The sequence below is a fragment of the Pleurodeles waltl genome, chromosome 6, assembly GCF_031143425.1.
Source record: "Pleurodeles waltl isolate 20211129_DDA chromosome 6, aPleWal1.hap1.20221129, whole genome shotgun sequence".
Taxonomy (NCBI): domain Eukaryota; kingdom Metazoa; phylum Chordata; class Amphibia; order Caudata; family Salamandridae; genus Pleurodeles; species Pleurodeles waltl.
Window position 1 is genome coordinate 170,250,854 of NC_090445.1, and position 72,089 is coordinate 170,322,942.

Consider the following 72,089-nt stretch of genomic DNA (forward strand, 5'->3'; position numbering starts at 1 on the left):
GCCATGTTCGAAGGTGTCAAGCTGAGGTGTAAAAATCTGGAGCGTGCATTCCATGTCAGTTACGGTCAGGGGAGAAAGAGAGATCTCAACGAAGCACTTAAGCGTTACAAAAAACGTTTCAGTGATGAAGGCTGTCTATTACGCCAATAAAATCAGAGCATGTAATGCTTCCAAATACGTTTTAGCATAGTTTATTCCTTGATATCCCCCATCTGTCTCTCCCAGTCCGTCGATCATAACTACTTTCAAGAAAAAGTCTCAAACATCGATGATATCTTTGAAAAAATAAACACCCATTTGAATGTACAAGGCCTGATAAGGCCTGGCATAAGCTATAAGCCTGTTCGATATTGTGATTTTGCTTTGTTCTACCCAAGAAAGGTTGGGTAAATTGCTAACACCTGTGAAATCAGATTCCAAGCATGATCCTATCCCTCTGAGAATCATGAAGATAGCCGCTCCTACCCTTTCTTATTTACTATTTCACATTTGTAATACATCAATACTTCTTGCATATCTTCCTTTGGTTTGGAAGAAGGCTCTGGTTACTCCACTTTCGATGAAGCCCACAGCCAACCTTATCTCCCTGAGCAATTACTGGATAGATTCTTTGCTGCCCTTTCCAGTGAAAATTATGTAAACGTTTATTAACAAACAACCATCGTCTTACTTGGAAGAACGCAAGATCTTGGGTCTATCTCTGTCTTTTTTCAGGTCATCCTTTAGCACAGAACCAGTGATGACGCAGAAAAAGAGGGTCCAACATATATTCATACATATCATGTAATCAAAAGCATATAATGTGGTGTGATTTTAGTATAGAAAATAATGTACGAGGGAAATTGTGCCCTCGGGGTAGTTCGCCATCATTGTAAACGAGCTTTATTAATCATGAAGAATTGAAAATGTAGTAATCCGTCATAATTGCAAATGTAGGCCATGATTTCTTATATGAAACTGTTTGCTTAGCTTAAATTCAGTAGAGGCTTTGGCCTAGTTGCCTGGTCTCAAATTCTAACTGCGTGGCATTTCCTTGAACTAATGAAACATATATTTTTGCTTGAAGTTGTATTTTTTCCAGCAGAGATGACTAATACACTTATCTCCAAGGTTTCGTACTAGGCCGGTTTCATCCCCTTTGATACAAGGCCAGTCTGCAGGTGCGGACAATGAAGGTACAGATAGTAAAATAATTGGCAAACCATGTTACAACTTGTGTTCCAATGCTCCAAGGACAGTGTATGCATAAATGAGTGCTAGTAAAAAGACAATTTTCATTGGACAATTTGAAGCCAACCTATGAACCCTCCAATGGAAGACCCTGCAGAATTTGGAATATTCCTTATTTAAACCCACTGGATAAAGAGAAGTCAGCCATTTTCCTTGATGCCAATTTGAAGCCAGATGCCAGACTCCATTTTGGACGACACCCTAATGCCCTTTTCTCTATCTGAGAGAAAGAGACTTTAAGAATTCTCACCCTAGAGACTTTAACTTTGATTTGCCCCGTCTTGCCCTTGAAGTAACTTTGCCCCATTCTTCTTGCCACTGCAAGGAAGCTTGCCCTTAACTTTGCCCCTTTGAAATCTGCCCCATGCTGATCGAACCGGTACCTGAGGGACGAAGTCTTTTCTTGAATGCTGTTTGTATTTGGTAAATATGAAAGGATAAATGTATTATGCATTGTGTTTTTCCTTTTAGGTACCAACTGCTATTTTGATAGGGCCCAAGTTAGAAGTTTCCAAATTTGTGTTGACTAAATTTGTTTTGCATGAAATCCCACATGCCAATGCTAATTAGAGGTTAGTTGAGGTATTCATTCGATGCACCATGTTAATTTGAAATCTTGTTATGCTGACCAATGTATGAAATTAGTCAAATACAGTTAGTCATATTAGTGATTTGCATTGCCATAACTGAGTGTATCATTATTCAGATTTTGCGTAGATTGCGTTTCTTCCGCCGCTATGCGCAGCTAGTAATGTTCATCTACATATATCATTTGGTTTTGAGACTTATATACATCGTGTTAGCCTTGTTAATATAGGGAAATAAATTCACTAACTTTTAATAAACTGGTGTGATTATTCATGACTGAAAGGTCATGGTGCGCCGAAATACCAACTGTTATTGATTTCTGATGTGTTATTTTGATCTATTAATTGGGTATTGATTGCCGATTATAATAGTTATTGATTATTGATCTGAGTGAATCGACTATTCTAGGATGAGGAGAGCCTGACCCGGCTAAAAGATTCACCGACCTCCAACGTGTCCAGGTACAGGTAATTTATAAGGGCTGGACGAGTTATCAGTAGATGGTAGCAGAGATTGATGGTTTAACCCTTTGGGACCCCATCCGAGCAATAGACGGAGTTAAGTTAGAATTTTCTTTTATAAAATAAGTTGGAGGGATGATGATGCCCTAAGTCCCCAATGACTTTCCCGGAATCTCGGAGCTTGCGAATGGAGGACATGGAGGTGTGAGAATGGTTTCGGCGGTTCTAGTGACGGTGTGAGTGAAGTTAGGGTTTCGCGCTTGCACAGCTTATTGCCGCAGATTAATTGAGCAGTTTGTGAGGATTTTAGGGGGTTAAAAGATATTAGAGGAGTGTTACTCCAAAAGTGTGAGAGTAGGGAAGTTGTCGAACTTCACGTGTGTGTAGCGCTTTGTGCAGAAAAATTGTCCACGTGGTTGTTGATGTTGAGACGGGCCCTGCGAGGTCAAGAGACTCCGGAGTATGTTGAAAAGTGTATGAGACACATGTTTGATGTTGTAATCTGGTCGGTTTAATAGGTTGATCGGGCGTGGTCAACAAGTCGGTATGAATTCTGAGGAATGAAAGAAAATTTCGACTTTGAGATTTGACGAATTCTAAAGTGCACTAGAATAGTTCATTGATCAGTTGAGAGTAAAGTTTGCGGGTCAAATTTTGCTTGCGAAAGCGGGAAACCGAGAAAGATGGAATAACTGCCGAGGCTAGTGAAAAATCCCTAAGGTTTCTGAAGCGATTGTATTACCTTTACTGTAGTAAACCGACAGATCTGTTTTATTCTTTTGGTTAGTGCTCGCGTTATATTGCAGAAATTAGTTTGTGAGTGAAGACGAACGAAAGCGGACAAGCCGCGGGACTTTGTCAGCTGCAGTGTGTGAGTGTGACGTCACTAGGAGCCGCGCTGGGATAGGTCGGTTGGAGAGAAGGGTCGCGCACGGATTGGACACAGTCCGTGAAGCGCAACTGGTAGGGGAAAGGCAAGCGAAGAGTATTCCGGGAATTAAAGTCACTTATTGATTACACATTTAAAGAAAATAAAAGAGAGAAAGATGAAATTTTTCAAAGCATTTAAGAGTGCCATGAGGGGAGATGTTTATATTAAAGCAAATGAAGGAGAAGAAACACCGCCTGAGGGTACACCAGCTTACATTGTCATTGAAGAAAAGGGTGTAGCACCATGCCTTTGGTTAAAACAATGGTGCAAATTAACAGAGAAGCATGGAAGTGTAGCGTTCCCTATCCATGGGTCGTTCAATCTAAGGGTTTTAGAAAATCAGAGATTTGTGCTATACGACATGAAAGTACCTCCAAGACCAGCACAGTTTGAGGCACTAGCAATTTGGGAGCTAATAGCTAGAAACCAACAACAAAAGAAATTCGAGACCAGAATAAGAAAAGTAGAAAAGACACTAGCGGATGCTAGATGGGACAGCACACAAAAGGTTTGGAGATCAGACGTATTGCAGGGGATTAAATTGTTTCCAGCAATTACCGATGAAGCGGAGACGGAAGGAAGGAAAGCCACCTATAAGACAACCAGGAGTCAGTCCAGAGATAGAGAGAACAATAGAAACTCGAAAAGGGGAGACGAGTCAGACGATGAGGAGTTCATTATACAATTGCTGAATGATCGCCCGCCACCATATGTGGAAAGCGAAAAAAGCTCAAGCATTAGTACTGCCCCTCCAGAACCAGTACAGGGTAATGTAACACCAAATTTGAGAATATCTCAGAGGCCGAACAGTTCCGATATGCCTTTCTCACCACAAATACCACAGATTCAGAGAATATACCCAGACGTGCCAAAATTGAAACCTGCTGATAATTATCAGCCGCAGGTTCAAAGGCACTGCTGTGATGAGCATAACATGGGAATGACTTCTGATTCAACGGCGCAGGGAGGACAAAACTATCAGAAACCGACATTGATTCAAGCCGAATCAACACAGTTTTTGATGCCTCAAAAGCAGGCACAAGAAGGGCTGAAGTATACTCGAGTAACGGAGAGCCAGTTAGGTATGCCAGCAATGATGAACCATAATGTGGGGATTAACATGCCACAGAATTCGGGGAACAGAGAGAATCCAGACTCGATATCTCTGCCTATTACTGTAGGTCCACCAGTACCACTGTACATACAAGGAGACCCAAACGTATGCGAACAAGGGGTAGTAATGACACAGAGTGGGACAGGGAGAAGATGCATAGAAACCACTCCAGAAACAACTCCAATAGTTGCACTGCCAAATGGATCTGGGTCCTTGTCGGAATTCAGTCCAATTCCAATTTGTGCTTCGTCGACCGTGGTAAAGTCACATCCACCACTATTAGTACCGTTAACCTCAGAGACTGAAACATTACAGAAACCATCAGTAGCAGTTGATGTAACTGCTACACTGATGGGACTGAACACGCAACAGTTAACACAATGGTTCAACAGCCTGAACTCCCCACAGAGTACATCCAGCGGGAAGGGAGAAGATTACCTGAATAAAATAAGGTTGGGTATGGAGGCAGATGAACTGGTAGAGGGAACAATGGGTTTGAACAGATTAGAATCATACGCAGAGGAAGAACTAAGATACATGTGCCCTAGGATTACAAGAGAAGTAAGCAGCATACATAAGAAGTTGCAAGAAATTGCAGACAGAAACGAGATCGATATAAGTAAGACTAAACACCTGAGCAGAAGTTACAGGTTAGACTTTGAGACAAAAGACTTTGAACACCTGAGATCCGCAGGGATGAAACCACACCTTAAAGAGATACTGCAGAGTGCACAGGTCTGGAGATGTTTAGACAAGTGGGAAAGTAGGTGGGTTAAGAAAAAGGACAAAAAGAAAGAAAATACTCCAGAGCGGAATGAGAAAGCACAACAGAATGACGATCTGATAACTATGTTACCAATGAGAGAGACAGCAGGGGGAAAACTTGTACATGTACCATGGCACAGGTGCGATATTCAATCCTTTACGGATGACTTTCCCAAATTGAGAGAGAAGCCGATCGAGTGGTATCAACAGACAGATAGATTTGTGAAACTTGCGAAATGTCTCTGGGAAGACCTGAATACTTTATTTGAAATTGTGGTTCCGGCAGATTTGTGGGAAGATTGTAAAAGGGCTGTAGGTTATCCGACGAGTGAACCAGAGAAAGATAGGGACACAGGTGCGCCATCACCTACGGTAATGAGTTTGTACCACAAGGTGATCGAGCACTTAAAAACCAAGGTTGCGTCGAAAAATGTGGATTGGCAGAGGATTGACAGAACAGCCCAAGAGGTTAAAGAATCTATACATGCGTACTATGAGAGATTGTTGAAAGCGTTTAAGAATTATAGTGGCACGGAGACGATTGAGGCAAAGGACATGCTCCATTTTGTGTTCAGGTTTGTGGAAGGGTTGAGACCCGAAATCAGCCAGATGATTAAAACACATTTGATTTGTTGGCAGTCAAAGTCGATCGATGAAGTGTTAAATTATGCAAAATACTGCAGTGATGAGATTGAGACAAAGCAGAAAAGACTGAAAGAAAAGGTGATGGTAATGCAGCTTAGGGCAGCTCAGACAGGTTTGCAAGCTTTGCAAGGTTTGCAAGGTTTCCAACAACAGATGCCGCAGCAGCAGCAGCAGGGAAATGCTATGTTCCAGCCGCAGATGAGAGGCAGAGGCCGAGGAGGTTTTGTGAATAATGGTCCTGATTTGAATACCGTTATGATTCCAAATGGTATACAGGCAATGAAGAAGGTGATGCCATGTCACACGTGCGGAATTGTCGGGCATTGGAAACGGGAGTGCCCGATGATGGTGCAGGAAGGTGTAGGTCAGCAAAACAATGATGTCAATGCATTTCAGACTATGAGAGGACAAAAATTGAGAGGTCCAAATCCAAATTTTCAAAACAATATAAACCAGATGCAGGGTTTACAACCCATGCAACCGCAACAGGTGCAAATGCCCCGTGTGCAAATGGCACAATTGCAGCCAATGCAACAGCAGTTTCCTATGGTACCTAATCAGCAAATGCAAATACCCTTAGCACCAATGAATCAGCAGCAAGCAATGCTTCCTCAACAGGTCACGGGTCAAAGAATGAATCAAAGTGACACAGTGCACCAATTCCCCTTACATAGTGAGAATGGAATAAACGATGCATGGGAGAGTGAAAGTTCAGATGAGGAAGGAAATTGTATGCTTACAGCATCTTTGGAAGTTGATCAAAAGGGTCCGTATGTGGAGGGAAGAGTTATGGGTCACCGCGTTTCATTCTTGGTTGACACAGGAGCTACACGTTCCACTGTTAGGAGCATTGAAGTACCAAATTTGCCACTTTCAGGGAGAACAGTTCAAGTAGTGGGAGTAGCAAATAGGTACCTGACGAACCCAATCACAGACCCAGTGCAAGTCAGAATTGGTAACTATCAAGGGTCACATAAATTTGTGGTATGTGATTCAAGCCCGATATCACTATTAGGGAGAGACCTATTGTGCAAATTGGGATGTTCGATTATGTGTTCAAATGATGGAATTAAAATTCAGACAAACAGTGATGCGGAAGAAGAGGACAGTGTAGGAGGGGACGAAGTGGAAACTGTTGATGAGGAGTATCCTCTGATTACTCTTTATCCAATGCTCACTGAAGCAGATATTCCTGCTGAGTTACAGGAAACAGTCGGAAAGGAAGTGTGGGATATGACAGGGAAAGAAGTAGGATTGGTCAAAGGAGTGGAACCAGTGAAAGTGAAGGTAAAACCCAATGTAACCTTTCCCCAGACCCCACAGAACCATATGGCACAAGACACCCTCATGAAAGTCGCCCAAATCATTGATGAGTTTGTAAAGCAGGGAGTACTGAAAGAAGTGTTAAGCAGTCCATGTAATTCACCAATCATGGGACTAATAAAACCAAGTGGAAAGGTCCGAATTGTTCAGGATTTGAGGAAAATAAATGACATAATAATCAAATGTTGTCCCGTAGTGCCGAATCCAGCTGTGATAATGTTTCAAGTTCCCTGTGATGCTGAATGGTTCTCAGTCATCGACTTGTCACAAGCATTCTTTTCTGTGCCCCTTCATGAGGACAGCCAATTTCTATTTTGTTTCAAATTCCTAGACATAGTCTATAGTTGGTGTCAAATTCCTCAAGGGTTTTCGGAGTCACCATCAATTTTCAATCAGATTCTAAAGAAAGATTTGGAATCATTAGAGTTACCATTCGAGTCAACCCTAGTACAGTACATTGACGATTTGCTGATCGCATCCAAGACAGAAAGCGACTGTACAGCTGACACTATTGCCCTATTGAACCATTTGGGAAGGAATGGACACAAGGTGTCTCCTTCAAAATTACAGTTCTGCCAGAGGAAAGTGAAATATTTGGGCCACCAAATAGAGAAAGGGTCACGAAGAATTATGAAGGAAAGAATAACAAGTGTACTTCAAATGAGTCCCCCAAAGACGAGGAGGGAGGTGAGGAAGTTTTTGGGAATGGTGAGCTACTGTCGCCAATGGATTCCCAACTTCTCAACTCTAGCAAAACCTTTACTGAAACTGACCCAGAAGGATGCGCTGGATGAAATAGAGCTGAAAGGTGGATGCTTTTATTGAATTGAAAGAATGCATGTGCAGGGCTCCAGCTTTAGGTATGCCTGATTATACGAAGCCTTTCACATTGTTTTGTCATGAACGTGATGCATGTTCCTTGTCTGTCTTGACCCAAGCCCATGGTGGCGTAAACAGACCAGTAGCGTATTTTTCAGCTACTTTGGATCCAGTCGTAGCAGCACTGCCAGGGTGCTTGCGTGCCGTAGCCGCAGTTGGTATCAGCCTCACTCAGAGTGAAGGAATAGTGATGGGGCACCCTTTAACAGTCATGGTCCCTCACTCAGTCGAGATACTTTTGACACGTTCCCGAACACAGCACATGACTGGTGCTAGACTCACAAGGTATGAAACAATAATTCTGGGATCACCTAACGTGCAGCTGAAACGGTGCACTACGTTGAATCCAGCAACCTTGTTTCCCAGGGAAAATGCCGGTAATTTATAAGGGCAGGACGCGTTATCACCAGCACTGATTTCTACTTTTGATGATGTTGTTTGTCACTGGTCCTGGTTCTACCAGTCCTATGAGCCACATTGGATAAAGCTACACATGACACGTGAATTCTCAGGCTGCCTGAAGTGAGTGTTGGAAGTCCGGGACTGTATTATTTCATACTTGCAACAGGGGCCTCAGGGAGTATATTTGGCACTCTTCTTTTATTGATTCAAATCATTGCATTGGGATATTTCCCAGAGTTTATCTAGCCAGACACTTTTTGACTTGTATGCTTACCTGCTGGTTTTTCGGATCTGTTCTTTCAGGTTCAGCTTTATGACTTATGCAGACCATACACAAATGGTAATATAATTGGAGCATCATGTACCTCAACATTGACTAAATTTCATGAATGAATGACGGCAGTTGCCACTTAGTTTAGGTGAAACTTTTTTTAATTTATCTCGGTAAAGGCTGAGGTGCCTTGAGTGCGTGGCCATTGTATGTCACTGGCAATGCTGCTGGATCAAAAGGCGAACAGAGGGCTTGTGTAACTCTACCGCAGGGACTCTAGTGTGTAACATCAAGTACTGAGAAGGATTTTATTGGTGACATGCAATAGGAATTAATACTCAAATTGAATCCCTGATGAAGTCCCATGCGGAGATGAAACACGTTGGCAGGGCTGACACTATCTTTTCTAAAGAAGAATGAAGAATACATCTTGACTATACTTTCTTATAAACAAAGACACTTGGGTCTTATTATTGGGCTAGATATTAATGGTAACAACATCTCAGCATTATAAGCATTATAGATATTTGCAATTGTGTTCACTTGAATGTGTGATAAGGGAATTAAGGACTAAACTTGATTTTGAGAGCTTCCCTTTTTGAGATTATTCTATGTGTGATGAAGGGGGTTATATGGCAGTTCAACTAGTTGCAATTAAATGACTGAATTGGACACAATACCATACTATATACTTGTGAGGTGGGGTGTAACCATTTCTGACAAAGGTGTTGATTTCTAAGTGTATTGTGTTTACTCACGGTCATGTGTTTCCTGCCTTCACCAAGACAGCATTATATATTAGCAACAGAACTCCACCACATATGTTCCCACATGTAGGCTTACACGATATTTTGCCAAGTTTCTCGTAGTGCACATATTATTTGCTCTAGAATCTGTGGTAGCTGGCTCCCAGCCCTTTACTGACTTCCAGATTCTGCCATGTTTGGCCCTGAATCACTTTTTCTGGCATAATCCCCCTATGCAGACACAGGTCTCCAGTTTTCCCAGGAAAGGTTTTTGTTTTGCGTCATGATGGGCTGTACTATTGTGTGTGTGACACGTTTCCATCTGGCAGCTTGTTATGTACTTTGCATGTCCAGAAATGGACTTGATAAACTTCAAGGACTTTGTAGGTTTGGTGCATACGTTGTTAAACACTACATTCAATGTGCTGATGTTAATCAATAGAGGAGCACAAAATAACCACAAAATGAAAAACAATGACTGGCCCATTCTTACCTTTCTTTCAGTGGAGTGATATGTGGGGCTGATGACGCAGAAAAAGAGGGTTCGACATATATTCATGTATACTGTGTAACCGACATATATATTTAAGTGTGATTTTAAGTAAAAGAAATAATGTACGAGGGAAATTGTGCCCTCGGGGCAGTTCGCCATCATTATAAACGAGCTTTATTAATCATGAAGTATTAAAAATGTATTAATCCGTCATAATCGCAAATGTATGCTATGATTTCTTGTTTGAAAACTGTTTTGCTTAGCTTAAATTTAGTACAGGCTTTGGCCTAGTTGCTTGGTTTCAAATTCTAACTGCGTGATTCTTTTTCCTTGAATTAATGAAATATATTCTTGCTTGAAGTTGTATTTTTCCAGTAGAAACTGGCTGGTACACTTATCTCCAAGGTTTCGTGCTAGGCCGGTTACATCCCCTTTGATACAAGGTCAGTCTCTGCAGGTGCGGACAATGAAGGTACAGATAGTAAAATAATTGGCAAACCATGATACAATTTGTGTTCCAAGGCGCCAAGGACAGTGTATGCATAAATGGGCGCTAGTAAAAGACAATTTTTGATTGGACAATTTGAAGCCAACCTATGAACCCTCCAATGGAAGACCCTACAGAATTTGGAATGTTTCTTACTTAAACCCACCGGACAAAGAGAAGTCAGCCATTTTCCTCGATGCCAGTTTGAAGCCTGATGCCAGACTCCATTTTGGACGACACCCTGATGCCCTTTTCTCTATCTGAGAGAAGGAGACTTTAAGAATTCTCACCCTAGAGACTTTAACTTTGATTTGCCCTGTCTTGCCCATGCAGTAACTTTGCCCTATTCTCCTTGCCGTTGCAAGGAAGCTTGCCCTTAACTTTGCCCCTTTGAAATTTACCCCATGCTGATCAACCGGTACCTGAAGGACGAAGACTTTTCTTGAATGCTGATTGTATTTGGTAAATATGAAAGGATAAATGTATTATGCATTGTGTTTTTTTTTCCTTTTAGGTACCAACTGCTATTTTGATAGGATCCTAGCTAGAACTTTTCCAAATTTGTGTTGACTAAATTCGTTTTGCATGAAGTCCCACATGCCAATGCTAATTAGAGGTTAGTCGAGGTATTCATTCAATGTATCATGAAGAATTGAAATCTTGTTATGCTGACAGAATGTATGCAATTAGTCAAATACAGTTAGTCACATTGGTGATTTGCATTGCTATAACAGAGTGTATCATTATTCAGATTTTGCGTAGATTGCGTTTCTTCCGCCGTTATGGACAGCTAGTAATGTTCATATACATATATCAATTGGTTTTGAGACACATATATATCGTGCTAGCTTTGTTAATATAGGGAAATAAATTCACTAACTTTTAATAAACTGGTGTGGTTATTCATGACTGAAAGGTCATGGTGCGCCGAAATACGAACTGTTATTGATTTCTGATGTGTTATATTGATCTATTAAGTGAGTGCTGATAACCGATTACAACAGTTATTGATTATTGATCTGAGTGACTCGACTATTGAGGATGAGGAGAGCCCGACTCGGTTAAAAGATTCACCGACCTCCAACGTGTCCAGGTACAGGTAATTTATAAGGGCTGGACGCGTTAACAGGGCCATAGAACACCAATCATTTGAATGGACCAACAAGGCTTTCGTAGAATCAAGCCAGGTAGAAAAGCATAGAGCTTCCTAAAGGAATGGTGATACAGTGAGAGAAGAGGCCATTGAAGGTGCTTACCATAGGGGTTCGAATGGAGCAAGTGGAAGAAAAGAATTACGTGAAACCAAAGTTCATTGATAGCCTCCTGGGAATCTCCGTCCTGCTAGCAGGTAAGGTGAGGGGAGTGCTACCCTTTATTTCACATTTTAGTAGCTGTACTATTAGGGCCCCTCATATTGGCCACCAGAAAAATGTAGTAGCTATGTGATTCCATGGAGCTGAAGTGCGACGCAGTAGAAAGGAGGTGATTCTTTAAACTTAGTTTTTTAAAACTTTGCAGGTAATGGCTGAGGGTAGCATCTGTCAGGTTACACTTTGAATCTGTCATAGTGCCAAATCATAACAAATCAAGGTCTAAATCATTAGGGGGCAATTAAAAAAATTAAGGACTACCTCAAAATCTCAAAGTCGCAGACGTATATGTATGATCAGAGTAATGCTAACCCTTGGGTATTTAAAGATCACCAGTCTTACGTCTGGAGTAACAAAAGTATTTGTCTGACGACCCTAGCCATGCATATTGTCTGCAGTGATGAAAACCCAAAGTATGGATAGAAAAACTGTATAAATGCACATTTTAGTTTTTGTTGCATTTTTTGGGTTCTTTTCATGAACAGTGTTCTACATAACTAAGGGCCAGATACGAAATACGTATTTTGCATTTCCTAAATAGCAACTCCTTAGAAATCGCTATTTAGGGAATATAATATGGTATGTACAAAAATAGAGATTCTCTAATAGCGATTCCTACCTTGGAGGAATCACTATTAGGAAATCACTATTTAGCTAATATCAAACTGTTCGTTCCTATGGGCCTAAAGGCCCATCAGTCATATGAAGGATAACATTCTGGAGAATCAGTATTTGTCAAGGAAATTGCTGTAGTAGGCTGTAGTAGGCTTTTTCTAGTCCACATCCAAGGAGAATCCCTAATACGGGCTATCCAATTTCACGACACAGAGACCAAGTTTATTATCATGTTATTATTGAAATCCATAATGAGGTTAAAAACTGAATGAGACTCTAATGCTACATTGCTGTACTAGTGTGCAGTATTGCGAATGATTGGGTGGAACCAAAAACTGACACATCAAACCACACTCTGTGAGGGAAAAGCTTGACACACATCACCCATCTCCAGGATTTTAACAAATGGGACATGATAGGAATTACACATTTGGGGGATGTAAGGCAAGGGTCACACTTCAAATAATATTCAAAACTGCAAATACACCTTGATCTAGACAAAACTAAATTCTATAACTACTTGCAGCTTTGTCACTCCATCTCCAGCCACCAAAGATTATTATGGGAACTCCTCGGGTACAACTCCCTAGTAGCAAAAATCTTGTTGGGTCCACTGGGTAAGGGTGGGACATTCACATTACAGATTTATCGCTCCTTGGTGATTAATGCCCCAGACCAATTCTCTTCATTACAGGAGAAGCGGATTGGCACTCTTGATGACACCGACTGGAGAGGAGCTTTGATGGCCCCGCAGCCCATAGCTATCTTAACTAATTTTAGGCTGAAATCCTTACACACTGCCCTACTTGCTCCACAACAGCTGTGGCATGCTAATAGACTGCTGGCCCGCTCTTGTTCCTGTATGATAGTTATGATGGTGACTCCCAGATGGTTTGGACGTGACTCAGAAATACACATTACTAATTAGCGATTGGGAGAGTACTGACCTCGGTGCTAGGGAAACCAACAAAACTGACACCAAGACGTGGTCTTATGGGTATTCTGGGCGACTTTGGTGATACCATAGAAAAACGGTCACTGAGAGGTATGGCCAATAAGCACAAAAAGAGATATTGTGCGTGGATGGATGTTCCCGAATCCTCAACTACACCGCAGTAGTGTAGGGTGATGGATTGGTGCACTAAACAGAAGGAACCCATTTACACAGGTAGAGGTTGTCCGCATGATACCAGAAAATATGGGACAGATTTTGAGACTATTATCGACTGGTGGGTGAATAATGTAGAAACTGATGTTGACAAGTTCTGGATGTCCCACATGGTGGCAAACATACTATGTGAATTAGATGATTATTATTTCCTGTACTTGGTTTCAATAAAATCATTGAAGATGATTTATAAAACAAAATACAGTATGAGACTCAGAGGACGTTGTTATCTAGTAGTGGACCACTAAAGAAAGTTCAACATGTTTCTCGCCTTTGTTGGCCCGTAAGGTCCGTGGCATTGATCAGGACCAGATATTTCTCTTAATCTAACCAGGAACAGACCTGTAATATACCAGTGTGCCAATTCCTTTTGTGCTAGAGTGTTCATGCACATTAGATATCACTTGATCTATACGCTCAAATGAGAACTTACATGTAACCTTGTAAAAAAATGTATGTACCCTTAGAAATGACAAATACATACAAATGGGACTCACAATAGCACACCAGCTCAATACTTTAGTCTGCTATATGTGTGAACAGACAGCTTTGTGATCGTGAGTATAGTAGTACACTCAGGATTTAGTTGTGTCACTACTCTGCACACCATGCATTACACACTCACACTGCACGCTTATTGTTCTTGTCTTCATGGCACTATAAAAAATAGTTAGAAAGCTGGTCTCAGCTGCAGTTGGTCATAGCCCCATGGCGTAGGTGGACCTGGTCATGCCTTTGAGGAATAATCTACAAAATATTAAAATATTGATAACATCGAAAAACCTCCAGCCTGCCGCAGCAGCAGTCGATTAACTCACAGGTCCTCACCTATCCCAGCTCCGCAAAAGTACAATTTCCAGAACTCCCTTATCGAAACAGGCCATGTATGGGTCAAAAATGGTGCTACGAACAGTGGAATGAGTGTAGATGGGAAAAGTGGACAGGACTGTAAAGCAGTCTGAGAGTGAATCATATTAGGAAGATACCTCAAAACACTGATAATTCATTTATGCATGAAAGGCAAAAAGAAGGCTAAGACAGAGGTCGAGGGTCGTGTTGTCAGTACAAGGGTCTACGGTGTGATGAAACATATATGCAGCCATACATTCCTCTTAACCAATCACAAGGAGGGTATCATAAAGAGTTAGATTCACACCAGGTATCCAATTATTCAGCAACTGGCCCGAGTCACAACTAAGAGACAGTATGATCTTTTTCGAATGAAAGAAGAACGTCGTACATCCCACCAGCTGATCATTTTCAAAAGAGAGACAATCGTTTTTTGTTTATTATAAAGAATAGTATGCACTGAAAAAATAAAGCTGTACATACAGTACCCTCTGTGTGCCAAAAATAAAAACGAAATATTTTCTGAGAAACACTGCTTTCATAGAACAGAAACTTGGTCAGCCAGAATAAATGTTTGCAGAATACAGACAAAAATCACATTCTAAATGTCTTCTTCAACCTAGAAAGTTCCTGCTCTAGTCACCAGAAACCTGGTGCATTCTCCATGTTCAACCAGTGAAAGTGTTCCGGAAGCCACCAACCACAGAAGCACCCAGCTCAGTCTGATGGAACTCACCTAAGAAGTGACACTTGACCCACTGCAATGGCTTGCCCGGTAGCCAGGCGTAGCTCACAGTTCTCATCCTGTAACTAGATTTGTTCTAAGGATTATTGCATATTCATATAACTCCAAATACATCATCCTGTTCTGGTTTTCCTTGTGTTCAGGTTGCCTTCTGGGATTCTGCTTTGTGCTCAATAGGCGCAAAAAGATTCCATGAGCAATAAGGGCTGTGATACTTCAGTATATACTCCGCCCTACTCAGGCCAGTGGCATGATGTTTTGTTCCTCTCTACACAGGATCAAAAGGGGTTTCTGGGCCGTACATGTACAGAAGTAGGAAAGGTGAGTACTTTATAGTGAACGTGAATTTAATCGCAGGTTTTGTTCGATGTGCCGCAACCACTTTTTTCAGTTTTGCTCCTCCCTGAGTCTGACCCTGCCACACCTTCACATTTAAGCAGCGTTTAAAATTGCAGCCTGCTTGAAGCCAAGACTAGAGCATCTCCAATCTCAGTTCTATCTGTAATGTATGAGAAAGGACACCAGACATTGACCTGCAGCACATGCTGCATTGAGGCACATATGAGAGGTTGTATTCCCTGAACTAGTGTGGGCCAGATGCTGCACTTCAGGTGCAGTGGTACATGTCTTTATAAAGTAGACATTTCAGATGTCCCCTATAAAGCTTTCTTTTCTTGGTGTGTCAGAGCTTGTGACCCATAGTAAGAGGTCCCAATGACAACAAGTGGTACAGCTGCACTCTTACAGAATTACAATACAAAGACAGCTGCTCCAGCAGCTTTGTTGGTGGCTTGGAGGAGTCGAAGAGATGAAGGATGATGAGGCAGGAGATGATGCAGTACAGACGGAAAGTGACCTGTGCCCCTTGTTTCTCTCTGCAGCTCTCCTGGTACATGGGAGAGTTGAGAGCCAGCCCCAGGCCGCAGAAGATCCCCAGGTTCCTGAGCAGGCAGGTGAAGGGGGTGGTGTTGATGTGGATCCACTCGGGCCTCGAGCACCAGCGCTTGGCTTTCTCCAGTGTCCGGAGAAGGTCCACACCCAGGGCTTTCAGTATGAGGTAGAAACCCAGAGTGAAGACGAAGAGGGTGGTGTAAAGGTATCTTTTCAAGTTTGCCTTGTAGATGGATGGGATATGGTGGAAAGCTTCAACAGCAGCCATCCCCTGTAAACATAAAAATGTACTTTTATAAACTTTGAGAACTTCAAAGGAAGCCACCTACCCATCCAGTATATGGAAGCGCCTACAGAGACCAGAATGAGAACCAATGAAACTTTCGCACCTATTAGCTACATAAAAATCAGACCTCGTTCAAAGGCTATTGCATAAAAACAATACAGTCCATCAGAGCATTGACACCACAATATCTCATCTTTTTTTCATTGGTTTCTGGTTACTAGGCTATGATACTACAGATGTCAGCTTTATGATAAATATGCCCGGATATTATTTCAAGGCAAGTGATGCTGTTCCCTACCACCTGAGAGTGTTGAAGTAACTTGCTCTATCTTTCGACATTTATTGGATGTCTAGCATAAAAAGAAAGGGAAGAAGGACCACTGAAAACACTGACCTGAAATGACCCCAGAGACGACTTGGTGCGGAAAGTGAACCGCAACGAATATTCCGGACACACAAACACAGATCTGGGCCAGCCAAAATCCAGTCCAGACAGCACCGCGGAGACACCTGGAACACAAGCAGAAGTGGTAAGACATGAACTAAAAGTAATGTCAGAACTTTCAGGAGCACATCACACCCATGTTTTAAAGCAAAGTGTTGACACATTTCTGCGGGGAAGATACACGGAGCGCTGAAGAAGAAATACATGATTTGCTTCGTCTTTAAAAACTGGTTACGTAGTACTCATGGTACAACCGGGTGCTTGTATTGTCAAAAAGAAGAACTACTTCTATTAGAAACCAGAAGAGCTATCTCTCGCTAGGAACAAGCAACATTAAGTGTGAATATTTCAGGAGGAGCTATTCTGATTGTTAAGAGAAGAAGAATAAGTTTGAAATGGGTCAAAAGGAGCAATCACGGGACTTTGGCAATGATAATGAAGTTGCTCAATTGGCCAAAAGAGCATGTTCACTATAGTTGTCATCTAGTAATGAATGGGATGGATAAGTCTGCGGGTTGACATAAAGCAGCTCTGACACAATACACAGTGCCCAGGAAGATGGAAACACCTGAATAACGAAGGTGAATAAAACACAATTATTTAACTATGCTATTTATGGAACATTCATGGCGCTAGAAAAAATGGTCTTCAAGGAGCATGATTTGCATGTGTCAGAAGATCTATTGAAAAGTTCTAACTTATAACTTTCTTTCAAAATGAGACATCTATGCTGTGATTGAACCACCAGCAGGACTTGGCAAGAGTCATTGTAAATGTCCTTTCAGTGCTAATTGCCACCAACGTCATTTTTTCACTCTGCATCAGACTTTTCCTCCTTTAAATTTTACACATGCAGCCTGGCCAAAACTTCATCACTCACTTGTTCTCTAACATGGATACGTTTTTCTTGATCACAATGGAGAGACGAGGAGTCACCATCACATAGTAACCCTCAGTGGCTCCCATAGCGTGGCAGAGGGACTTCCTGTTGCATTGAAAAAAAGACAACTCATTGCAAACAGGTCCACCCACTGGACACCATTAGGTTAATTACCAACCATTCCGAGACGAGAACTTTCAAAGATTCGAACTTTAATTCTACAGGATTTTCTCACACCCAACCTTGCTGCTCAGGGGAGATGGAGAAGGGGGTTTGGGCCACTAAATTTCCCATAGTGCTACAGGGGTCAGGTTGGGGCCAGACTGCACTTGTGCTCCCAGTGCCAACCTGCCAACTGAAGTGGCGGCACCAAGTGTGCATCTGCATGGGTGAAATGTGGCCCAGAGTTTCCAGCCTGGGATTCCCCCATCTGGAGCTCATTTGCCCACAATTACTGGGTGCGGATTTTTGCAGACTGGTGAGTGGAGGAGTTACCTTTAACAGTTGCAATAGCTATAGATGTCAGAATGAAAGTGTGCCTCAAAAAGTCATTGACACCCAGAAGGGTGTTCTTAAAGGGACATTTTATTCATTTACTAGGGTTTACAAAACTAGAATCAAGCATTTGCAATGCAATGGGTCTCGCATTTGCTCGACTTAGAGCTATTATCGTTATAAAGTCCTAACCGGACTTTTACTGCCACATAAATTGGAAATGAAAAGTAATACAGTTTTACTTAAGAGTACCAATTTAAAGCAGCATGTCATGAGCGTGAAGAAGCACAGAAAAGGAAACAGAAGTTTGCTTGCAGTCAAACGCATCGATAAATATGCAATTATCCATGTAACGGGGTCGATATCATGCAAAGCACACAACTACTGCCCAGCGAGATCGCGCTGCCTAGGGAATAAAAAGAAAAAGTAATCCAGAAGACATACGGAAAACATGGAGCCGGTGCGCTCAAGAAGGGCTAAACACCAAAAAAGACATGACGTATGCATGCCCTTCACCAATGAATTCAAGCAATTTTTAAAAGGAAACCCCACAAACCAACAAAACGTATGGGCATGCGGTGGGCGTGGTTAAAAGCCCACAGAGAGATTACAGCAGGCCAGAGCGATTGCACGCTCAACCCTAAAAAGGCCTACGAAGCATCATATTACTTGGAGTTGGTCAGTGTTGAACTTCACTTTAAAGGAATCATTCAGTGTAAGGAAAAAAGATAGTTGTGTATTCTCAGTTCTGCTTTTCTAAGAATCACCAACAATAAAGCACTCATATTGTCACATAAGTCATTGAATGCCCCTTTAATAATGTTAATTTTAACTGATAAAAAAAGAGAAGTGCTTTCAAAGTTGTGTCGTTGATATAATACAAGCTTCCAGTTTTTAGGTGGAGCCACTAGACAGCACACGTGCTGCCTGTTGCGAGTCATATTGTGGTTTACCATGAATGCAGAATGGCTGGCAGACCATCCATGCTTACCATTGGTTGACTTTACTTTGCCTGCTTACTATTCGTGCCCCAGCTTATCAATCTCATTTTTGCCCCTCTTATGGAGCATTGACTCTTTACAATCTAATTGACTGGTTGATATTGCTGCTTCCACTACTTGCTTTTCAAGCACTTATTTTGTATAAAACACTCCTTAGAATGCTTGTGTTTTCAAGCTGTTGTGTATGCGTCCCTCCCATGCACTCTATGTTGCTCTCTGTTACCTGTCTACTTCTCCTGCTCTCCTGCATGTTTATCCCCATTGCTTCCCCCACCTGCTGTGGTTTTTTTTACCCAGCCTGTATTCCTTTTGCAAATGCCCTCCCCCATTGCTTTTGCGTCCCTTCCAATCCTCTCCCCCTGTTGCTTTCATGTCCCCACCTGTATTGCTTCCGAGTCCCACTCCTACCCTCTCCCATCTTGCTTTGCCACCTACCCCAACCGTGTGGATTCTCCTTCATGCTTTTGTGTGTTTTCTTTTCTTTTTAGTTACCGATCCAACTCAGATCAGTAACTAAAAAGAACAAGCATTGGCAAAGCCAATAGATCTCAGCAATGTGAGCGCTATTGGCTTCGACAATTCCAATTTCTTTTAGCCATGTAGTATAGCAGCATGGCTGAAAGTAATGGAAAAAGTAACTTGATGCAAACAGCACTGGCATCGTCATTACGTTTTTTTTGTCTAGCAACACAACACAGCTGGGGGTGGAGGGAGGGTGGGAGGGTGGGGAGAGGGTAAAAAGTGCTAAGACACAGCCAATGATGTCTGTGTCATAGCGCTTCTGTTTGTTATGGTGGTTGGGACAACAGGAGTGAGGGTAATGCATGGAAAATGGGTGGAAGGGAGGATACGACAGGGGAAAAGCTGAACATTGAAACAGTGGGGATGTGGAGGGGGAGAAGAAATGGACAGGGCAGGGGGTGGGAGCGAAAAGAAGCAACATGGATGTGGCGGATGGGAGGGAAAAGAAGGTACATGGAATCAATGAAGCATCATGGATGGGTTGGGTGGGAGGTCAAAGAAGCAACATGGATTGGGATACGAGAGATGGCCTGAAAACATAAGCACTCATATCGAGTGCTTGAACAAAAAAAAAGTATATCCAAAAACAGGAGCAGTGGAAGGACACAAGTACTTAGTCCATGCTCCATGGGAGGGTCAAACACAAGAAGAGGACATAATGCAGACATGCCATGACAAATGGGAACAAAGCAAATGAGAGCGCCGCTGAAGCTAACCAATGATAAGCTGTCATCGGGCTGTAAGCCCACTATGTGTAAACAAAATATCTTGAAGAGACATCACCTGTGCAAATGTTGTGGCACACTTTCTGGTAGGATTCCTTCACCCCCTTCAACACATAAATACTGTAAAGGTATTCAGTGATTAGTACCTTTTTAACACCTGAATACTGGAATCTGTAAGCAATAAATGCTTAATCAACCTCCACAAGAAGATCGAGGAGGCAGAAGTGCCTGACACTACATGGCACATGTGGTTCTTCTTTATTAACTTGTCGGTTTCTGCAACTTTCGTTTTGTTTTTTTATTGTAGCAGAGACTGCCCAATGAAATTAATGGCAATACTTTCAGATTAACTGAATGTTGTTGCAGAATTAACCTTCTCAATCCAATGGCATGTGCTTGAGGACTTGTGCCAGTAAAGCTAAAATTAAATACACCAACAGGTATTTGTCTGCTCACAACTGTAAGCAGCATGGAATTGTACAAATGTAAGTATTGCTCTGTTTATCACCAGCGACATAATGCTGAGAATTCGACAAAGAAGTCTTAAGTGGCGTGTTGAAGGATAAGGAGGCCATTGGAGATGTGTTAAAATTGTTTATTGTTTCTCAACTGATGGCATGCATTTCATGAATCCAGCAAGGATGAAAGGCTGAGTCGGCCTGTCAGTATCAAAACCTATGCTCTGTGGAGGTCAAACATTGCTCCCTTCAGTCGATTTCTGGGTTCACGGAGCCAACAGACCCAGCTGCGGTGTAGCATATTATCAGTTCTTGCAGCTAAGGAGGGAGCCTATTATTTAGTGATGGGTTTGTTAGTGGGGAAGAGTCAAGTGTATGTTGTGCCAAGCAAGTACATTTGAACAGATTCTTTTCCACATTTATATCCCTTATTCAAAACCACTAATTAATTTGGTTTCTGGAGTGAAAAAATCTAATTTGACCTTGAAAACTGTTAACCTTTTACCCTAAAAGACGGTTACGTTAAAAGGGAGTTGAAATGTTGACCTCCCGCTTGAGAGAAAAAATCCTTTAAATGGAAGGCAGCCAGTCATGCTTACCAAGAGCCTTACCAAGGCTGTCTGTCTGTCCTCTGGGACAACAGAACACCAGGCTCGGCAAATGCTGGGAATCACGTTGACCAGTCCAGTAAAGGCATTGTTACGCCTGTAGTAGAGTCCTTTTCTAACAGTGGTGTATTGACATGAGCACGCATCTATAAATCAATGATAATGGTAAGCACTGCAAAGTCAGATGGAATTTAAGATTAGGTGTGCCTTTGGAGACATATTTGCCATAAAGGACAGTCTTTATTGAATTCCTTTCTGATCGAGGACTTCACTGCAAAGTGCTTATTGTATTTGATTAACTATCGTTTTGATGCCAGCCTCTTATGCATCTACACAAACCACTGCGCATGCACACAAAGATGGAGTTAGTCGTGTGGCTGAGTCATATGTCAAGACAACCAACTGGATGGAACCATTTTCTTAGCATCTTACAACAAGTTGCAAAATAATAATAATGTGAGTTGTGAGTGACCGTCTTTACAACGAGCTGTGACTACAAGTCCTTTTATGTGCAAGATGGCAGCCAAGAGATAGATGGAACTTAATTAAACAAACAGAAGTATTCTAGGTTTGTACTATAACATTATCGTATTGTGTGTAAATTGTTGTATTGTATTTGGCTGCCTGTATAGGCATAAAGTAAGTGCAAGCTGGTTGCTTGACATAAACCAGTCCCAACTTTTTTTTATAAAAAAATATTTATTTTTGCCCAAACCATGATATTTAGCTTGGCATCTAATTCACTGGTTTGTTTCCCCCTTGTTAGCTGCTCTAAATGTTGGACGAACAACCAGCAATACCAATTAAATGTAAGATGATCCAGGCAACTGTTGAGGTAGGACAGGCTTAACGGGCAAACTAGCAGTGCCCAAGGGCTGGTCTCATAGATCAGTGTATGGGCTATTTGTGAGTCTATTTTATAGTGTGCGGGGCAGGTTTCCACTGCTGGCTTCTCTAATAATACCACAAACATAGTCTGCAGCAGCAAGCACAAATGCATGCAGCTTCCTGCGCCTTGCAAAACACCTATACTCCTTGTCTTTGAAAGTTATAAAAATTCCCTGATTTTCCAATGCAGACCGATTTTTTAAGTGTCTAATTTGCTATTGGGATACTTTTATTTGATGCCCAGGCCTATTCTCTGCCCCAGTCCGACCCTGGTAACCGTCTCATTGTAGAAGTATACAGCTTAACCCCAAAGTATCTGACTTTGTGCATCCTCCAGATAACCTGCTCCAGCCGTCCAGAATAAGTGAATTTCTATATTTAAATATGAACAGTACTGCAACCTATGAAAATGAACACATGGGGTTTGGAAAACCCACATACATGACTGAAGGCTTCTGTATACAGTCGACATGATAGTGTTGGCTGTAAATGGTAAAAAGAAAAGATTAAAGTGAATCGTGACCTCCCAAAATAATGAACACATTCATTTGTTGAAACTAACCTGAAATACGTTTGATAAAAGGTCGCCCTGTCGAGTTTTAAACTGCAGATCACAGTGAACCTAGTTTTCCACCCATAGCCCACGGAAAAACAGCAATCAGTAAACAACTTGGGCCCGATGCATACAGGTAACCTTTGGACCAAAAGTCTCACGTTAGACCAAAAGTGTACGTTTAGACCTAAAGTCCAACGTTACTCGTAGGAAAGTTAGACCAAAAGTGTAAACTTAGACCAAAATTCTAACTTTACTGCGAGTAAAGTTAGCCTTTCATCAAAGTTTACACATTTGGGGCCTCATTATGACCCTGGCGGGCGGCGGAGGCCGCCCGCCAGGATGCCGCCCTCCAAAATACCGCGCCGCGGTCAAAAGACCGCGGCGGGTATTACGAGTTTTCCCCTGGGCTGGCGGGCGGTTGCTGAAAAACCGCCCGCCAGCCCAGGGGAAAACGACCTTCCCACGAGGATGCCGGCTCGTAATCGAGCCGGCGGAGTGGGAAGGTGCGACGGGTGCAGTGGCACCCGTCGCGTATTTCAGTGTCTGCAAGGCAGACACTGAAATACTTTGCGGGCCCTCTTACGGGGGCCCCTGCCGTGCCCATGCCATTGGCATGGGCACGGCAGGGGCCCCCAGGGGCCCCGCGACCCCCCCTACCGCCATCCTGTTCATGGCGGCTTTCCCGCCATGAACAGGATGGCGGTAGGGGGGGTCAGAATCCTCATGGCTGCGGAGCGCGCTCCGCAGCCATGGAGGATTCAAACGAGCAGCGGAAAGTCAGCGGGAGACCGCTGACTTTCCGCTTCTGACCGCGGCTGAACCGCCGCGGTCAGAATGCTCGTTGGAGCACCGCCAGCCTGTTGGCGGTGCTCCCGTGGTCGGTGGCCCTGGCGGCCACCGGCCGCCAGGGTCAGAATGACCCTCTTGGTCTAAACTTAGACTTTTGGTCTAAGTTAAGCTTTGTGAATCAAGTAATTTGTGTGCAAAGCAGCAGCTCTTAAAAACTGGCTTATGCCAAAGAGTCCGGATGTGCAACGAATAACAACCTTTCCAAGTACTCTATCTGGGAACAGACAGAAATAGAAACCGTTCACCCTTGGAAAGGAAAAGACTTGGTCAGGAGAAACACTGTGCATGGCCCTGTAAAGGAAAGTTACACATTTCAAACTCATTACTTTTAAAAACAAAGTCGCAGCAGGAACATGACCTTCCATTTAAGCTGCTGCAAACAGGCTCTGCCAAACTGATAATCGGTGCCTCGAAATGAGAGACAAGTACATGGAAATAAATACAAGTAATGACATTGTGCATCAACGTAGCGGGTCCCTCTCATATAAGGCAAAGTAAGATGGTCCTGTTAGCTGGCATTCTGCGGTTGCCACCATTTGTGCAAACCAGAGATAAAGGTGGTCATTCTAACCCTGGCGGTAAAAACCGCCAGGGCGAATGACCGCGGTAGCACCGCCAACAGGCTGGCGGTGCACTGCTGGGCATTCTGACCGCGGCGGTTCAGTCGCGGCCAGAAACGGAAAGTCGCCGGTGTACCGCCGACTTTCCGCTGCCCTTGAGAATCCTCCATGGAGGCGGAGCGCACTCCGCCGCCATGGGGATTCTGACACCCCCTACCGCCATCCTGTTCCTGGCGGGTCTCCCGCCAGGAACAGGATGGCGGTAGGGGGTGCCGTGGGGCCCCTGGGGGCCCCTGCAGTGCCCATGCCAATGGCATGGGCACTGCAGGGGCCCCCGTAAGAGGGCCCCAAAAAGAATTTCAGTGTCTGCCTAGCAGACACTGAAATTCGCGGCGGGTGCTACTGCACCCGTCGCACTCCAGCAACTCCGCCGGCTCCATTCGGAGCCGGCTTCATCGTTTCTGGGTCTTTCCCACTGTGCTGGCGGGCGGCCTTTTGGCGGTCGCCCGCCAGCACAGCGGGAAAGCCAGAATGGCCGGTGCGGTCATTTGGCGGTAACCGCATGGCGGGCGGCGACCGCCGCCCGCCGCGGTTAGAATCACCGCCAAAGTTTCAAAACTACGGCCTACACCGCAGGTCTATCTGCTAATTCCTTGTAGTACGTTTTTTTAAACGTTGACTTAAAGTAATATTAACCAAAGAGATGTAACATTGATGGGTAAAAGACATTTTCAATGTCCCTGCTCCCACTACAAGGAACTCTTGCCCTTGGTACCCTGCATTTGTGGAACTAAAGAGAGAATTGGGGCTGGTTAAACCGCGTTCGCCGTCCGCAATGGACGTTTCATTCAGTTTAGAGTCAATATGGGGCCTGTAGTAAGTCTTTGACCTCAAGGACAATGTTGAGTGAGTTATAAAATTGAGACAAGTCGCAGGGCGCTGCTACCAATAAAATAATGACACAAGACAGGCAAACTATAGACACCTCTGAACCCACAACACAAACTGAAGTCTACGTGTGAAATCCTAAGGGGGAAAACAAATAACATATGATCAGAGTTTGAAGTATATATTTCGCAGAGCCTGGGTTTTGAAACCTGAAACCATCTATACCATGGTCTTCAATCATCAACCTTAAATTGCATAAAAATGCCCTCCTAGGATATGTTTCATTCTTAAAATTTGTGGCCATGTCATGGTCCCCTGAACATGATTATAATGCATTTTAGAATGCATTCCAACAGACCTGAATGAGGAGGAAGATTCCCGATTTTTAAAACCAAAATGGCAGTATTTTAGCTTTCAACATCCCAAAACAGCCTCAACTTCAACGGAAGTCAATGGGTAAATAAATTCCCCCAGTTTATGTTTCAAACTCTCCCTCTATCCTGCTTTACATTTGTGGCATGTAAGCTCTAGGGAGTTTTAGACTAAAAATCAGAAGCATATATAGCCCCTTGAGTTCATGGGGACGCTTACAGTAAAGACGCCTTAGAATGTTTTTTTCTGTCTGGTTAATTTATCATTAAATTGGGGTGTGAGAAATTGCAAAGCTTTTCTCTTGCAAACGTCCAGTAATTCTTGAAATTAATACCTGTAATTAACAAAGTTTAGTCCCTGTGTTTGTTTTTTGATTTTTGTGCTCCTTTTAAATTGGTTCGAGAAGAAAAATATAATCAAAGTGCACTATGGTTCAAGGTCTTTAAGAGAACTGATATTTAAGTTAATACACGAGGAAACAGATTATTTCTTTTTAGCGCAACTAGCACTGAGTGCCTTCTCCAGGGGTTAACAAGCAGAAGCACAGTTGTGGCAGCGTACCAAGTAGTGATCCTTAGTTGTGAACAGGTCCTTTTTAACCTGTGTCACTGGAGTGAGGCCTACAGGCTCACTCATTTTTAAAGTTTCACTGACATGTGCTCAACTAACCCTTGGCCTACATCAGTTTGGGATGAAGTACTGGTCAGACAGAGGTGGTGTAGCTGCACTGGGTGTATGCATGCCTGAGAAAGACACAATACCAGGGTAAGGCAGTACTTACCAGTGCATGCCTGGTGAATGTATGTGCTGGATGTGTATGTGCCTATGAGTGGTACAGTACTTGAAGGATGTAGTGCTGTGCATGCAGGATAAATGCATGCACTAGATGTATATATGTGTATGAGTGGTACAGGACTTAAAGGACATAGGGCCAGATGTAGGTAGAAACCAATTTGCGAGTTGCAAATTGCGAGTCCTTCCGACTCGCAATTTGCAACTCGCAAATTGGTATGCAGAAAGGTGTCTCAGACACCTGCGACTCGCTATGGGGTCGCAAAGACCCACCTCATAAATATTTATGAGGTGGGTCGCAGTTTGCGACCCCATAGCGAGTCTAGGCACTCACGGGGAAGGTGGCCTGCTGGAGACAGCAGACCACCATGTCCGTGGCTGCTTTTAAATAAAGCAGTTCTTTTTTTTCTCTTTGCAGCACCGTTCTCCTTAAAGGGAAACGAGCTGCAAATAGAAAAAAATACCGAAACTTTTTAGTTTCGTTTTTTTTCAGAGCAGGCAGTGGTCCTTAGGACCACTGCCTGCTCTGAAAAAACATTATTGTGAGCATTCACAAAGAGGAAGGGGTCCCATGGGGACCCCTACCCGTTTGTGAATGAGTTACCATCCACTTGAGGTGGATGGTAACTGCGGGATGATTTGCGACCGCTTTCGCGGTCACAAATCAACCCTACATCGCGGTGCGACTCGCAAATAGGTAGGGAACGCCCCTTCCTATTTGCGAGTCTGAAACACATTTTGCGAGTTGGTACCGACTCGCAATATGTGTTTCAGCATCGCGTGAGGGCATTAGCGCCTCGCAAACGGCGTTTTTTGCTTTTTGCGAGGCGCTAATGCCTTCCTACATCTGGCCCATAGTGCTGTACATGGAGGATACATGCATGTGGTCGGTGTATGTGTACCTGTGAGTGGTACAATACATGAAGGATGCAGTGCATGCATGTTCAATGCATGCGCTGGATATATGTGTGCCTATAAGTGGTATAGTACAGGAAGAATACAGTACTGTGTAGTGCGTGTATACAGAATGCATGCACTTGGTGCATGTGTGCCTGTGGATGATAGAATACATTGCAGTCTCTGGGTTCCATTTTGGGAGACCCAGGCCTGCAAGGTGAAACATAAAGAGGAGGTAAAGAAATACCCCTAGACAGGTTTAAGTATTACTGAATTCCTGTACACTGGGTGGTACACAAACTGGGGAAGGGAGAATGAGAATTCTCCTGTACACCTCAAAGGGTGCTCTTTGATTCAGTGAGAGGTCACAAGAAAGGGTCCTGGGCTGGGGGTTCTGGGCTAACCTTTTGATACATGTATCACTGAGGCTGAAATTCAGGTGTGAACTCTAGTCACTCCCAAGGCCTGCCTTGTGGGACTATCAGCCTTGGAGACACTCCTGCTGTGACAGACTGATTTTCAAGAGAATGAGGAAGCAGAGGAGTAGGAACTTCAAAAGAAGCAGAATCCCACCATAAAACTTCAAAGCCTCAGACCCAAATTCACCTTTGGTGCCTGAAAACAAACTATAAGAAGGGGAATCGGAGATCCCAAAATATCACCTGCCAAGCACCCAGACGGGCTGTGTGAGGAAGGGAAGCTCTGCAAGACTTGTGCCTGTGATTAGCACTAGGGGCCAAGGTCTGCTAGTCTCACATCTGAGTGAGGGGACTTCAGCCAGGGATTCCTAGAGTGCCTGCCCTGGAGAGAAGAGCTTTTGAGGGAGCGAGTTCCAGTAGGGAACCTTGTTGAGTGGACTCCCTGTGCGAGGTGTGAGGAAGTAGCTGCTGCATCAATCAGGTCACTGTCCATGTGTGGGACAGAGCTGGTGACTTCTGTATGGAGAGGGCTGCCGTAAATCACTCTGTGTAGTGTGCTACACTGATCGGGCTGAAGTTTTTCTGTAATGCCAAGGTGGCAGCCCCATATGCCAGGTTGGGTCACTGTGAAGAAGACTGCTGTGTAGTAAGCACCATAGTCCTGTGTGGTAGCGATCTGCAACCCTCTATGCTAGCAGGAGCCACTGGGAAGAATTTCACTGTGTCAATCAGACGGAAGGCCATGGACTGTGAGCTGCGGTGATCCCTTAAGTCATTGAGGCGTCATTGGGAGCCTTAAATGTTGCGACCTGTTCTACCCCTACCACCAAGAAGTGAGGACACGTGGGAGCACTTGCCGCACGCCGCCCTCCACAAGGAGATGGGCTGAACACTTACCCAGGAGGAGCCACATAGAGCCTCATTTCAGGAGCACAACCACGACGGAGAGACTCTGAAGTGCAGCTGCCAGGGCCTCATGAGCCAGACTTATCGAAACTTGGCAGCAGCAGCTGCAAACACTTGTGGGCGGTGCACACTTCGGAACTCAGAAATGCTTCACACCTACCAGTACGGATAAGTCTGATTTTTGGCCTTTCCGTCTTGGCGGAAGTTTCTGTTGTTAGTGCAGTAGCGCTGGAACACTCATAGTGGCCTCTTGAGACTTGGACTACTAGTGAGGCATACCCTGGATGTTACCAATAATAAATGGGCAATAACTACGATCACTAACACAAGGAGTGAGAGGACAAGGAACCACCAAAGAAACACTAGCACCCCAACCTCATGGGGAATTGTGTGATTGTGTATGTCATATTTCTCCTTTGTGCTGGTAGCAGTAGAAAATAAAATACTTCTCTTTTTTCATAAAAGTGAGTATTTGGACGGACAATGATTTATTGCTGCTGCTGCACACATTTTGAGTTGTGAGCCTGTGTTCTTTATCCTGTATCCACACCAACCCCTCCGAGGGAGCCTTGAACTGCACGGACCACGCATAGCCTGAGGGTTAAGTGCAGAAGGGGTATTTGCCTGAATTACGCAGAATCCATAGTAAGCGGGGCCCCGGGACTTTAGGACTAAAAAAGACTAAACCACCATAGTTGGGCCCAGGGGCCCCTGCATGCCCCTGGCCCTCTGAAAGGGGATCTGACATGAGACACTCTGTTTTTGTTCGACAAATGGGTAAATGCAGTGTATAAGCTGCATTGTATAATTTATTGCACGATTAGGTAAAATGGCTACAATAATAGACGTCACTGTTACATACATAAAAAATATCAAGACATAACATTCACTGTGGGATGCATGGAAATGTAGCGCTAGTTGGTACTAATAAACAGCATTTACCAGTTACTAGGTTTGGAAAACCATAGAAAGCGTTGTGAGTTTGACGTGTTATAGAGCATAAATTGTCAGTAGGGTCTAATCTGCCACTACCCTGGAAGATGGATGAACTGGAAGAGCAAGTGTAGAGGATCTCTACGAATTGTGTTGTGCCACAAACCACATTCCCAGAACTGGATTTGCATCAGACTGTCAAAAGAGTGGGAGTAGAAAGATGGGAGTGGGAGTGTAATGATGATTGCTGTATGGATCACCCCAACCACTAACAAACTAGTTTGCCTTTTAAAAGACCAGGCAAAGAGACAACCTGCTTGAAGTTGGATATATGTGAGGAGGGTTGTCCTCCACTCTTTGTTGAGCTTTTGCCTCCAGAGCTGGAACAGCCAGTGTCCTGCCTTTGTGGTCAACAGGGACATTTGTACCATTTAGAAGAGCCTGCCTGCTGATGGAATTTGTACAAGAATCATGGCGGCTGTGGACTAGAGAAAAGCCTGCCAGCTAGAATGTGATGCTGTGCCGCAAAGATCTTGCGCTAATGAACTTAACTGCCTTGGCAACTGAAAAAAACTATACCTAGACCGATCTAATGGGGGGCAAGGACCTAGTGAGTTTGGTTCATGGAGCCTGACTCTGAGGAAAGGTACCACTGGTACAGGGGATTTTACAACTTACCCCTGCAGTTTTAATCTTCTTGCCAGAGCTCAAGCAAAGTGATGCCCAGTGACCCAGTATTCAGCCGCGGATACCAGAGGTCCCTGCACCCCGTTGGGGAATTACCAGCAGAACTGACAGGAAGTGAAGATTTTTTAGCTGCCTCCACTAGCCGCCTTTGCGTAGTTCGACCCACCATTCCACATCACCTACGGAAACCTGCAGCTCCACAAAACAGCTACCACAACAACCAAATTCTACAGGCATGCCTACCTTTACAAGGTTAGTAGCCACTTTGTTTGCATCAGGGTGGTTATGAAGGAGACCACACACGCTGCAAGCAGAAATATACGGGTTGTTGGGGAAATGATTGATCCCACTGACGCTGCCTAATTCAAGTCCTGGGTGGTGAATCGGAGGGGAGGGGGGAGTAAAGGAAGTAAAGACTAGAAGAGTGAAGAGGACACAAGGAGAAATGTCATTAAAGCCGGGGTTGCATGGGGTGAAACGGAATTAAATTCAGTCGTAAGAAGGTGCAAAGGAGGGGGTCATGGGCAGGTCATTACCTATGTAGAAGTGGGGTGGATGGAGGGGGACACAACAGACCGATAAGACACACACAGTGGAAATGTCAAAGTAGACATGTTGAGAATGTTTGGAGTGACTTGGATATCAAGCTGGGAGTAGAACAAGGAAGGAGGGGGAGGAGGGGTTAGTAGTGATAGGGAGAGGAAGTCATAACATGTTTTATATGTTTTGAAGTATATACTGACTCCAAAGGTGCGGCTAATATACATTGATAAGCCTCACCTGGAGACAGGCTATCTGCATAACATGCACTATCTGTTACAACAGGTTATAAACATGACGTAAAGCTGTAAGGGTAAGTTGTAAACAAGGCTTGGGCCATCCCTTTTGTGCATGTCCAGCTAACAATTTTTAATCCAATTTACCTAGGAATTTATTTGCAACCCGTTTTCGACAGTCTAGAATCACCTAAATGATGTCACAAGATTCAACAACTTGTAATAAGGTTAAAAAGAACAATGATCGGTCCTCTTTCTCCTTATTGGATCTCAGAACCACCCCCAAGGAGCACCATTCAAACCACTGCTAAACATCTAAAGCTTCTTAGCAGATTTGTCAGAATCTCATCCACCCTCAAACAATTTCACATCACCTTAAAAAAAAGCTGCATCTCTTACAAAGTGGAAACTTCAATCATTCCATCATATCTGCAAACAAGATCAAGATATCAATTGGACTACCAGCACTCTCAGCATGAAAATGTTTTGGAAGGTATAACAGATGTGCGAATTAGGGATGACTTAGTAGAGCAGGGTTGGAACACAAGGTGAAGGTGTTACCTTCATTTCTTAATTTTATGATATTTTAGTTTTTATGATGAACATTAGTGAACCTATTTTCAATTTTAGTATTTTTAAGACATTTCATTTTTTGGGGTTATGTGCCACCATATGTCACTAGCTGAGTAGACATATGATTGATAGCAATTATATTGGCATATGATGGTGGGAAGCTAGTGAGAACTTCTGATGGGGGTGTATAGGCATGTGATATGGATTGTGAGGATGTATGATGGTGATTAGGATGTTGTACACTCTTGTTTGTTCAGACATAGAGACTGATTTACAAGCCCCTTGTGCCACTGGTGTGTCACTTTTTATATGGGAAAAAGTGATGCACTGGTATCGCAAGTGGCTTGTAAATAAGCTCCATAGTGTGGTGAATATTTTGGCCCATGATGGTAATAACTTCAACACATGCAGGGGAGGAATAATGTACAGAGGGACCCCACAGCTTTGGGATAACATCTCCCTCCAAGAGTTGGGGCACCAGAGTCCACCAGCACTGGCAAAGTGTGGAAAATATGAGGAAAAAGTGAATTAAGAATTTGCACATTTTACTCATATTTTGAGCCTGTCTGCTTCAGTGGAGAAAGGGCTGAGAAATCTGTGCGAGAAGTGTGCAGGAATGGGGCGCAATTTGGGGAGAATTCGGGAAAAGAGTAATTTATTGTTTCACTTTCTTAGCACAATATTTGCTCCAAGCCTCTATTTATGAATGTCCCCTTTCAGTGAGAGGGTACAGGGAGAGCCATTAAAATACCGCCATGGTCGAGGGGGCAGGTTTGGGTGTGGAGGTCTTTGTTGAGGAGTCGATCAGTGTTTGTGAGGGTAAAATTGCTGGAAAGAATATTATGCCCTCCGAAAACCCGTTAAGAAGTCGGTTTTTAATTACTGCTCTGGTCCATTTTTTCTTTCCATTCTAGGACTTGTTGTCCTGGTTTTATAATGGAATAGGCATAATTACAAGTGCAAGATTGTAAAGACAAGCAAGATCTTTTGGCTTTGTCAATGTGTTTTAGAGACATGTTGCACGGCAGCGCAGGCTGCTGTGAACATGGCTTAAAATAAGAAAGCACTGTGACATTGCCAGCATTGACTGCGTGATAGCACTTTTTCCCCTTTAGGCCATGTTGCACGGCAGCCAGTGCAGTATGCAATATGGCTAAAAAAGTGCAGAGGGAGGGGTGAGGGAGGAGAGAGGGAATAGAAACAAGGAACATCATTTGGGCAGAGGAGCAACACCAGGAAGGTGTGTGGGAAGAGGGAGGGACAACGGACATTGGGAGGAGGGCAATGGGGAGACCGTACAGTGCCATGCATTCTTGTAGAGTGCATAGCAAAAACTAAAAAAAAAAAAACTGGATCAGCAGGGGGCCATTGGAAGGCCACTGGCCACAAACAGGAAGCTGTGATAGCTCCATGCTTCACAGCAAGGACAGAAGCCCTAAGAAGAAACCAGTAAGAAATGAGCAGCCAAGAGGAAGCAGGAGTTGTGACCAATTAGAAGCAAGTAAACAAGAGTGATGTGAAGACAGCCAGTAGTAAATATTGGTTAGTACTGGGCAGGCTCTAATCCCATTTTTAAACATTTTTTTTATCAACAATACATTACGCTAACATGGTATAAAGTGTTGTAGATTGGAGTGGAGTATGGGGGAGTGGAGTAGAGTGACATAGAATAGAATGGATTCAAGTGTCAGAGAGAGAAGCGGAATTGAGTAGAGTGTCGTAGAGTGGAGTACCATAGAGTGTTGTGTCATAAAGTGTTGTGGCATAGAGTGTTGTGGCATAGCGTGTCATGGCACACAATATTGTGGTGTAAACTGGTGGGGCATAGCCTAAAGCTGGAGAACAATGCATGTGTGCTGTGACTCTCCATCCTTCTGCCTGTGCCTATGATACCCCAAGATAAAGAGGACCCTATAAATGAGCACCTGTTTGTCAATTCTGCCATGACCCATGTGTTCAAAACTGTTGAACTGTTGCACCTTGCACAGATATGGCAGCAAGTAAAAGCTGCACACCTTCAGAATCCACCATAATGCATAATGCAGTGAGCTTATGGCTTGGCCCAACAAAATGAGACCTGGTGCTGAGCACTGGCAAACACCAGTTCAAATTAGGCTCTGGTGCGTTGTCAGTAATCATGGATGCATTACTTTTGCTAAGAGCTTATTGGTGTGATTTTGAAAAGATGCTAATTTTGAACAGATACATTCAATGTTTGTGCTACTTCGAAAGACGAGTTCCTTAGTAAGGAGTCGACAAGTCTACCTAATTTAGTCAGGGGATAAATTAGATAAAAGACTAACACAATATGTTAGCAGTTACAATTATGAAGACCTGGTTGTTAAACTGTCAACTGGGATCCACCAAGCATAGGGCCTTGTACTCGCTTCACACTAATCACACCGTATGACACTGGGCAAACAGCATATTTTATCTGCCGCACTTACACCCATATACAAACAAATATCCATTTGTATATACTGAGTGTGTATGATAATGCACACATTTTTTATGCAGACTTTTTTTTTAAATTGACACAACTTTAATGAACGTTACAAAGCGTTCAAAAAGGGAGTTTTAATATAAATGCGATAATATTATAAGGTTGAAAGTCTAATAGATCACAAAGTTATGATAAGCACCAGATGATGTGACTGATGATGATGATGAAAGAGATTTATAGAGTGCATACAAAGACTGTCCTGTGCTAATAATAGGTTGCCTGCGCAAACGCTGATCATCATAGTAAGCTTGTTGGAAGAGCCAGGGGCCAGATTTACAAGGCCCTAGTGCCTCCTTGTGCCATGTTAGCATAATTTTTTGTATGGTAATGTGGCTCAACGAGGTAAAAAAATCACTGCACCATATTTACAAAGTGGCACAATGCATGCATTACGCCACTTTGCGACCCCTTACGCAACAGTATGCCTGTGCCTGGCATAATGTATGCATGGGAGGTGTTCTGGCATTAGGAGGCCCGCAAAAATGGTGCAATGAAATCTGCAAGATTTCATTGCTACATATTTGGAATCATTTTTAACGTCTTGTCAAAGCAGGCATTAAAAGGACACACCCTTTGAAATCAATGGGCCTCCTTGCACTTTGCTCCACTAGCGTAAAAAATGTTGATGTTAATGGCCTAGTGTGTGCCATGATGCACCGTATTGTAAAAACGTTGCACCCATGTTGTCGTTAGGTGGTGGTTGGGGGGGCCACAAGAAATCTGGCACATCAGTACTGATGTGCCAGATTCTTGTAAATCTGGGCCCAGGTTTTTAATTTAAGATAGCTCAGTAATGGTGTTGAGTTCAAGGGGACGTTTGTTCTAGGCAACCGGCCCATGGTACGAGAAGGATCTGCCTCCTAGCCCGTGGACTTTGGCAATTCTGGCTAAGCGGCCATGGGATGACTGAAAATTTCTGGAGGCTACATTGCCATGAATCCTCTTTTCCAAGTAACTTGCTCCTTCATCATGTAATGCTTTATGAACTAGAAGAAGGGTTTTAAAAATAATCCTAAATCTACTTTCCATCCTATAATTGCATGTGAAGCGATAAGTGTTTTGAGAAAGGGGTTATCAGTGACTTAAAGAAGATTCAGTACAAAAACCCCACAGGGGCTAGAAAACAACTGAAATACATCCAACTTAGAGCCCTGGAAAGTTTGAAATCTGATAATGATATTGTTATATGGCAATCAGATAAAGGATGGAATGTGGTTATTTTATCTAAAAAGATGTACTTAGAGGAAGGTAGGTGCCAGTTGGCTGAAGAATCTTGTTATTTGATGTCTAACAGGTCAGATTGTAGGGGGCTACACAGCTCTACATTGAAATGCTTACTGATTGGTGAGAGAAGGGACTTCTAGAGTGGAATGAGTTTTTGATTCTGAAGTGTAATAAATCTAGGATTCATGTCCTCTACAGGCTTCTTAAATTACATAAGAATGTGATTAACCCTCCCTGGAGACCTATAGTGTCTGCTAAACGTTTTTTGCTAGAAAATACATCTAGGTATATTGATCAGTACCTCAGGCCTTTTGTGAAAACTCTACCGGCCTACTTGAAGGACACTACACACTTTCTCACAACCATTGAGGGCATACACTGGGAAGAAGATTATATTATGGTTACGCTGGATATTACCGGTCTCTACACTAGTATAAAGCATGAAGCAAGAATAAGGGCGTGTGGACACTTTTTGAGAGCCAAGTCCCTTTCATATTTACTTCATTCAGAAATGCTTTTGGATATGATTTACTTTTGTTTGAGCAACAACTATTTCATATTTGATAATAAAGTGTTTAAACAGAGACAAGGGAGAGTGATGGGCCTTCTTTCATCCCAAGTAATGCAAATCTTTTCATGGGCAGGTGGGACGTGCAGGTGCTCAGTAACCACAAGGAGTTTGCAGAACATGTGACCCTGTGGGTGCGGTACACAGATAATATATTTATCATCTGAAAAGGTGATGAGAATGTTGCAACACAGTTTATTCAATGTTTGAATGATAATAGCTACAATCTACAGTTCTCTGGGCACATTAGTCGTGTGGAGTTTCTGGATGTGGAAGTCAGAGCTGTGGGAAGTAGGCTGGAAACCAGACTGTTTCGTAAACACCCTGTGGGGAACAGTCTCCTCTTTGCTACTAGTGCCCACCCTAAGAATGTGATTTATAGCATTCCCTATGAGGAGTTGCTGAGGGCCAGGAGGAATTGTAGCATCCAGGACGCATACAAATATGAGAAGAACATTATGATAGAGAGATTTGAAGAAAGAGGCTATCCAAGTAAGATTATCAACATGCTGCTAGCAGGGCGGATGGGATTTTGAGACAGAGTTTATTATAGCAGAGTAACAAACTACTTGAGTAGCAGGGAGGGGTGATTAGATTTATCACTACATACTCCAATCAGGCATGTGGGTTGGAAAGAATTCTCAATAGAAATCAGCACATTTTGCATACAGATGAAATTTTGAGGAGGTATATCGCCACCACTCCGATGGTCACTTTCAGGAGCTGTCATTCTTTGAAACATGATCTCAGCAAGAATCCCTTTATGAGTACAGTACGTAAGAAACCCATACAGGGTGTTTTTTTGTTGTAGAAACTGTAAAGCCTGTAACAACAGTTTGGATGTATCTGAATTAATTGTTCCCAACAGACACAGAAAATTTCTGATTCACAAGTTTACCTGCTGTAATACAGAGTATCGTGTTTATTGCTTCTGGTGTCCTTGCAACCTTCTCTATCTCTGTAGTACCATTCATAAATCTGAGAAGCGGATATTGGAACATTTAAGAGCAACAACTCACAAAGACTCCCAGTACCCAGTAGCACAACACTTTGCCGAGGTACCTTATAGTAACACAAATTTACTTAGTTTCTTTGTGGTTGATAGAATTTTACAAGGTAACAGGGATGGAGATAGGGAGAAAGCACTACGAAAGTTGGAGTCAAGATATATCTTGGACTTTGACACTTTGGCACCCTTAGGATTGAATCATGATGGATTGCATGATGGAACCACGCATGCCGGAACAACGCATGCCTTACCAACGTGGTTGGAACCACAACTGCATTGTTTCAATGCATGCCTTACAACGCATGCCTTTACCACGCATGCCTCTACAACAAATTTTGTTGTAAAAGCATGCCTAGTAAAGGCATGTGTGGAAACGCATGTCAAACAGCATACGTGGTTCCTTCATTTAACCCCCCCACTCGCCCTGAGCCCAAAAACTACCCCCACCCCAATACCAAAACTACCCCAACCCCACACCCACCTTGAACCCTAAAAAAAAAATATCTCACCCCCACCCCATTTCCTATAAACTAAAGTACCCCGACCCCCCACCCGCCCTGAGCCCTAAAACCTTCCCCATATAAGTAAACAACCCCAAAGCCTCCTCCCATCCCAAGCCTCTAAAAAAAACTATCCCGACCTCCAACTCCGCCCCTATAAACTAAATTACCCCGCCCCCACCCACCCTGAGCCCTTAAAAAAATACCCCAACCGCCACACCCCTGCCCCTAAAAAGTAAACTAACCCAACACCCCCACCCGCCCTGAGCCCCAAAACTACCCCCACCCCAATACAAAAACTACCCTGACCCCCCACCTGCCCTGAACCCTAAAACAAAAACTATCCCAATGCCCCCACCCCATCCCCTATAAACTAAAGTACATTGACCCCCACACCCACCCTGAGCCCTTAAAAAAATACCCCGACCACCCCACCTCTGCCCCTGAAAACTAAACTAACCCAACACCCCCCACCCGCCCTGAGCCCTCAAACCTTCCCTAATATAAGTAAACTACCCCGAACCCCCCTCCCACCCAAAGCCTTAAAAAAAAAAACTATCTCTACCCTCCACCCCGCCCCTATAAGCTAAATTACCTCAACCCCCTACCCACCGAGGCCTTAAAATAAATACCGACACATCCACCCTGCCCCAAAAACCTAAACTAACCCAACACCACCCACCCACCCGAAGCCCCAAAACTACTCCACCCCTAATACCAACCTGCCCCCCACCCACCCTGAACCCCATCCACCCAGAACCCTAAAAAATTGTCCCAACCGCCACCCCATCCCTTAAAAACGAAATTACCCCTGAGTGAAGAAAAGTGCACAGATCGATAAAACCTGCAAGGTGTAAAATGTGGCGTTTCAGGACCTCTATCGGAAGAACTACGTTGGAAGAACTAGGCACCCAACTGATGCAGAAATGATGAGCACACGAAAGAGGAGCAGAAGGCACCCATGATTAACCAAGGGGTGTTTCGGACAACACTGAAGTGCAGGAGGATCCATTCAAGAAAATGGAAGCAAAATATATTGTTATCTTGCTAATGGTGATTAGAAAAATGAGGAAAAATTGCCCCTTTCCCTTGATGTCCCCATTCACTCTGGAAAACCTTATGGCTTCTCAGCCTTTTCTGCGGAAATTTCCGTCATTGCGTAAACTCTTTTATAGATCTTTGTATACCAAAACTACGAAATAAATAACTTTTGGTCATCATCTGTAAAATCAAACTATCAGTAGTGAAGCCGCTCTGACAAGCCACTCTCATGTAGTGGAGCATACTGCAGACTTAAGACTACCGTCTTCCCTTTTTATTCCAGCTGGCCTTGACCTGCCTACAGTAGGAGTTCCTCTTCCCTGACCATATATAAATATAGTCAAAGGATTTGTCCTCGGAAGGACATACTCATAAGATGGATCCTAGTCCATCATTGCTAGGCTACTGCCCGAGGAGACGTAATTGTGGTTCGAATGATGGCAACATGCCACAAACTGAGAACCTCCCAGTCACTTGCAGAACTGGACTCAAAGTGTACTCGTCTCATCCCTCCCTGCTGCAGACAAGGCAATCAAGGAATCACATGCACCAGGGTGTAAAACATTCCCTTTTCAGTGCCACCAACTACTCTGCCAATTTAATAAGTAACTCAGAAGTTCCTGGGAACTTCTTTACGGACTGCCTGGGGTGGCACACCCCTCAGATAAATGCAGTCTCAGAGTGGTAGTCAGGTTTAATTATTCTGAGTTGGGTCTACTTTTGCCTGCGGCGGATTATTCTCTCGCAATCAGCAACACAACCGGTATAGGCACAACCCTTCAAGTATTTGTTTGCCGACCCCTTCTTCCCTCCCATGCACCACAAGTCAGTGATAACCCTGATTGAGGGAATTGTACCATGACATTTCGAGCATAGGAATGTTGTGGTATCGTAATATCAAGGAAAAAATATAGAGGAACAAACTATCGAAAGGTGAGTGCAAATTGAGGAAGTATGTATTTACTATTCTTAACACCACATTTGTGTATCTTGAAAACATGGATATCGTCAAGATACACATGGAAAGTTTATACATACTTATCTTTTGATATTTTGTCCCTCAATATTCTGTCCATGATAATATTGTCTAATGGTATTCCCTACTTGGTATTTAGGATGCATACCAGATCAGATGGCTGTATAGTAATCTGTTGCCGAGATTCCTTCTATATATATGTTCATTCTTCCTAGCTGCTTATCTTTAGCCTTCCCTCTTCTGCATTTGCATATGTGTATATATATTTGCTTCCCTATGAAAGCAATAGAGTGCTGTACAGTACATAGGGGAATTAGGAGACAATCTATAAAACTGTGCACATCAAGTAGGGATTACACAAATACATTTCGGCACACGAAGATAAAGTGATTTGCCCAGAAATGCACAATGTTGAGACAATCACCCAGGCCAGGATTTGAATATACATCCCCAGGTCGGCAGCTCTAGCCACTAGGCCACACCTTTTATTTCTATCCACCACACCCCTATCAACTTTTGGTGTCTGTAATCTATGTTTAACAGGACCTCATGTATAAAATACTATTAACTTTATCACATCAGGTTTGAGAAGATATTTTTGACATTAAAATGTTCTTTGCAAAGGACTGTTGGTCTTCGGAGTTACGTTCGCATTATAGTAAAGTCAGTCAGATGCCGTCCATAAAGCTAAAGTACCTTTTAGTGCCTGCGGGCATGCTCGCGCAGACACACATATTATTCCATCAATTGTCTAACTCATATTGGAATCAGTGGCCTTATTACAAACAGAACAATGCAGTTGACACTCAAGGTCCTGGGTTAACTCATTCGGAACCTGCAGGTGGTACAGTCTCCAGGGACCATGCTCAACACTGGGACCCTGCAGTTGGTATGGACTCCAGTGGGCGTGCTCAACATTGGGACCCTGCAGTTGGTACAGACTCCAGTGGGTGTGCTCAATATTGGGACCCTGTAGGTGGTATGGACTCCAGGGCGTGTGCTCAGCATTGGAACCCTGCAAGTGGCAATGTGTCTAGGGATCATGCTCAACAATGCGACCCTGCAGGAGGCTCAGACTCCAGTGGGCGTGCTCAACACTGGGACCCTGCAGGAGGCTCAGACTCCAGTGGGCGTGCTCAACACTGGGACCCTGCAGGAGGCTCAGACTCCAGTGGGCGTGCTCTGCACTGGGACCCTGCAGGAGGCTCAGACTCCAGTGGGCGTACTCAACACTGGGTCCCTGCAGGTGGTACAGGCTCCAGGGCATACGCTCAACATTAGGAGCCTGTAGGCGACACAGACTCCAGGACTCTTATTCAATATTGGGCGTATGCAGGTGGTACAGACCCGGGGGCACTTGCTCAACATTGGGAACTTTGCATGTGGCACAGTCTGCATGGCACCTACCCAACTTACTGATGTATTGCCAACTTTTTTCAAGTTATTTTATACAAGACACAGAGACTTAATTGCCTGGAAACGTTTGGCAGGCTGGACCAAGAGACAAGGTGTGCAGTGGCAGGAATGAGACCCATTATGAAGATAACCTGAAGGAATATGTGAAAATTCAGTCATCAATCAATAGCAAAGGGTTTGTTGATAAAAAGGAGGAGACACGTGTTTTCAGCATGACATGGACCATGGGAGAAGCGTGTTTCCAGCATCACATGGAACATAGGATGCTGAGAACTACCCATATTCAAACCTACTTCTCAACAAATCAGGCCAGGGTATGATAATGACTTTGAACCGTGTAAATCCGTGTAAGTGCTCGACATTTTGTATGAATCATGCTGAAGTTGTACTATGATGTTTCACTCAGTATGGATGGCGGAGAAACAGCATTATACACCTCCAAAATGCTAATTGTAAAACGAGAGATGGCATATTTTAATGTTTTTAATATATAAAAACATGTTTTGAACACATAACATACCTTCTGTACAGAACCTAACTACATTATACCATTGCGACTCAATACACCTGAGGAAATACACAAATTTTATAGCCCACAAGCTTTATCAAACAAAATAAATATTTGCAAAATAGAAAAATACAATGCCTCTAATCCAGGTCATAAAGTGCCCTTTAAGCCAGCAGGATCCTCTCAAGGAACCAAACAGCTGGTTCGTCCTCCATGGCCCAGTGAGAGAAGGTTTCATCCCGCTCTGTCTAGCGGGTGCTCATGAAAGAGCTAACACTTGTAATACATCAGCCAACAGACTTCCTAGCCAGGCTTTATTTCTCAGTTCGCACCCTGTGACTAGATTTGATCTGATGACTCTGGGAATGTATAGATTTCCTCTCTTCCGTTTTTCTTTTGTTTTCCTTGTGATCTGATTACATCCTTGGATTTTGCTATCTGCTCTGAGAACAGATATACTCCATGAAGCAGGAAGTGATGCAACGCTTCATATATTAGCATGTTCTACTCATCTTAGTTTCATAATATTTGTGCCTATTCTCCCTATGAAAAGTATTTCTGCACTGTACATTCTGAGAAGTCTGAACATTTTCAACTACAGATAGACATTATTTTTTAGCCTTCAAACTTCACGTCTGACCTTTGCGTGGCTCTTCACATTTCAGCAGCTTTTGAAATATTCTGTCTGATGCCAAATCTAGAGAATCTCCCATCTCAGTTCTGTCTTGAAATGTCTGAGAAAGGACACCAGACATTGACCTGCAGCACACACTGCATTTAAGCACAAAAGAGAGGATTTCTTCCCTGGACTGATGTGGCCCAGAGTGTTGCACCTCAGCTGGAGTGATCTGCATTGTCTTTATACAGTGGACATTTTACACGTCCTCCTATAAAGCTTTCTTGTCCTGGTGGCTCAGAGCCTGTGACACACAGTAAGGGATGATCCCAACAACAACAAGTGGTACAGCTGCACTCTTACAGAACGACAACACGTAGAACAGCAGTTCCACTTTCGTTGGTGGCTTGAAGGAGTCGAAGAGATGGAGGACCATGATGCAGGAGATGATGCAGTACAGACGGAAAGTCACTTGTGCCCCTTGTTTCCCTCTGCAGCTCTCTTGGTACATGCGTGAGTTGAGAGCCAGGCCAAGTCCACAGAAGATTCCCAGGTTCCTGAGCAGGCCGGCAAAGGGGGTGGTGTCGATGTGGATCCACTCGGGCCTCGAGCACCACCGCTTGGCTTTCTCCAGGGTCCAGAGAAGGTCCACACCCAGGGTTTTCAGAATGAGGTAGAAACCCAGGGCAAAGACGAAGAGGAAGAGGGTGGTGTAGAGGTATCTCTTCAGGCTTGTCTTGTAGATGGAGGGGATGTGGTGGAAAGCTTCAGCAACAGCCATCCCTGGAAATGCAAAAGATAAAGGACATTAAGAATAACATTATCAATATTAGGAAATTTAAGAAACGACCATTTATACTTCTGTGCAAAAGGCATTGTATGAATACTATGATGGGCTGAATAGGGTTTTCACATAGACATCATAGCTTTATTTTCCTCAATGCCTGTTTACATCGGTGCGATTGTACAAATGCATATCGGCCTTATGATTATTATCATTTATAAATGGTCTGTGATACAGGCTATACCTTTCCCCATCAAAGCAATGCTCTTTTAGGGTACCTCGATTATTGGTTCTTCACCATACAAGGAAGGCAGAACAGCAGCTACTCATAACACTGACCTGAAATGACTCCGGTGATGACTTGATGCGGAAAGTGAGCGGCGAGGAATATTCTGGATAAACAAACACAGATCTGCACCACCCAGAACGCTGTCCAGACAGCACCGCGGAGGCACCTGGAACACATGAAAAGGAGGAAACACATTAACGAAAAGGCACCTAAGTAGCGTAATAAACAGAAATGAATAAGGACAATATGTACTGTCACATGGAAAGTTACGGAATAAGGAAATCTCAGACTCTTAGTGAGATTTACATGGTCCATATTAGGTCCATATCTGACAGTAGCCCTCGACATATTATATTTGGAGAGTGGGAAGATAAATTTAGCAGACAAAAGGACGCTTCTATAGAAATAAGAAACATGTCTACAGCTTGCATGCAAACTGTACCAATGACACCCAAGGGGCCTGGTGATATACCTGGAAATGGACTAGTCTACCTATATATCGAAATGACGTATCTCTCCTTTGACTCCAACAAGATGAATATTAATAATTCTGAAGGTGTTCTTCACCCCGGAAACAAGAGAAGAGATAGTTTTCCTATCAACCAAAAGGCGCAAGTACGGTAGCCGAGTTAAGTAGAAGAATTTACTATATCGGTAAAAAGGTGCTGCTGTCTGCTCCAGAAGGTTTATTCTGGTGGTCATCTATTACAAGAAGGATTTTCCCGACCTATAGTCATGGATAGTGTGCTGACATAATGCTGACCGGGCGGCCCTTGTTCTTCCAGCAAAGAGATACAGAATAAACCAAGAAGCAAAGTGATGGCCATGTAGCCAATAAGAAGGGCATCTACTGTTCTAACAACAGAGACAACAATTGTGATCTACTTATTTTACAGTTCGCTTTCTACATAAATGAATTTATTGGCCTAAAATGAGAGGTCTATCAATCCACCCAATCCACCTAAGGCAAGACATGGCCATAGTGAGTCTGATATCTCTATAGGTGTTAATTGACACCTCTGCCAAATATTCCCGTCTACTAGCAGAAGGTGTCCCCTTTAAATATTGTAAGTTAGCTAACTTGCTTTTCATCACTCACCAGTTCTTGAACGTGGGTGGGTCCTTCTTCAGCACAATAGAGAGAAGCGATGTCACCATCACATAGTAAACTCCAGCGGCTCCCATGGCATGACCAGAGGGACTCCCTGCGGACACGAATGAAAGGTATCCAATAAGGAGCAGGTCCATTGGAATCTTACAAGGTCACTACAGATCATAATGAAAACAGATCTTTCAAAGGTATGTCTGCCAAAGAAGGTGTTGCACCTCATAGAGAAACTAACATTTACAGGTGAATTACAGTAAGGCCCTAGGCAAAGCTCCCCCGTTAATTCAAGGGGTAGGATAAGAAGGTGGACCCCCACCAGTTCTCTCTGATTCTGCACTGGGACCAGACTACGCTGCCCGGTTCGAGATCTCACTTGCACATACACTTCTGTCATCCTGCCAAGATGGGTACTGGCGCTTGCACTCTCTGTTCCCTAGATTTTTTAGGTTATAGACTGAATTAACAATAAGATAGCACTGATCGAGAATACCGAAATCTAGTCTGGTCTTTAGAATGGCCAACAAATATGGTAGTAATCTCCCATAAAAGCTATTGGTAGCACTAAAAGGTAAAAAGGTCATTCAGACACAAGTTAATATTTCCGAAAAGCCTGATTCCCTCTCTCTGGAGATCAGTGGTTACCTAAAGGGAGATTACAAACAGGCATACAAATCCTTTTTTATTCACAAGATCTCAGGTGCTCACCTGGGCCGGTCTCACAGGTGACCGGGTACTGCTCGATGACCGGCGCTGATGTGTTGTTGTAATAATCAGTGTCATGGACCCACCAGTATGGTCTTTGGCCAGATAGGATCCTGCAATTCAAATTGAGGAGTTAATGGCAGACAGAGGCTAAATGCAAACAATACTAGTATGAATTGACGACATGAAAGTATCTATTAGCCACTAAGATAACTCAGTGGGGTGAGGTTCTCTACGGCGAATCTTATACTATTTCATCCTAGGAACACCCTATTGGCTTCAGCTTTTATTAAATTGAAACTCCCTATGGGTACAGAAAAAATGCTGTTCGACAGTGATGGCAACGACCTGCAGGGACAAAAGGCACTTTAGTAACTTGGTCATGCAACCCCTGGTGCCGCACTGAGATGTTCTTGATGCACTGTGATGTGTGTACAAGCTGGGATAGCAGAGGAAACAACCATTCACGGAAGAAGTTGGTCTGTTCGTCCCTTGTTAAGTAATGTGAAGGAGGTCCCTTCACCTTTCATGTTGTCAAAATCAACCAGAGAGTAGTCTCTCAGACACTGCTAGTCAAAATTTGAGAGCACTGGAACCAATTACAAGCCAGCACTCTGACAAAGTTGTGACACCAAAACTCTGATTGGAGGCCGGGGTCAATGGCTATGGAATAAACAGAGGAAAAGAACATGGCAGCCACATCTGTAGACCAGTTTATGATGTGAGTTAAAACAGTAATTACGGGATAGCTGACGCATTAAATCTGACGATGAATCTGCCTCCAAATGCACAAGGAACTTTTGTTGCAAGCTTTACTTTTTGGTACTCACCTACAGTACTCTGGGTGCAGCGCCACACACACAAAATTACATTTGTGATGAGCACTTGCTACATTTTTGTGTTTCATCTACTGGCCAGTGGTCCAAATGGGAAATAACCCACACACTGGATCTTCATGAAAACCATTCTTGATGAGGATGAGTACTACAGGGGTACTCTGTTACTTATTCTTACATGCCTTTGTGACTAAAGTCCAACTCGCTACTAGTAAACGTGCAAAGGTGAAGCAGTCTTTTGTATTTGTACTAATTGTATACAAAGGGTCCCTCAATATTCCCATTTTAGATATTTTTTGGGGCCAATTCACAAAGGCATGGAAGAGTAAGTACAACAATACTTCAGGAGTAGTATTAGTTCACATACTCCAAAATGCCTTTGTGAATAGATCCGCTGAGTCAGAAGGGTTTTGTGTGAGTTAGGAGTTATCTATGTATTTTTCACATTTTTTTGCTTGCACTTACAAAGAACTTCAAGTCGGTGTGAAGTAAGAGTGCACAGTGAGCAAGCACAGCACAAAGCAAAGCACCTCTATTTTCACTACTGCCAGAGGCGTACAGCAGACCCCTGCAGCGTACATGTCCCCCCAAGCCTTCAGAGGGCCCCTAAACCGTTCAAGGGTGCCCTATTCAGCACAAGGCCAATTAATATTTGCGATACTTGGCAAACTCAGGGGCCCCTTATCACATTCTGCAGGGGTCCCCACCATTTTGCGTTCTGCCACTGACTGCCACCAGAGGGGAAATATAGGACAGTCTTCCTCAGTACTGTTTTCTGTGGTAGTCAGCTGTTCATGTTGGATTCATTGTCATGATCAACTTTTAGTAGTCGCTGATGAGCTCATAAAAGTCATTAACATTTTGATATGATTACACTGTAATATTAAACTATTAAACTATATTTTTTTGTGGTTCAAGGCTAATTGGTATGTTCCCGTTCATTTGAGTCTTTTTCCTAAATGTATAACTCAATCTTTCCATTAACCAATTTTAAGTCTGTCTTACCAAATTCTTTGGTCAATGCTTAAAATTGACTGTGGCATAAAGTCACTTCTTCAAAAATATTTTAATATTCATATAAATAGCTCCACCTTTGTCTGTGATCACTTACTGAGTAATAAGTCCACCCAAATGTTATCAACGGTGGTCAACGTAACCAGTTTACCTATAACTTTAGCATGTGATAAGAGTATAAATGCATTAAAAAAACAAGGTCAGCACTTTAGACCAATGCAAACGTTTTGACTATAAAATGTCACATTACTAAAATAAATTTAACACTCTACTAATTCAATCTAACACCAAGACCTCAAGGTAAACATAAAATTGGAGAAAGTAACTCGCCACCATTGGACTTTGGTAGTTAAATGATTTCTCAAGGAGTTAAAACGTTATTTCATTCCTGATTCTAATATATGAAAGTGAGTAAAAATATGGAAATCTAATTTAATTTAAATAATGGGGATCTATTACACACAACCCTTGCTTTCTTCCTAGATGGCTATCAATGTACATTAAAAATGTGTATTTTTCACCCTTGGCCCCTCTTCAGATCAGGCACCAACATACGTGGAGGTGCCTTTATGGCAGATGACTGCTGGAGTCACTCATGTGGAGGTATTATGTTGCCAGGTAGATAGTGGTTTGGAGTCCTATGTATCAGTCAAGCCCTCATTTGTTTTCTGGGAGTATTTGTCTAATTACATGGTGTACAAACGGCCAGTACGTCTCTTACCTCGTAGGCTGGTAGCGCCCTCTTTAGTCAAACACATGGGCACTCAAGTATTTAGAAACCTTCAATAGCATTCCTAATTATTTCAATATTTTGGACTATAAAATTAAAATGAACTTTGGCAAAGATACCTAAACGTCGTTTTAGCCAGCTTTTGATATTTTGTTTGGGGTAGGTTGTCATCAGTGGTAATCAGGCAAGCAGTTGAAAGGAGATGTAGTCAGACCTTCATGGGAAACTGGGAGATCTGAAGACTGGCACGGTTTTTCTGGAAGGACAATAGGTCTGGGACAAAGTCAGTCACCTTTCAGACGAGCTTGATTTCTGGCTACATCTCTTTCAACCCTGCTGTTCTTCAAACTCATACTGCTGAGAAATAATCTCCTTTCACACGGGCTGGGCACCCACGGAAGTGCGAGCCGTTTTTCATTTCCAGCGTCTCTTGCTAAGGTACACTTAGACAAACGCTTTTGAGTACAGCACAGTGTGGACTCTCCCTCCTCGGTATCACCTGTCGCTAGTAGGTCTTTCTGCCAGTCAGTCTCATACACTTCATTCTTAGGTCTCGATTTTCTATGGCTTTTCTCTTGCCTTAGCGTGAGTCAAATTGATGCAAAGCAATGCAAAATGGCACCTGCCATTTACTGTCCTGCACAAGAGGTGAGTTGCAGTGGAAAGGTAAACATTTCGCGGCTCATAAACCACTTTGTGCCGCTTTGCACAAAGGAAGGATTTCTGGGGCGGGTCAGCCTATAGGTTTTCACTCAAAGCTTGATCTATTTAGGTAGCCAGATCGGACTTTGTATCAACAACTAACGCATACTCGAAGCAGTTGCAAACAAGGAGAAATGTGGTTATTTCTTGAAAAGAGATACGTTGCTTGCGTACTGCAAAGCGCAGCACACACACAACGAGTTAAACCTTCTGAGTTTGTGCACAGGAGTTCTTGCTGAAAGGGTAGGTGTTAGACCTGACAGCCTTAGGGTAGTCACCCCTAACTTTTTGCCTGCCTCCCTCCTCTTTTTGGATACTGTTTTTGCTGGTTTTTAGACTCTGCGCACTTTACCACTGCTAACCAGTGATAAAGTGTATATGCTCTCTCTCTGTAAACATGGTAACTTTGGATCATACCTGATTGAACTATTTAATCTACTTATAAGTCCCCAGTCATGTGCACTCCAGGTGCCTAGGGCATATAGATTAAATGCTACTAGTGGACCTGCAGCACGGATTGTGCCACCCACTTAAGTAGCCCCTTTTCCTTGTCTCAGGCCTACCATTGCTAGGCCTGTGTGTGCAGTTTCACTGCCACCTCGACTTGGCATTTAAAAGTACTTGCCAAGCCTAGAACTCCCCTTTTTCTGCATATAAGCCACCCTTAATGTGTGCCCTGGGTATCCCCTAGAGCAGGGTGCTGTGTAGGTAAAAGACAGGACATGTACCTGTGTAGTTATATGTCCTGGTAGTGTAAAACTCCTAAATTCGTTTTTGCACTGCTGGGAGACCTGCTCCCTTCATAGGCTAACATTGGGGCTGCCCTCATACACTGTTGAAGTGGCAGCTGCTGATCTGAAAGGAGCAGGGAGGTCATATTTAGTATGGCCAGAATGGTAATACAAAATCCTACTGACTGGTGAAGTCGGATTTAATGTTACTATTCTAGAAATGCCACTTTTAGAAAGTGAGCATTTCTTTGCACTTAAATCCTTCTGTGCCTTACAATCCACGTTTGGCTAGGTTTAGTTGACAGCTCCTTGTGCATTCACTCAGACACACCCCAAACACAGGGTACTCAGCCTCACTTGCATACATCTGCATTTTGAATGGGTCTTCCTGGGCTGGGAGGGTGGAGGGCCTGCCCTCACACAAAGGACTGCCACACCCCCTACTGGGACCCTGGCAGACAGGATTGAACTGAAAGGGGACCTGGTGCACTTCTTAGCCACTCTTTGAAGTCTCCCCCACTTCAAAGGCACATTTGGGTATAAAACAGGGCCTCTGCCCTACCTCATCAGACACTTGCTGGAGAAGAAACCTGAACCAGAAACTACATCCTGCCAAGAAGAACTGCCTGGCTGCTCAAAGGACTCACCTGTCTGCTTTCTACAAAGGACTGCTGTCTTGCTGTTGCCCTGCTGCCTTGCTGAACTCTTGTCTGGCTGTGAAAGTGCTCTCCAAGGGCTTGGATAGAGCTTGCCTCCTGTTCCTTGAAGTCTCAGGACCAAAAAGACTTCTTCCTTTCACTTGGACGCTCCGTGCGCCGAAAATTTCGATGCACAGCTTGTTTCGCGGCGAGAAAAACGCCGCACACCGACGCTGATCGACGCGACGCCCTCGGGACGATCGAGACTTCGACGCACAACCTCGCAAGGACAAAGCCGCCCGACTTTCCAGGAGAAATCGACGCGACGCCTACCGTGAGTGCGAAACTTTGACGCACGGCCTCGCAAGGACAACGCCGCCCGACTTCCAAGGAGAAATCGACGCGACGCCTGCCGTGAGACCAAACTTTCGACGCACGGCCTCGCAAGGACAACGCCATCCGACTTCCAAGGAGAAATCGACGCGACGCCTACCGTGAGATCGAAACTTCGACGCGCAGCCCCGCAGAACGACGCGCAGCCGGAAAACAAGCAGGAGAATCCACGCACAGACCCGGGACATCTGGTAATCCCCGCGATCCACAAGAAGAGACTGTCTGCGCGCCGGAAAACGACGCCCGACTTCCCCGCGTGGAAAAGAACGACGCAAGTCTGTGTGTGCTGAGAGGAAATCGACGCACACACCCCTTTTTCCACGCATCTCTCCACCTGTGGCCCTCTGAGGAGATTTTCCACCAGAAACCAGGTACTTTGTGCTTGAAAGACACTTTATTACATTCTAAAGACTTAAGACACTTTATATCACTTTCCTGTGATAGTTCTACAATTTTCCATTGCATCTTTATTCTTTTTGACCTATAATTATCCTGATAAATATTATATATTTTTCTAAACACTGTGTGGTGTATTTTTGTGGTGCTATATAGTGGTATTGTATGATTTATTGCACAAATACTTTACACATTGCCTTCTAAGTTAAGCCTGACTGCTCGTGCCAAGCTACCAGAGGGTGGGCACAGGATAATCTTGGATAGTGTGTGACTTACCCTGACTAGAGTGAGGGCTTTTGCTTGGACAGAGGGTAACCTGACTGCCAACCAAAAACCCCATTTCTAACATTGGTGATCAGCGGTGAGGATAGGACTTGTATTTGTGCAGTGACATACAGTAGCTAAGTATTTCACTACCTACCCACAGTTGAAGGTCAACTTGGTTTTTATCTCTTTTTGAAAATCCGTTTTTTTCCTGACAATTTTCAAAAACTAAATCCTCACTCAACATGTCTCTGACTGGGTCTCAGACAGGGGACTTTGACCTAGTCCAGTTGGATACATACACGGTCAAACAACTAAGAGGATTCTGCAGAGCATTAAGGGTACCCACCCAAGGGGCCTCCAGAAAGGAGGACTTTCAAGTGGCGCTGAGGGCCTGGGCAGAAGCCCATTTAGAGGATGATGAGGAAGAGGAGCCAGAAAATGGCCCCTCAGAAGGATTTTCACTATCTATGGATGGTGTTACCACTGCAATTGTGCACCCTTCCAGACCAGGGAGCAGTGTCTCCATGCAAAGCCTGACCGCAGAGGAAAGGAGAGAGGAAAGGGAGTTCCAATTGCAAATGGCAAAACTGAAAATTGAGGCACAACAGGAGGAGAAGAGGGCAGAAAGAGAAGCCAAACAAGCAGAAGCTGAAAGAGCAGCCAAACAAGTGGAAGCTGAAAGAGCTTTGGCTGAAAAGAAACTATTGATGGCTCATGAACTGAGTCTCAAGGAGCTGGAGATCAAGGCAAGACAGTCTGAATCCAGCAATAATGGTGGCAGCATACAGACAGGACCTGCTGGAGAAAAGAAGGTTCGTATACCCAAAAATGTGGTGCCCAGTTTTGTGGTGGGAGATGACATAGATAAATGGTTAGCTGCTTATGAAGTTGCACTAAGGGCTCATGAGGTTCCTGAAGGGCAATGGGGGGTAGCTATGTGGGGTTATGTGCCGCCATTGGGGAGGGACACACTTCTCACATTGGATCCACCGGATCAAAACACATACCCACTCCAGAAAGCCACTTTACTTGCCAAGTTTGGGCTGACCCCTGAGGGATACCGTCAGAGGTTCAGGGACAGCACCAAACAAACCACACAAACATGGGTAGATTTCTTTGATTTCTCTAGTAAGGCACTGAATGGATGGGTGCGGGGCAACAAAGTAGCAGATTATAAAGGTTTATATGACTTGATCCTGAGAGAGCATATGCTTAATGTTACTTATACCGATTTGCGCCAGCACCTAGTGGATAGTAAGCTGACTGATCCCAGGAAGCTTGCTGAGGAGGCGGACCTCTGGGTTAGCACCAGAGTGTCCAAAAAGGTACCTGGGGGGGACTCCCACAAAGGTGGTCAGGGTTCCCAACAGAAGAAAGAGGGGGGAGATAAACTTACAGATAAGGAACTCTCTAAAGGCCCCCAAAAGAATTCCCAGGGAGGGGGTGGCAACCCTTCCTTTTCCAAATTTGGGAAAAAGCCAGGGACATTTGACAGGTCAGGAAAATCTAGCCCCAAATGCATGGAGTGTTACCAGTATGGTCACTATAAAGGCGACCCCCAGTGCCCCAAGAGGGCACCGTCCACTACTGGACAGGTCCCTGGGTTGACTAGTGTAGCGCTCGGGGGGGAGATGGACCCAGATAGCTGTGGGGGACAGGTAGAGATTTCCCTAGTGTCCCTGGGAGAAGGAGAAATGATGTCCAAGGTCCACATGCCTAAAAATACTTCCAAGTACCGGCAGTGGGTCCTCATTGATGGGCAGAAGGTGGAGGCTCTGCGTGACACAGGAGCCAGTATGACTACTATCAAGAGTCAGCTGGTGTCCACAGAGCAGATAATCCCTAATACATTCCACCAGGTCATAGTCGCTGACAATCGCGAGAGTCACCTACCGGTGGCTCGGGTTCCCTTTGAGTGGGGGGGGGTCTCTGGTACTCTGAAAGTAGCTGTGAGTCCTGCCATGCCTGTAGATTGTCTGTTAGGCAATGATCTAGAGCATACTGCTTGGAAAGAAGTAGAGCTCAGATCTCACCTGGAGATGTGAGGGTTACCTGAGTGGGTCTGCATGACCACCCGGTCCATGGCTGACCGAGAGGGAAGTCAAGGGCATCTGGAGCCTGGAACGATGGCCCAGAGAGCTGCCAAGAGGAGGGACGAGGGGCGCGGGAAACTGGCCCCAGAAGTTCCCACAGTGGCTGACGGGGCTCCTGAGGAGGAGACTCCCGAGCCAACTGGGGAAGACATTGCCACCCTAGGTGACTTACCTGAGCTTGCTGGCTGGCAAGTTGAGGGTGGACCCACCAGGGAGGAATTCTGCAAGGCGCAGAAAGAGTGTCCCACTCTAGAAGGGTTGAGGAAACAAGCCTTAAACCAGGCAGCAGGTGACGCCTCTGGCAATCACCACCTATATTGGGAGAATGATCTCCTCTACAGTGAGCCTAGGGTTCCGGTCTTTGGGGCAGCACGTGTGCTGGTGGTCCCCCAATGTTACCGAGCCTTCCTACTGGGTCTGGCTCACGACATTCCCCTGGCAGGACATTTGGGACAAGACAAGACCTTCAACAGGCTTGTCACCCACTTTCACTGGCCCAAAATGAGGACACACTCAGACAAATTCTGCAGGGCTTGTCCTACCTGCCAGGCTAGTGGTAAAGCAGGAAAGAGGGTTAAAACCCCCCTGATTCCACTTCCTGTCGTTGGCACCCCCTTTGAAAGGGTGGGCGTCGACATTGTTGGCCCCTTGGACCCCAAAACTGCCTTAGGCAACAGGTTTATCCTGGTTTTGGTGGACCATGCCACCCGGTACCCAGAGGCAATCCCTCTGAGGACCGTAACTGCATCGGTGGTAGCCAGAACCCTGATGGGGATATTTACCCGTGTGGGATTCCCCAAGGAGATAGTGTCTGACAGAGGCACTAACTTCATGTCCGCGTACATGAAGCATCTGTGGGATGCGTGTGGTGTAACCTACAAGTTCACCACACCCTATCACCCCCAGTCTAATGGGCTTGTGGAGAGATTCAACAAGACCCTGAAAGGCATGATTGGTGGCCTCCCTGAGGCCATGAGGCGTAAATGGGACGTCCTCTTACCATGCCTTCTCTTTGCTTACAGAGAGGTCCCCCAGAGGGGGGTAGGGTTCAGTCCCTTTGAGCTTCTCTATGGGTACCCCGTCAGGGGACCCTTAAGCATTGTCAAGGAGGGATTGGAGAACGCTCCAAAGACACCCCCTCAGGACGTGGTCAGCTACATGTTGGCCCTCCGCAATCAGATGACCCGCTTCTGGAAAGAGGCCCAAAGTAACCTGGAGGCCAGTCAAGAGGTGATGAAACAATGGTATGACCAGAAGGCCACTCTGGTAGAGTTTCAACCTGGAGACAAAGTGTGGGTAATGGAGCCAGTAGAGCCCAGAGCTCTCCAGGACCGCTGGTCTGGCCCATTTGAAATAAAGGAGCGGAAAGGGGAGGCCACTTACCTAGTGGACCTCCAAACCCCTAGGAACCCCCTAAGGGTGCTCCACGTGAACCGACTAAAAGCTCATTTTGAGAGGTCGGAGATCAACATGCTTCTGGTCACAGATGAAGGAATGGAAGAGGAGAGTGAACCTCTCCCTGACCTCCTCTCTGCCCAAGAAGGTGATGGGTCCGTAAGCGGGGTCATTCTGTCTGACTCCCTGACTCTAAACCAGAAAGGAGACTGCTATGAGCTGTTGGAGCAGTTCTCCCCCCTCTTCTCCCTTACTCCTGGACTGACCCACCTCTGTGTTCATGATATTGACACCGGTGACAGTCTCCCTGTGAAGAACAAAATTTACAGGTTGTCAGATAAGGTGAAGGCCAGCATCAAGGAGGAGGTCTCCAAGATGTTGACGCTAGGGGTTACTGAGAAGTCCAGTAGTCCCTGGGCCAGCCCAGTGGTGTTGGTCCCTAAGGCTACTGCCCCAGGCGCGAAGCCAGAACTCCGGTTCTGCGTGGACTACCGGGGTCTCAACTCAGTCACACGGACTGATGCTCACCCCATCCCCCGAGCTGATGAGCTCGTGGACAGGCTAGGCGCTGCCAAGTTCCTGAGTACGTTTGACCTTACTTCAGGGTACTGGCAGATCGCCCTGACTGAGGGGGCTAAGGAAAGGTCCGCCTTTTCCACCCCTGACGGCCATTACCAGTTCCGGGTGATGCCGTTTGGATTGAAAAATGCCCCCGCTACCTTCCAACGGTTGGTTAACGGGGTCCTGGCTGGCAAGGATGCCTTCTGTGCAGCCTACCTGGATGACATAGCTGTCTACAGTTCCAGCTGGGAGGAACACCTGCTCCACCTCAAGGAGGTGCTTCAGGCCCTGCAACAGGCAGGCCTGACCATCAAGGCTAGTAAGTGCCAGATTGGGCAGGGTTCCGTGGTGTATTTGGGACACCTAGTAGGTGGTGGCAAGGTGCAGCCACTCCAGGCCAAGATCGAAACTATCAAGGCCTGGCAACCACCTCGAACCCAGACTGAGGTGAGAGCCTTTTTAGGCCTCACCGGATACTACCGCAGGTTTGTCAAGGGCTATGGTACCATTGTGTCCCCCTTGACAGAACTCACGTCCAAGAAGCAACCTAGGTTGGTGAATTGGACAGAGGCTTGTCAGAAAGCCTTTGACGCCCTGAAGGAAGCCATGTGCACGGCCCCCGTGCTCAAGGCCCCTGACTACTCCCAGGAATTTATCGTGCAGACAGACGCTTCAGAGCATGGCATAGGGGCAGTCCTAGCACAGCTAAATGAGGAGGGCCAAGATCAACCGGTAGTCTTTATTAGCAGAAGGCTATTACCACGGGAACAGAGGTGGAGTGCTATTGAAAGAGAAGCTTTTGCTGTGGTCTGGGCACTGAAGAAGCTGAGGCCCTACCTGTTTGGGACTCACTTCCTAGTTCAGACAGACCACAGGCCCCTCAGATGGCTCATGCAGATGAGGGGTGAGAATCCAAAACTTCTGAGGTGGTCCATTTCCCTACAGGGGATGGACTTTACGGTGGAACATCGCCCAGGGGTTGACCACGCCAATGCTGATGGTCTCTCCAGGTACTTCCGCCTTAGCGATGAGAGCTCCCAGGAGGTCGGGTAGCTCTCCCCACTTTCAGCTGGGGGGGACACATGTTAGACCTGACAGCCTTAGGGTAGTCACCCCTAACTTTTTGCCTGCCTCCCTCCTCTTTTTGGATACTGTTTTTGCTGGTTTTTAGACTCTGCGCACTTTACCACTGCTAACCAGTGATAAAGTGCATATGCTCTCTCTCTGTAAACATGGTAACTTTGGATCATACCTGATTGAACTATTTAATCTACTTATAAGTCCCCAGTCATGTGCACTCCAGGTGCCTAGGGCATATAGATTAAATGCTACTAGTGGACCTGCAGCACGGATTGTGCCACCCACTTAAGTAGCCCCTTTTCCTTGTCTCAGGCCTACCATTGCTAGGCCTGTGTGTGCAGTTTCACTGCCACCTCGACTTGGCATTTAAAAGTACTTGCCAAGCCTAGAACTCCCCTTTTTCTGCATATAAGCCACCCTTAATGTGTGCCCTGGGTATCCCCTAGAGCAGGGTGCTGTGTAGGTAAAAGACAGGACATGTACCTGTGTAGTTATATGTCCTGGTAGTGTAAAACTCCTAAATTCGTTTTTGCACTGCTGGGAGACCTGCTCCCTTCATAGGCTAACATTGGGGCTGCCCTCATACACTGTTGAAGTGGCAGCTGCTGATCTGAAAGGAGCAGGGAGGTCATATTTAGTATGGCCAGAATGGTAATACAAAATCCTACTGACTGGTGAAGTCGGATTTAATGTTACTATTCTAGAAATGCCACTTTTAGAAAGTGAGCATTTCTTTGCACTTAAATCCTTCTGTGCCTTACAATCCACGTCTGGCTAGGTTTAGTTGACAGCTCCTTGTGCATTCACTCAGACACACCCCAAACACAGGGTACTCAGCCTCACTTGCATACATCTGCATTTTGAATGGGTCTTCCTGGGCTGGGAGGGTGGAGGGCCTGCCCTCACACAAAGGACTGCCACACCCCCTACTGGGACCCTGGCAGACAGGATTGAACTGAAAGGGGACCTGGTGCACTTCTTAGCCACTCTTTGAAGTCTCCCCCACTTCAAAGGCACATTTGGGTATAAAACAGGGCCTCTGCCCTACCTCATCAGACACTTGCTGGAGAAGAAACCTGAACCAGAAACTACATCCTGCCAAGAAGAACTGCCTGGCTGCTCAAAGGACTCACCTGTCTGCTTTCTACAAAGGACTGCTGTCTTGCTGTTGCCCTGCTGCCTTGCTGAACTCTTGTCTGGCTGTGAAAGTGCTCTCCAAGGGCTTGGATAGAGCTTGCCTCCTGTTCCTTGAAGTCTCAGGACCAAAAAGACTTCTTCCTTTCACTTGGACGCTCCGTGCGCCGAAAATTTCGACGCACAGCTTGTTTCACGGCAAGAAAAACGCCGCACACCGACGCTGATCGACGCGACGCCCTCGGGACGATCGAGACTTCGACGCACAACCTCGCAAGGACAAAGCCGCCCGACTTTCCAGGAGAAATCGACGCGACGCCTACCGTGAGTGCGAAACTTTGACGCACGGCCTCGCAAGGACAACGCCGCCCGACTTCCAAGGAGAAATCGAAGCGACGCCTGCCGTGAGACCAAACTTTCGACGCACGGCCTCGCAAGGACAACGCCGTCCGACTTCCAAGGAGAAATCAACGCGACGCCTACCGTGAGATCGAAACTTCGACGCGCAGCCCCGCAGAACGACGCGCAGCCGGAAAACAAGCAGGAGAATCCACGCACAGACCCGGGACATCTGGTAATCCCCGCGATCCACAAGAAGAGACTGTCTGCGTGCCGGAAAACGACGCCCGACTTCCCCGCGTGGAAAAGAACGACGCAAGTCTGTGTGTGCTGAGAGGAAATCGACGCACACACCCCTTTTTCCACGCATCTCTCCACCTGTGGCCCTCTGAGGAGATTTTCCACCAGAAACCAGGTACTTTGTGCTTGAAAGACACTTTATTACATTCTAAAGACTTAAGACACTTTATATCACTTTCCTGTGATAGTTCTACAATTTTCCATTGCATCTTTATTCTTTTTGACCTACAATTATCCTGATAAATATTATATATTTTTCTAAACACTGTGTGGTGTATTTTTGTGGTGCTATATAGTGGTATTGTATGATTTATTGCACAAATACTTTACACATTGCCTTCTAAGTTAAGCCTGACTGCTCGTGCCAAGCTACCAGAGGGTGGGCACAGGATAATCTTGGATAGTGTGTGACTTACCCTGACTAGAGTGAGGGCTTTTGCTTGGACAGAGGGTAACCTGACTGCCAACCAAAAACCCCATTTCTAACAGTAGGCCACTATACTAAGGCAGCAGGCACTCACCTCTGCACCATGGTGTGAGGCTGAAGGTTGTGCAAGGCAGCCTCGTTTGAGCGTCGGATCAAAGGATGGCTGCATTAGCAGGCCAGTTTTAGTAGAAATGGCTCTGAGCTGCGTTCCCTTTGCACAGTACAGCACAGCCATTTTGGATATTGCTTTCAGTTGCTTAACAAAACAGTAAATCACGATGTCTGGAACCCTCCTACCCTGACACAGTAAGGAAAACTAACTATAATTTATTAGCAAATGACAGGAAATATCACTTGTGCAATCACCATGTGCTTTACCCCTGCACAGGCAGGTAGAGAAAAGTTTAGTCAATATGGTTGACCATGCATATGTACCATGTCACTGACTTGTGGCGGTACAATACTTAAAAGCAGTTTGCCCAAGTTCATTTGCGTCTCAAAAGGGAAGAGAACCAGAAATCGTGAGGCCCTCTATCCATCAGATCTCCAAAGACTGACAAACTGAAATAACCAGTATTCAGAATTTAAAGTCACTGGTTCTTCACAGACTCATGACTACAGGATGGGAGTTGGTGACTCCAGTGAGCCAACTTTATGCTTCAATGCTGGTACAAGTAGAGCTCTTGTAGTCCAACCCTGAGACTACATGATGAGTGCGCAACAGTAATGAGGTTAAAACAACCACTGTTAACTGTTTTCAGACATATATAACCTTGATGTCCCGGCTCCCATTGTAAGGTTTTTTTTCATCTTAGAAACTTACATTTGTAGAGGGACAGTGAGAATAGGGGTGTGTGGCACAGGTACCTGAAGTCCTATTGTCCTCTTCTCTGAAAAGGAAGAAAGATGGCACAAAGCCTTGCTCCGCAACATAATTAGGGGTCTTTGGTGAGCCTTTGTTTTCAAGGACACTGTTGACCCAACCTCAAATTTGTGGATAACTATACAATGTTCTGAACAATAACACAGCAATCTGCCACCAAAAAGTAATAACACAGCAGACAAGAGCTCGTCACAGCTGAACCCACAACGGTAAACAGAAGTCTAAGCACAAAGTCTCAAGGAGAAGTATTTGTGCTGGATGATCAGAATTTGTGGGCAGGTGTTCTGCAAAACTTAAGATGACAGAGAACATGAACTAGAAAGATCAGATCTCAGATTGCATGAAATTTTCCTCCCAGAAGGTATCCTTTTCAACATTTGGAGCCATTTTAGCACGGGATATTTTAGCTCAGTTTTTAAGACCACTGTTGGGAACATTTTATGCAAGATAGGGAGGATAAATGTCTTTAATAGTAGATAGAGGCGACCCGTAAGTTCGGAGAGATCAGAGAGAAAAGCCAAAGTGCCCAGAAAGTGGAATATTTCACTGACTTATTTACCCATAACCCTCTCAAGAGATTTTGTGAGTCAGGTAATTTCCCTAATCAGAGTCAGACTGCGCCGGCTCTACACATTTGGCAATACAGGAAGCTAATGGCAATACAGGTTGGCAGATAGGGGTGATGGCTTTGTCTTAGGGTGAGAAATAATATGATGTTGAATCACAGAGGACTTCATAAATTATTGGCCCTGTAATGAAATTACAGCCACCATGTTCTCAGCTCCCGGGTAGGTCCTGTACTCACCATTTGAAGACGAGGTTGAGCCAGTCTCCGATCACGGCCACCCAGATGAGCTTGATGCCCACCGCCTCGCACAGGTGGAACCAGATGGGGAAGAAGACGAAGAAGGTGTTGCGGAGGTCAGCAGCGAAGGAGACGAACATGAACCAATCCTGGGAGCTCTTGTAGTTCACCTGGAGGTACTGCACCATCTGGGCCCCGGAGTCGTGGAGGAGGTCCATGCTGGTCGCCATGTTGGTTCTATTACAAAGTTTGTGAACCTGCTGTGAGCTCAGTCAATGCCTCTCTACCTGTCTGTCTCTGCTGACCCTGCTCTGCTCCTGCTCTGCTCTGCTGCTCGTTTTATACCACCCTGACCTCTTGTTTGCCGTTCATTGATGTCACGGCCAATGATCTTTGAACCCAAAAAAACACACTTTCAACAGAATGAAGAAAACAGCCAAACACAGGAGCCTCAGCAGACGTGACGCACACGTACGCAGGGCTGTCGTAAAAAACAGCCACTCTGACACACACTGCACCTGGGGGGCATTAACCCTTTATGCTCTAAGTTTTCTTTCAAGCTTTTTTTAATTGGTTCTGGAACAACATCTAAAAAGTTCCTGATATAAACACATTTTCGACACCCAGTACGCGTTATCAATCATAAAGTGCTGATTAAATTCTGCACCTAAAAGTGTGCGAAATTGCGAAGTTTTCCCAACGAAAACTTTGCAAAGTGTTATTTAAAACATACAGTCTTTGTGGAGTTTAGACAAAAATGCAAACTTTTGCCCAAAATGCATTTGAGGGAAAATCGTGCCCGGTTTGTGCACAACCACCTGCAAAAACAACTTTCATTCGAGGAAAATTCTTCTTTAAACTCGTGTTTGAGCAGGAATTTCAACCTGCAAGTTAACTTTTGTAAAGTTAATGAATCGGTAACTTTGTGAAGTTACCTGTTTTCTCAGATATGCAAAGTTTTGCCATTAAAATTCTAATTTTGCCCACGAAAATTTGCAGACTGTGGTCTTGTGAGGCAAAATCCAAATTTCTTGAACACCTCAGTGCCTGAGAAGGTCGGACAGGAGTAAGACTTAGTCACATGCCCGGCTCGTGCCACTGCTTCTTGTGTGCCTGTCAGTCTCTCCATTATGGGCTGACCTATGGGATGTTCTTCGTTCCAAAAAAAGAGTTCTGGGCAATCATTTTGCCATTCGTGGTCAAGTAGTGTGCAAAATACTCACAGCTGGCTCTCGCCTACTGATTCCTGGCTTTTCACCCAGCTTATGTATCCTTACAGGGTGGAAACTACTCTCCTATAGCACTTGCCACTAACCTGTAAGCATCTATCAGCCAACAACAACGCAATCTGTACAGAGCGGGATCGAGCAGCAGTGCCTGGTTCTGCTTGAGGAGACCTCTAGACAGGGCATTAGTGATGAAGACGGCGGCAAGGTGGCGCTGCTGCCAGTAGCAGCGCCACGCCAGCAAAACACCGCTTACCATATCATGTTCCATGATACGGCCTGGCGGTGTTTTGCTGGCGGACAGCAGCAGCGCTGCGTTCCATCTCCTGCCGGAGGACCACCTGCAAGCAGGTAAGTTCTCCGACAGGAGGGGGGGTGTTGTGTGCATGTGTGGGGGTGTTGTGTGTGGGGGGGTGTCTGTTTTTTTAATGCGTGCATGCGGGTGAGAGTCGCGTAGAATGCGTGCGTGAATGACTGAATGTGAGTGTACGTGTATGTTGTGTGTTGTGAATGTGTGTGTGTGACAATGTATGTTAGTGTGTGTTGTGGTATGTGGGTATGCATGTGTGCATGCGTGAGTGGATGTGGGTATGCATGTGTGTATGAGTGTGTATGTGTTCGCGTGTGGGTGTGTAAATGTGCGGGGGGTCAGGAGAGGGAGGGGGAGGGTGGGGGTGGACTCTGGGGAGAAGGATGGGGCAGGGGAGACCCCTATCAATGTCAGGGAAGGAATTCCCTGGCACTGATAGTGCCTACTGCCATGGTTTTTGTGGCGGTAAGATTGCCCCGAAAACCATGGCGGTAGGCGGGGTCATAATCCCGAGGGTGGTCTTGTGACGGCCGCCTGGCTGGAGACCGAAGTCTCCAGCCCGGCGGCTGTTACCACCCTGGCGGACAGAGTGGTACATTGACGGTTTGGCTTGAGCCAAACCACCAATGTCATAATTTGGGGAAAGGTACTGCCAAGCCTGTTGGCAGTACCTTTCCCCAAATTACCACCGTCCGCCAGGATAGTAATGACCCCCTAAATATCGTCCTTATCTATATAGGAAAATAGTAAAGTAGAAAATGTGCTCAGTAATGGATTAAAAGTTAGAAAAATCAAGAATGAGGTGAGCTGCAGCATTGCGTAACGCCCGGGGTATGGCGGAAAAACCTCAGCCTTCTGACATGCATGGGGCATGGGGGAGAGCCACAGCATTCTGTAATACACGGGGCATGGTGGCAGAACCTATACAAAAGCGTTAGGTTAAATTAGTCCAACATGGACTGTCAAAAAAATCATCATAGTCTCTCCACTCTCTAGCCCCTCATTCTGAAGGAAATGGGACCAGAATAACATTGTCAGTCAATCATGTGACGTAAATACCATGTCATATATATCACTTACAAACATATAACTCCATTGGAGTAAATCATAGAAAATCTACACTTAATTAAAAATGTTATATGTGTACAATTGTTATATGTGAGTATTTGTGTATGTGATATTTAGGTAGCAATCTTTATTCCAGAGATTGTTTCTGCATGCAATATTCTCACATACAACCACCTCAGCAGTGGCCTGGGATGATAGAGGGAAGAGCTCCTTATGGACAAATACTCCTCCTAGAGTGTATCTTGAGTATACATGTTCGTTTTACACGTTAGATGGCGAGATATTAGGTATCATATGGAATTTTTGCTAGAAAATCTAGAAACAGAGCTAAACTTTGTAATCACTGTCTATCCACCGCATTCGTTTCTCTGCACTTTGTTGTCCAATAAAATTCAGTAACTTTTCTCATATAAAGTAGTAATCATCTAAAATGTTTAGGCGTTAGTAGCCTCTGTAGGTGTACACAGTACACCCTTCGCACCAGCAGAGTTTTTCAAAATTTGAAAAGAACATTGATCTGTTCTGTGAACTTTGAATCCAATAAATTACTTGTAGGGCCGTGTGTCAATAGAGTAACCTGATTGAATGTGATAGCTACACTTACGAGTTAAAATACATTTTTGTTATCACTTCCTAAACAAATTAAAGGATCAACACATATGAGTTTTAGAAGGCTGCAACTATTATCATCAAGAATTCATTTTTTGGGGGTGTATAGCAAAATAGCTTAATTTTTAAATGCTCACGCTAGTAGAAGAGTAGCCATCCCTGAGATATTAAATGTGAAGGATAGTACACTATTATACAGTATAGTCCTGTGTATTCACAAAGTCAATGCTCATCAACTTTTAGTGAGATCTATAGTAGCTTTGTTCCCTGTAGGTCTTATTGCAACACTCACTGGATGCTCGGCCCGTGACACTGGTTTGCCTTATGTATGGGACGCTCTATTGCAGATCTTTGTAAGAAGCCATGATTCTAGCTTCACTCTTTATGGGTTTCCTATATGTGAGACTATTGCGGTGTCCTTCCCTCCGTAGGGTCCCTCCCTTAGAGCACAACCATTTTACTTGTGTGCTTCAAGTGCTCACTTTCAAGGAACTACTTTTTTTTTATTTTGCTTAAGCACTGCACAAGAGTGCAAGTCTTTACCAGCTGACTTCAGGCCTGGCCATATCTGGCGCTCGTACATGTGCAACAATCAACCAAGCATGAGAGTAGCCATTCCAAAACATGCAAGCACTTCAAACACCCCAATCATCAATATTTGTACCCCAGCCCCTGACAAACTGAAAATCATACACAGGGTAACAGAACTAAAACAGCACTACCAAGGCCACAATGGCCAACAAGCATGGCCTACGCTGCCTCACCCAAACAAACAGTGACAACACAGGTCCCAGTAGCCAAAAAAACACTGTCTACCACGAGCAAAGAGACTTTTCTGGGTGTGCTCTAGACTGAAATTTTTGTTTAAAACATGGCTGAAATTCTGACACTTTAGAAAATTAAGACATTGTGACTCGAAAACCAAGCAAAGCATTACATGTTCGGAAAGAACCCCAGACTGCTCACAGCAGTGCTTTGCAGAGTGGCACCCTACCTCCAGGTCCAAGCTTTCATATAACACATTGATGCATTGTACTACCTGTCCTCGCTGCTTCGATTTAATTACCCTGATCTAAAGAACCGGGTACCAAAGACCTGGAAAGAAAGGCAGAGTTGGGATACAAAGTGTCCCTCTGGCAAGGAGGGAATTGCTATACAGGGTGAAGGATGAGCCAATGGGTTAGAGAGAGTGAGTGCCAAACACTGGCCAGCAGTGGCAGGGCCTTGGGTCGTAATAGCATTAGTATAACAAGGATTGGCATAGGCAAGACCTATTGGCTATGCCAATGCTTGTTTAAATATTTTTCCCTGGTTTAAGGTTGATGACGCAGAAACAAAAGTTTTACATTTATTAGCGCATAAACGTAGTGCCGCAATAATCAAGTGTGACTTTAACCGAACTAATAAAGATTGTACGGGAACAAATGTGCCCTCAGAGTAGTTCGCCAACATTTATAAGCGTGCTTTATATAACGTGATGTATTAGAATTGTACTAATCTGACATAACCGTAAACGTGTGCCATGATTTGCTTGTTTGAAATGTTTTAACTTAGCATAACTTTAGTGGAGGCTTCGGCCTAGTTGCCTTGTCTCACGGTTTAGATGCTCGTGTTTTTCTAATGTGCTAATAAAACGTGTATTCCTGCTTGAAGCTGTACTTTTCCAGTGAGATCGGTTCACATGCTTATCTTTAAGGTTTCGTGCCAGCCTGGCATCTTCTTCTTTGCTCCAAGGTCAATCTGCAGGTGCAGACAATGGAAGCTCTGAAAGTGAGTTAATTGGTAAAATATGTTGCAACTTACGTTCCCGACTCCAAGGATAATGTAGGCCTAGGTAGAAGCTTGTAAATTGTTGTTTTTGATTGGACAATTTGAAGCCAACCTATGAACCCTCCAATGGAAGACCCTACTGGATTTGAACTGTTGATTATTTAAACCTGGTGCACAAGAAGAAAGCGGCCATTACCCATTGCACCCATCGAAGACATTATTGCCCATTGCAGCCATTATGGCCCATCTTGCCGACCTCGTCATTTTGCCATCTTCTACGATGCCAATTGATGTTCGACGCCATTTGAATGAGACTTTGATGCTTTCTCTAATCGAGAGAAAGAGACTTTAAGTAATTCTCGCTCTAGAGACTTTAACTTCGATTTGCCCCTTTGCATAAAGTAGTAGTTTTGTCCTTTTATCTTGCCGCTGTGAGGCAATTGCCCCGTCCACCCTGCCCCCTTTGCCCCCGTCCCATGCTGATCGAAACCGGTACCTGTGAGATGAAGACTTCCTTGAATGCTGATTGAATTTGGTAAATATGAAAGGAAAATGTACAATTGCATTGTGTTTCTTTTTAGGTAACCAACTGCTGATTTTTGATAAGAGCCCTAGTTAGGAGTTTTCCAAATCAATGTTGCTAAATTGTTTTTTGCATGAAGTCCCACATGCAGATGCTAATTTGAGGTTAGATGAGGATTCATTTGTTGCACGATGCAATTTGAGACCTTGTTGTGCTGACTAATGTATGCAATTAGCCCATTACAGATTATAGTTTTATTGGTTTGCGTTGCTATTATCGAATGCATTGTTATTCAAATGCTGCATAGATTGCATCTTTTTCGCCGTTATGGACAGCTATTAATGTTCATTTACATATATCATTTGGTGTTGAGACACATTTATATCGTGCTAGCTTTGTTAATATAGGGAAATAAATTCATTAACTTTGAATGAACTGGTGTGGTTATTCATGGCCGAAAGGTCATGGTTCGCCGAAATGTTTTCTGGATTAATTGTGAAATGTTATGTTGATCAGGGCATTGCTTATGTTCGTTATTGATTATTGATTTGATTAAATTGACTAATCTCGGGTGAAGAGAGCCCCACTTGGTCAAAAGATTCATCGACCCAAGAGCGTCCAAATACAGGTAATTTATTAGGACGGAACGCTCTATCAAGGTTGAGGGAGAGGTCACCTTTGGTACCTTATTCTGGTTCGCTAATGCTTTACAACATGAATAAATGGATAGTTTATGCACTGATCAGGAGTGAGTAGTAGTCGCTCGTAGAGCTTGTCTACTGGGCGTTTCCTGCAGACCATATTCAGCATCAGGCTTCGGCGGGGCTGGAACAAAAAAGTGATGGGTGGAGTACTTGAATTAATCTCCATCAAAACTTTGGGAATGCCGACTCGCGTGTATTCTCTTGCACTTTTCAGAAGATGTGTGCGAAGTAGTGAACTACTAACAGCACAAAAAAAAACACATTCATAGTTCCATGGTTTAAAAAAAGTTTAGGCCCCCCCTCAGTAAAACGGGGCGAAAGTGGAGGCTGGCACCCTTGGCAGCTGTGCTCCCAGTCCATGCTGGGAGTCTCGTTACTGCCAGTCCCAAAGGCTAGTGCACAAGACGCGGCCAACCTGCCAAACAGCGACCAGAAAGGCTTCAGAGCAGCAACACTGAGCCCTCGCCACACCCTCCCCAGGCACTGCTATTGATAGAGCGTTCTGTACTAATAAATTACCTGTATTTGGACGCTCTTGGGTCGATGAATCTTTTGACCAAGTGGGGCTCTCTTCACCCGAGATTAGTCAATTTAATCAAATCAATAATCAATAACGAACATAAGCAATGCCCTGATCAACATAACACTTCACAATTAATCCAGAAAACATTTCGGCGAACCATGACCTTCCGGCCATGAATAACCACACCAGTTCATTCAAAGTTAATGAATTTATTTCCCTATATTAACAAAGCTAGCACGATATAAATGTGTCTCAACACCAAATGATATATGTAAATGAACATTAATAGCTGTCCATAACGGCGAAAAAGATGCAATCTATGCAGCATTTGAATAACAATGCATTCGATAATAGCAACGCAAACCACTAAAACTATAATCTGTAATGAGCTAATTGCATACATTAGTCAGCATAACAAGGTCTCAAATTGCATCGTGCAACAAATGAATCCTCATCTAACCTCAAATTAGCATCTGCATGTGGGATTTCATGCAAAAAACAATTTAGCAACATTGATTTGGAAAACTCCTAACTAGGGCTCTTATCAAAAATCAGCAGTTGGTTACCTAAAAAGAAACACAATGCAATTGAACATTTTCCTTTCATATTTACCAAATTCAATCAGCATTCAAGGAAGTCTTCGTCTCACAGGTACCGGTTTCGATCAGCATCGGACGGGGGCAAAGGGGCAGGGTGGACGGGGCAATTGCCTCACAGCGGCAAGATAAAAGGACAAAACTACTACTTTATGCAAAGGGACAGATCAAAGTTAAAGTCTCTAGAGCGAGAATTACTTAAAGTCTCTTTCTCTCGATTAGAGAAAGCATCAAAGTCTCATTTAAAATGGCGTCGAACATCAATTGGCATCATAGAAGATGGCAAAATGACGAAGTCGGCAAGATGGGCCATAATGGCTGCAATGTCTGCAATGTCTAATGTCCTCAATGGGTGCAATGGGTAATGGCCGCTGGCTAATGGCTAATGGCGTGCTTTCTTCTTGTGCACCAGGTTTAAATAAACAACAGTTCAAATCCAGTAGGGTCTTCCATTGGAGGGTTCATAGGTTGGCTTCAAATTGTCCAATCAAAACAACAATTTACAAGCTTCTACCTAGGCATACATTATCCTTGGAGTCGGGAACGTAAGTTGCAACATATTTTACCAATTAACTCACTTTCAGAGCTTCCATTGTCTGCACCTGCAGATTGACCTTGGAGCAAAGAAGAAGATGCCAGGCTGGCACGAAACCTTAAAGATAAGCATGTGAACCGATCTCACTGGAAAAGTACAGCTTCAAGCAAGAATACACGTTTTATTAGCACATTAGAAAAACATGAGCATCTAAACCGTGAGACAAGGCAACTAGGCCAAAGCCTCCACTAAAGTTATGCTAAGTTAAAACATTTCAAACAAGCAAATCATGGCACACGTTTACGGTTATGTCAGATTAGTACAATTCTAATACATCACGTTATATAAAGCACGCTTATAAATGTTGGCGAACTACTCTGAGGCCACATTTGTCCCCGTACAATCTTTATTAGTTCGGTTAAAGTCACACTTGATTATTGCGGCACTACGTTTATGCGCTAATAAATGTAAAACCTTCGTTTCTGCGTCATCAATCCCTCCTCTAATGACTATTTGTCATCACACAAAACTATTCCCACAAATGTTATTCCATTAAAATTCTGTCAGTTCTCTTTGCCTTTTAGTTCCCCTTGTTCTTGCCTTGTATTCTTCTGCCATTCTTTTCATCATTTTCTCTTCCTTCCTTCTCTTAATTCTTGCCATGATCATTAGTATTCCCCTCTTTATTCCCCAAATCCTAAAGATGCAAATTAGTACTATTAGTATTCCCTGTATTATTTTTAGTAAAATTCCATTCCAAATGCCACCAAGCCAATTTCCTACTGAAGCAACTCCCTTTCCAACCTTCTCCCAAACTCCTGGTTCTTTCAATTCCTTCAAGTCTGCACTCTCTTTTGTTAGATTTGCAAGCATTGTTTTAATTTTCACACTGTTGTCTGGTATATACGTGCAACAGTGACGCGCACCAAGCATTTTGCAAACGCCGCCATGCTTTGCTAAAAGAATGTCTAGGGCAAGCCTGTTTTGAAGAGTCATAGCTCTTTCTGCTGCAAGTTCAGCATCCATCAGGATTATAGCACCTGAAAACTTTGTCAACATGTTATCCACTATAGTAGACAACTTTCTTATTTTGATGGAATTCAACACAACTCCCAATGAAGGAATCATGGCTCCAAATATATCTCCTACCACAGCAGCTGCGGTCTCTCTTTTCTGGATACGATGAGATCCAGACGTCTTTGGAATCACCGATAGGTCATCCAGTTGATAAACCTTTGGGAACACTATACCCAAATAACATCTCCCCCACCATCCCTTTGGAAGACGATAATAGGCATTATGCCCACAAATGTAATATACACCAGGTATGACAGGGTCAAGTCCGTTCAGCATGAATGTCCATTTGGCCTTAAAGATAAACGTATGTTTACATTCACTCGCTCCCACGAAAATGTTATCATAATAAGATTCACCACGATATATACAAAATTTCCCTACATGCCAAGCGTCTAAAGCTATTTTCCCTTGTGTTTTTATTGCGGCAAAAGCATAATTATCTACTGAAGTCCTCTTACTTAGCTCTTTTTCTAATTTCGCATTCATTTGTGCCCTTCTATCATCTGTGCGATCTAAAAAGCTTATTTCTACTGCAGAGAGCGAGCAAGTAAGGTTTTCCCTATGAGCGTGAGCTGTTTCAAAAGGTTGCATTGGCTCGAAAAATTCCCTCATTATTTTAGCATCCCAGTCTTTAGCAATCTGGCTTAGTTGCGTTATTATAGGAACATATGCAAAGGTAACATCATAATTTGAATAAAAATACTGTATGTTAGTTTGACCATAAAATCTAGAAGTTACTAAACTACATGTAATCCCATATGTAAGAGGCATGTGGTGATAAGTCACCCCTTCCGTTACCGATGTCGGTATCTGTGTACACACATAACAATCTTTCGCATCCATAGTCTCAACATATTCTGTTAGTAGGCGATAGAAAACATTATACGAAAGTTCCTTCTTATCATGCAAGTGTCTCTCATCTAATTCTAGTCTTTTCAATGCGGTTAGTTCAGTGACAGTAACAGGAGCAGAAGTAGAAGCATCAATTTTCTCATTCTCACCCTTACCACGCGTTGCAAGCACTATTGCCATTATTATTAGTACACATGCAGTTATCAAGCCTATACACGCATATTTACAATATTTCACTCTACTGTTTTGTGTAGCGTACTTAGTCATGATCTGTATAGAATCAGAGAGCTAGAAGCACTTATAAAAAAAAACGATTTAGCAATTAGTTACAAAGCTGAACGAGCGCAATGTTCACACAGTTTTCTTCAGGAGCCCAGTCACTTATCGGTTAGCAGCATTTGTCTCAATTCGGCAATAACTCAGTCTTTTATCAGTTAGCAACGTTGTCTCAAATCGGGTTTAAGAGTCAATCAGGTTATCAAAGTCTTATCAAGTTAGCAAATGTCTCATCCGGTTTAGCAATGTCTCAGCTGGTTGTATCACGTTAGATTATAGCAAGCAATGTCATTTATCAGTTTTTTTCAATCAATAGTGTCCATAAAACTTTTCTTTTCTATTGGTATCTCTTCTTCTTCGTTCTCGAGGCTAAGAGATACAAATTCGTCGGTCCAATCGTCATTGACTACATATGCCCATTCTGGACCGGAATATCTCCTGTTTGGTATCCTTTTCCTTTTCAATTTTGCATCTCTCTTTGATTCTGCCTCACTGGTACTTTCCTCTTTGGCCAAGTCTTTTTCTTCACTTGATGTTGGTATCACGACAGACACTTCCTTTCTTTTCTCTTTCACTCTTGGCCCTTCACTGTCGTTCAACGTTTCTCTAGTTCTTAGTTTTACTGGTGATATACTTGGTCTTCTCTTTGCACTGTGTACACTTGATGGACCTGCGATCTCTTCTGAAGAAGTTTGAACAGTTTCGTTCTGTTCTGCCTTGTCCCCTCCTTCTGGGGAGTCAATCAGGTTTTCCTTTTCTTTTTCTGTACCGTCTGCTTCTGGGAAAGCCCTCCTCTGATCAGGCTCTCCTGCTTCTTCACCTCTTTCGAGCCTTTTGTCACCGTTACTTTCTTCAGGCTCTTTGTCACTTTCAGCTGCTTCAGGCTCTTTGTTACCTTCAGCTGCTTCGTCGCTGTCTGAGGTTTCTCCTTGGTCTTCCCCAAGTGAATCGGTTGTTTCGTCCTCAGAGAATATTTCTCTCTCCTCTATTTCTGTCTGTTCGCTTCTAGTTCTGTTTTGCTCTGTCTCAGCGCTCGGCACTTTGTTATCAGGTACTGGCAGTTTCAGCGCTTCAACTTCCTCATCTGTGGGACACAACACTTTCTTTGGATGACTGGCGTGAATCCAGTTGGGAACTCCCGCACACTTCACAGCGGTAGTGGTCGTCAGGATCACTTGGAAAGGGCCTTTCCAACGGGGTTCCAGACACGACTTCCTCACGTGCTTCTTTATCACGACCCAGTCACCTGCTTTCAGTGTGTGTCCTGGACCTTGGATCGGTGACAAGGTGGTTGCTTCCACCTGGTGAGAGAAAGAGCGAACCACGTCAGCCAGACCTTTGCAGTAGTCTAACACCATATCATCTGTAATATTCAAAAGCGCGTTTGCGGGAACTGCAGGAAGTCTCATGGCCCTGCCCATGAGAATTTCGTGCGGGGACAATCCAGTCTTTCTGTCAGGGGTGTTTCTCATTGACATTAACACCAAAGGCAATGCGTCAGGCCATTTCAAATTTGTCGATGCACATATTTTTGCCATTCTTGATTTCAGTGTACCATTCATCTGTTCCACCAGTCCTGAGGCTTCAGGGCGATAGCTACAATGCAGTTTTTGCTCAATGTTCAGCGCTGCGCAAAGTAACTTTATCACCTTGTTATTGAAGTGACTTCCTCTATCTGATTCTAAAGAGATCGGGAATCCGAAACGTGGTATCAACTCCCTCAACAATAGTTTTGCAACTGTAAGGCTGTCATTTCTACGTGTGGGGTATGCTTCAATCCAGTGACTAAAAATGCACATAATCACCAACACATACTTCAGACCTCCATGCACAGGCATCTCAATAAAGTCCATCTGCATTCTGCTGAACGGGCCACCCGCCCTGCCAATGTGGCTCACGTTCACAACCGTTCCCTTTCCTGGGTTCATCTGTTGACAAATGACACAACGATGGCAAACTGCTTCTGCAACTTGACGGAATCTGGGGTTAAACCAATCAGTTTTGAACAATCTTATCATGGCATCTCTCCCTAGGTGAGCCTGCCCATGATAGAACCGCGCTAGCTGCGATAAGAGACTATTTGGTAAAACAAACTTTCCTTCATTTGAAACCCATAACTCATCTGGTCTCCTTGTACATTGTGACTTAATCCAGGAAACTCTTTCATCCTCCCTGACGCTATTCTGTAATGCTTTTAGTTCATCCATTGTATCCACGACCTTCAAGGCAAATGCTTCAGCTGGTTCGAGTTCTGGTTCACTTATCAAATTCCATTCATCCCTGAGCAATATACAGTTCAAGGCACAAAATCTTGCGACTTGATCCGCATATGCATTTCCCAGGGAAACATAGTCCTGTCCTTTTGTATGAGCACTACACTTTACCACTGCAATTTCGGCTGGCATCTGAATGGCGTGTAACAATTCCCTTATTCTCTCCCCGTTTTTCACTGGGGACCCTGAAGAGGTCAGGAAACCTCTCTGTGACCATAGTTGCCCAAAGTCGTGCACAATTCCAAACCCGTACTGACTGTCAGTGTAAATGGTAACCTTCATCAATGTAG

At 44.2% G+C, this 72,089-nt stretch overlaps 1 protein-coding gene and 1 pseudogene across 1 annotated transcript; both read right to left on the reverse strand.

The window, feature by feature from the left end:
* Positions 1–15,738: 15,738 nt before the first annotated feature.
* On the reverse strand, positions 15,739–40,026 carry LOC138301509 (glucose-6-phosphatase catalytic subunit 1-like; annotated as a pseudogene).
* A 1,150-nt stretch (positions 40,027–41,176) lies between these two features.
* Positions 41,177–59,758, reverse strand: LOC138301893 (glucose-6-phosphatase catalytic subunit 1-like). Its single transcript, XM_069242369.1, has 5 exons — positions 59,458–59,758; positions 44,737–44,846; positions 44,023–44,128; positions 42,974–43,089; positions 41,177–42,633 (listed from the first exon to the last, which is right to left on the reverse strand). Exons 1-5 carry the CDS (start codon positions 59,685–59,687, stop codon positions 42,122–42,124), a joined length of 1,074 nt encoding a protein of 357 aa, XP_069098470.1. The 5' UTR covers positions 59,688–59,758; the 3' UTR covers positions 41,177–42,121.
* Between the last annotated feature and the right edge of the window lie 12,331 nt (positions 59,759–72,089).

What these genes read in the sequence shown, in the direction of transcription:
- LOC138301893 (XM_069242369.1), bottom strand. Translation starts at nt 59,687, where the DNA reads ATGGCGACCAGCATGGACCTCCTCCACGACTCCGGGGCCCAGATGGTG. An exon ending in CTCAACCTCGTCTTCAAATG is followed by an intron (nt 44,847 to 59,457) that starts GTGAGTACAGGA and finishes TTTGAATTGCAG; the next exon opens with GATCCTATCTGGCCAAAGAC. An exon ending in CCACCCACGTTCAAGAACTG is followed by an intron (nt 43,090 to 44,022) that starts GTGAGTGATGAA and finishes CATGTGTTCCAG; the next exon opens with GTGCCTCCGCGGTGCTGTCT.